Raw genomic sequence first — 72,089 nt, 5'->3', positions numbered from 1 at the left:
CCGAACTTCTCCCCTCTTCAATATCCTACTCGGTACTTTAACGAGAAACAAATGGTTGATTGAAAATGAAGTATTTAAGGTTATTTTCTAATCAATTATGTGTTTGCATCATTTTTATCGTATATTTATTGAATTAATACCCATAGACTGAAAATTCACAAAAACGTGGAAAAACGGCAAAATATTGCCTAATTCGATGATATTTTGTTTAAATCACATAAAGGAAAAGGAGATGATAAACGTTAAAATATTGCTAAATTCGGTGATTTTTCGTACGAAACAAAATGCAAGAAAACTTGCTTAAAATGCAATATTACGCGAAATTCTGAGATTTGAAGGCCAAATCACATATCGTGATACTACATGAAATAGTATCGAAATATTCGTAAAAACGAATATATTTACGTAAAATAACACTACATGAAAAAAGTCACTATTTTACCATATATGAGGATTTTAACTTCAAATCATGGAGCGAGGTTTCATATTATTTAGATCCAAGAAAAGACATATGACAATGTTGTTCATATATACAAATGATAAAAACCAATGTGTTTTCATTAGAATTAACTAAAATGTTCCTGATTTTCCGTTTAAATTACCGATGGAAGATGTATACGAAAACCGCTCTATTCCGGCTGAAACGTCGATATATGCAATAAAAACAGAACTTCTCCCCTTTTCAATATCTTACTCAGTATTTTAACGAGAAACAAATAGTTGATTGAAAATGAAGTATTTAAGGTTATTATCTAATCAATTATTTGTTTGCATCATTTTTATCGTATATATAATGAATTAATACCCATAAACTAAAAATTCAAAAAAACGTGGAAAAACAGCAAAATATTGCCTAATTCGATGATATTTTGTTTAAATCACATAGAGGAAAAAGAGATGATGAACGTCAAAATATTGCTAAATTCGGAGATTTTTCGTACGATACAAAATGCAAGAAAACCTGCTTAAAATGCAATATTATGCGATATTCTGAGATTTGAAGGCCAAATCACATATCGTGATACTACATGAAATAGTATCGAAATATTGGAAAAAATTAATATATTTGCGTAATATCGAACTACATGATTAACGTGAAAAAGTCACTATTTTACCATATTTGAGGATTTTAACTTCAAATCATAGAGCGAGGTTTCGTATTATTTAGATCCAAGAAAAGACATATGACAATGTTGTTTCCAATACAAATGATAAAAAACAATGTGTTTTCATTAGAATTAACTAAAATGTTCCTGATTTTCCGTTTATATTACAGATGGAAGATGTACACGTAAAACCGCTCTAATCCGGCTGAAACGTCGATACAAACCGAACTTCTCCCCTCTTCAATATCCTACTCGGTATTTTAACGAGAAACAAATGGTTGATTGAAAGTGAAGTATTTAAGGTTAATTTCTAATCAATTATGTGTTTGCATCATTTTTATCGTATATTTATTGAATTTATACCCATAGACTGAAAATTCACAAAAACGTGGAAAAACGGCAAAATTTTGCCTAATTCGATGATATTGTGTTTAATTCACATAAAGGAAAAGGAGATGATAAACGTCAAAATATTGCTAAATTCGGTGATTTTTCGTAGGAAACAAAATGCAAGAAAACTTGCTTAAAATGCAATATTATGCGACATTCTGAGATTTGAAGGCCAAGTCACATATCGTGATACTACATGAAATAGTATCGAAATATTGGTAAAAATTAATATATTTGCGTAATATCAAACTACATGATTAACGTGAAAAAGTCACTATTTTACCATATTTGAGGATTTTAACTTCAAATCATAGAGCGAGGTTTCGTATTATTTATATCCAAGAAAAGACATATGACAATGTTGTTTCCAATACAAATGATAAAAACCAATGTGTTTTCATTAGAATTAACTAAAATGTTCCTGATTTTCCGTTTATATTACCGATGGAAGATGTACACGAAAACCGCTCTATTCCGGCTGAAACGTCGATACAAACCGAACTTCTCCCCTCTTCAATATCCTACTCGGTATTTCAACGAGAAACAAATGGTTGATTGAAAATGAAGTATTTAAGGTTAATTTCTAATCAATTATGTGTTTGCATCATTTTTATCGTATATTTATTGAATTAATACCCATAGACTGAAAATTCACAAAAACGTGGAAAAACGGCAAAATATTGCCTAATTCGATGATATTTTGTTTAAATCACATAGAGGAAAAGGAGATGATAAACGTCAAAATATTGCTAAATTCGGTGATTTTTCGTACGAAACAAAATGCAAGAAAACTTGCTTAAAATGCTATATTACGCGAAATTCTGAGATTTGAAGGGCAAATCACATATCGTGATACTACATGAAATAGTATCGAAATATTCGTAAAAACGAATATATTTACGTAAAATAACACTACATGAAAATAGTCACTATTTTACCATATATGAGGATTTTAACTTCAAATCATGGAGCGAGGTTTCGTATTATTTAGATCCAAGAAAAGACATATGACAATGTTGTTCAAATATACAAATGATAAAAACCAATGTGTTTTCATTAGAATTAACTAAAATGTTCCTGATTTTCCGTTTAAATTACCGATGGAAGATGTACACGAAAACCGCTCTATCCCGGCTGAAACGTCGATATATGCAATAAAAACAGAACTTCTCCCCTTTTCAATATCTTACTCAGTATTTTAACGAGAAACAAATAGTTGATTGAAAATGAAGTATTTAAAGTTATTATCTAACCAATTATGTGTTTGCATCATTTTTATCGTATATATAAAGAATTAATACCCATAAACTAGAAATTCAAAAAAACGTGGAAAAACGGCAAAATATTGCCTAATTCGATGATATTTTGTTTAAATCACATAGAGGAAAAAGAGATGATAAACGTCGAAATATTGCTAAATTCGGTGATTTTTCGTACGAAACAAAATGCAAGAAAACTTGCTTAAAATGCAATATTATGCGACATTCTGAGATTTGAAGGCCAAATCACATATCGTGATACTACATGAAATAGTATCGAAATATTGGTAAAAATTAATATATTTGCGTAATATCAAATTGCATGATTAACGTGAAAAAGTCACTATTTTACCATATATGAGGATTTTAACTTCAAATCATAGAGCGAGGTTTCGTATTATTTAGATCTAAGAAAAGACATATGACAATGTTGTTTCCAATACAAATGATAAAAACCAATGTGTTTTCATTAGAATTAACTAAAATTTTCCTGATTTTCCGTTTATATTACCGATGGAAGATGTACACGAAAACCGCTCTATTCCGGCTGAAACGTCGATATATGCAATAAAACAGAACTTCCCCCCTTTTCAATAACTTACTCAGTATTTTATCGAGAAACAAATAGTTGATTGAAAATGAAGTATTTAAGGTTATTATCTAATCAATTTTGTGTTTGCATCATTTGTATCGTATATTTATTGAATTAATACCCATAGACCGAAAATTCACAAAACTTGGAAAAACGGCCGAATATTGCCTAATTCGATGATATTTTGTTTATTCCCATAAAGGAAAAGGAGATAATAAACGTCAAAATATTGCTAAATTCGATGATTTTTCGTACGAAACAAAATGCAAGAAAACTTGCTTAAAATGCAATATTACGCGAAATTCTGAGATTTGAAGGCCAAATCACGTATCGTGATTCTACATGAAATAGTATCGAAATAGTGGTAAAAACGAATATATTTACGTAAAATCACACTACATGGAAAACGTGAAAAAATCACTATTTTACCATATATGAGGATTTTAACTTCAAATCATAGAGCGAGGTTTCGTATTATTTAGATCCATGAAAAGACATATGACAATGTTGTTTCCAATACAAATGATAAAAACCAATGTGCTTTCATTAGAATTAACAAAAATGTTCCTGATTTTCCGTTTATATTACCGATGGAAGATGTACACGAAAACCGCTCTTATCCGGCTGAAACGTCGATATATGCAATAAAAACCGAACTTCTCCCCTCTTCAATATCCTACTCGGTACTTTAACGAGAAACAAATGGTTGATTGAAAATGAAGTATTTAAGGTTATTTTCTAATCAATTATGTGTTTGCATCATTTTTATCGTATATTTATTGAATTAATACCCATAGACTGAAAATTCACAAAAACGTGGAAAAACGGCAAAATATTGCCTAATTCGATGATATTTTGTTTAAATCACATAAAGGAAAAGGAGATGATAAACGTTAAAATATTGCTAAATTCGGTGATTTTTCGTACGAAACAAAATGCAAGAAAACTTGCTTAAAATGCAATATTACGCGAAATTCTGAGATTTGAAGGCCAAATCACATATCGTGATACTACATGAAATAGTATCGAAATATTCGTAAAAACGAATATATTTACGTAAAATAACACTACATGAAAAAAGTCACTATTTTACCATATATGAGGATTTTAACTTCAAATCATGGAGCGAGGTTTCATATTATTTTGATCCAAGAAAAGACATATGACAATGTTGTTCATATATACAAATGATAAAAACCAATGTGTTTTCATTAGAATTAACTAAAATGTTCCTGATTTTCCGTTTAAATTACCGATGGAAGATGTATACGAAAACCGCTCTATTCCGGCTGAAACGTCGATATATGCAATAAAAACAGAACTTCTCCCCTTTTCAATATCTTACTCAGTATTTTAACGAGAAACAAATAGTTGATTGAAAATGAAGTATTTAAGGTTATTATCTAATCAATTATTTGTTTGCATCATTTTTATCGTATATATAATGAATTAATACCCATAAACTAAAAATTCAAAAAAACGTGGAAAAACAGCAAAATATTGCCTAATTCGATGATATTTTGTTTAAATCACATAGAGGAAAAAGAGATGATGAACGTCAAAATATTGCTAAATTCGGAGATTTTTCGTACGATACAAAATGCAAGAAAACCTGCTTAAAATGCAATATTATGCGATATTCTGAGATTTGAAGGCCAAATCACATATCGTGATACTACATGAAATAGTATCGAAATATTGGAAAAAATTAATATATTTGCGTAATATCGAACTACATGATTAACGTGAAAAAGTCACTATTTTACCATATTTGAGGATTTTAACTTCAAATCATAGAGCGAGGTTTCGTATTATTTAGATCCAAGAAAAGACATATGACAATGTTGTTTCCAATACAAATGATAAAAAACAATGTGTTTTCATTAGAATTAACTAAAATGTTCCTGATTTTCCGTTTATATTACAGATGGAAGATGTACACGTAAAACCGCTCTAATCCGGCTGAAACGTCGATACAAACCGAACTTCTCCCCTCTTCAATATCCTACTCGGTATTTTAACGAGAAACAAATGGTTGATTGAAAGTGAAGTATTTAAGGTTAATTTCTAATCAATTATGTGTTTGCATCATTTTTATCGTATATTTATTGAATTTATACCCATAGACTGAAAATTCACAAAAACGTGGAAAAACGGCAAAATTTTGCCTAATTCGATGATATTGTGTTTAATTCACATAAAGGAAAAGGAGATGATAAACGTCAAAATATTGCTAAATTCGGTGATTTTTCGTAGGAAACAAAATGCAAGAAAACTTGCTTAAAATGCAATATTATGCGACATTCTGAGATTTGAAGGCCAAGTCACATATCGTGATACTACATGAAATAGTATCGAAATATTGGTAAAAATTAATATATTTGCGTAATATCAAACTACATGATTAACGTGAAAAAGTCACTATTTTACCATATTTGAGGATTTTAACTTCAAATCATAGAGCGAGGTTTCGTATTATTTATATCCAAGAAAAGACATATGACAATGTTGTTTCCAATACAAATGATAAAAACCAATGTGTTTTCATTAGAATTAACTAAAATGTTCCTGATTTTCCGTTTATATTACCGATGGAAGATGTACACGAAAACCGCTCTATTCCGGCTGAAACGTCGATATATGCAATAAAAACCGAACTTCTCCCCTCTTCAATATCCTACTCGGTATTTCAACGAGAAACAAATGGTTGATTGAAAATGAAGTATTTAAGGTTAATTTCTAATCAATTATGTGTTTGCATCATTTTTATCGTATATTTATTGAATTAATACCCATAGACTGAAAATTCACAAAAACGTGGAAAAACGGCAAAATATTGCCTAATTCGATGATATTTTGTTTAAATCACATAGAGGAAAAGGAGATGATAAACGTCAAAATATTGCTAAATTCGGTGATTTTTCGTACGAAACAAAATGCAAGAAAACTTGCTTAAAATGCTATATTACGCGAAATTCTGAGATTTGAAGGGCAAATCACATATCGTGATACTACATGAAATAGTATCGAAATATTCGTAAAAACGAATATATTTACGTAAAATAACACTACATGAAAATAGTCACTATTTTACCATATATGAGGATTTTAACTTCAAATCATGGAGCGAGGTTTCGTATTATTTAGATCCAAGAAAAGACATATGACAATGTTGTTCAAATATACAAATGATAAAAACCAATGTGTTTTCATTAGAATTAACTAAAATGTTCCTGATTTTCCGTTTAAATTACCGATGGAAGATGTACACGAAAACCGCTCTATCCCGGCTGAAACGTCGATATATGCAATAAAAACAGAACTTCTCCCCTTTTCAATATCTTACTCAGTATTTTAACGAGAAACAAATAGTTGATTGAAAATGAAGTATTTAAAGTTATTATCTAACCAATTATGTGTTTGCATCATTTTTATCGTATATATAAAGAATTAATACCCATAAACTAGAAATTCAAAAAAACGTGGAAAAACGGCAAAATATTGCCTAATTCGATGATATTTTGTTTAAATCACATAGAGGAAAAAGAGATGATAAACGTCGAAATATTGCTAAATTCGGTGATTTTTCGTACGAAACAAAATGCAAGAAAACTTGCTTAAAATGCAATATTATGCGACATTCTGAGATTTGAAGGCCAAATCACATATCGTGATACTACATGAAATAGTATCGAAATATTGGTAAAAATTAATATATTTGCGTAATATCAAATTGCATGATTAACGTGAAAAAGTCACTATTTTACCATATATGAGGATTTTAACTTCAAATCATAGAGCGAGGTTTCGTATTATTTAGATCTAAGAAAAGACATATGACAATGTTGTTTCCAATACAAATGATAAAAACCAATGTGTTTTCATTAGAATTAACTAAAATGTTCCTGATTTTCCGTTTATATTACCGATGGAAGATGTACACGAAAACCGCTCTATTCCGGCTGAAACGTCGATATATGCAATAAAAACCGAACTTCTCCCCTCTTCAATATCCTACTCGGTATTTCAACGAGAAACAAATGGTTGATTGAAAATGAAGTATTTAAGGTTATTTTCTAATCAATTATGTGTTTGCATCTTTTTTATCGTATATTTATTGAATTAATACCCATAGACTGAAAATTCACAAAAACGTGGAAAAACGGCAAAATATTGCCTAATTCGATGATATTTTGTTTAAATCACATAGAGGAAAAGGAGATGATAAACGTCAAAATATTGCTAAATTCGGTGATTTTTCGTACGAAACAAAATGCAAGAAAACTTGCTTAAAATGCTATATTACGCGAAATTCTGAGATTTGAAGGGCAAATCACATATCGTGATACTACATGAAATAGTAACGAAATATTCGTAAAAACGAATATATTTACGTAAAATAACACTACATGAAAATAGTCACTATTTTACCATATATGAGGTTTTTAACTTCAAATCATGGAGCGAGGTTTCGTATTATTTAGATCCAAGAAAAGACATATGACAATGTTGTTCAAATATACAAATGATAAAAACCAATGTGTTTTCATTAGAATTAACTAAAATGTTCCTGATTTTCCGTTAAATTACCGATGGAAGATGTACCCGAAAACCGCTCTATTCCGGCTGAAACGTCGATATATGCAATAAAAACAGAACTTCTCCCCTTTTCAATATCTTACTCAGTATTTTAACGAGAAACAAATAGTTGATTGAAAATGAAGTATTTAAAGTTATTATCTAACCAATTATGTGTTTGCATCATTTGTATCGTATAAATAAAGAATTAATACCCATAAACTAGAAATTCAAAAAAACGTGGAAAAACGGCAAAATATTGCCTAATTCGATGATATTTTGTTTAAATCACATAGAGGAAAAAGAGATGATAAACGTCGAAATATTGCTAAATTCGGTGATTTTTCGTACGAAACAAAATGCAAGAAAACTTGCTTAAAATGCAATATTATGCGACATTCTGAGATTTGAAGGCCAAATCACATATCGTGATACTACATGAAATAGTATCGAAATATTGGTAAAAATTAATATATTTGCATATTATCAAACTGCATGATTAACGTGAAAAAGTCACTATTTTACCATATATGAGGATTTTAACTTCAAATCATAGAGCGAGGTTTCGTATTATTTAGATCCAAGAAAAGACATATGACAATGTTGTTTCCAATACAAATGATAAAAACCAATGTGTTTTCATTAGAATTAACTAAAATGTTCCTGATTTTCCGTTTATATTACCGATGGAAGATGTACACGAAAACCGCTCTATTCCGGCTGAAACGTCGATATATGCAATAAAAACCGAACTTCTCCCCTCTTCAATATCCTACTCGGTATTTCAACGAGAAACAAATGGTTGATTGAAAATGAAGTATTTAAGGTTATTTTCTAATCAATTATGTGTTTGCATCATTTGTATCGTATATTTATTGAATTAATACCCATAGACTGAAAATTCACAAAACTTGGAAAAACGGCAAAATGTTGCCTAATTCGATGATATTTTGTTTATTCCCATAAAGGAAAAGGAGATGATAAACGTCAAAATATTGCTAAATTCGAGGATTTTTCGTACGAAACAAAATGCAAGAAAACTTGCTTAAAATGCAATATTACGCGAAATTCTGAGATTTGAAGGCCAAATCACGTATCGTGATACTACATGAAATAGTATCGAAATATTGGTTAAAACGAAAATATTTACGTAAAATCACACTACATGAAAAACGTGAAAAATCACTATTTTACCATATATGAGGATTTTAACTTCAAATCATAGAGCGAGGTTTCGGATTATTTAGATCCAAGAAAAGACATATGACAATGTTGTTTCCAATACAAATGATAAAAACCAATGTGTTTTCATTAGAATTAACTAAAATGTTCCTGATTTTCCGTTTATATTACCGATGGAAAATGTACACGAAAACCGCTCTATTCCGGCTGAAACGTCGATATATGCAATAAAAACAGAACTTCCCCCCTTTTCAATAACTTACTCAGCATTTTATCGAGAAACAAATAGTTGATTGAAAATGAAGTATTTGAGGTTATTATCTAATCAATTATGTGTTTACATCATTTTTATCGTATATATAATGAATTAATACCCATAAACTGAAAATTAAAAAAAAACGTGGAAAAACAGCAAAATATTGCCTAATTCGATGATATTTTTTTTAAATCACATAGAGGAAAAGGGGATGATAAACGTCAAAATATTGCTAAATTCGATGATTTTTCGTACGAAACAAAATGCAAGAAAACTTGCTTAAAATACAATATTATGCGAGATTCTGAGATTTGAAGGCCAAATCACATATCGTGATACTACATGAAATAGTATCGAAATATTGGTAAAAACGAATATATTTACGTAAAATCACACTACATGAAAAACGTGAAAAAAGTCACTATTTTACCATATATGAGGATTTTAACTTCAAATCATAGAGCGTGGTTTCGTATTATTTAGAGCCAAGAAAAGACATATGACAATGTTGTTTCCAATACAAATGATAAAAAACAATGTGTTTTCATTAGAAATAACAAAAATGTTCCTGATTTTCCGTTTATATTACAGATGGAAGATGTACACGTAAAACCGCTCTAATCCGGCTGAAACGTCGATATATGCAATAAAAACCGAACTTCTCCCCTCTTCAAAATCCTACTCAGTATTTTAACGAGAAACAAATGGTTGATTGAAAATGAAGTATTTAAGGTTATTTTCTAATCAATTATATGTTTGCGTCATTTGTATCGTATATTTATTGAATTAATACCCATAGACCGAAAATTCACAAAACTTGGAAAAACGGCCAAATATTGCCTAATTCGATGATATTTTGTTTATTCCCATAAAGGAAAAATAGATTATAAACGTCAAAATATTGCTAAATTCGATGATTTTTCGTACGAAACAAAATGCAAGAAAACTTGCTTAAAATGCAATATTACGCGAAATTCTGAGATTTGAAGGCCAAATCACGTACCGTGATACTACATGAAATAGTATCAAAATATTGGTAAAAACTAATATATTTACGTAAAATCACACTACATGAAAACGTGAAAAAAATCACTATTTTACCATATATGAGGATTTTAACTTCAAATCATAGAGCGAGGTTTCGTATTATTTTGATCCATGAAAAGACATATGACAATGTTGTTTCCAATACAAATGATAAAAACCAATGTGTTTTCATTAGAATTAACTAAAATGTTCCTGATTTTCCTTTTATATTACCGATGGAAGATGTACACGAAAACCGCTCTATTCCGGCTGATACGTCTATATATGCAATAAAACAGAACTTCCCCCCTTCTCAATAACTTACTCAGTATTTTATCGAGAAACAAATAGTTGATTGAAAATGAAGTATTTAAGGTTATTATCTTATCAATTATATGTTTGCATCATTTTTATCGTATATATAATGAATTAATACCCATAAACTGAAAATTCAAAAAAACGGAAAAACAGCAAAATATTGCCTAATTCGATGATATTTTGTTTAAATCACATAGACGAAAAGGGGATGATAAACGTCAAAATATTGTTAAATTCGATGATTTTTCGTACGAAACAAAATGCAAGAAAACTTGCTTAAAATGCAATATTATGCGACATTCTGAGATTTGAAGGCCAAATCACATATAGTGATACTACATGAAATAGTATGGAAATATTGGTAAAAATGAATATATTTACGTAAAATCACACTACATGAAAAAGGTGAAAAAAGTCACTATTTTACCATATATGAGGATTTTAACTTCAAATCATAGAGCGAGGTTTCGTATTATTTAGATCCAAGAAAAGATATATGACAATGTTGTTTCCAATACAAATGATAAAAACCAATGTGTTTTCATTAGAATTAACTAAAATGTTCCTGATTTTCCGTTTATATTACCGATGGAAGATGTACACGAAAACCGCTCTATTCCGGCTGAAACGTCGATATATGCAATACAAACCGAACTTCTCCCCTCTTCAATATCCTACTCGGTATTTTAACGAGAAACAAATGGTTGATTGAAAGTGAAGTATTTAAGGTTAATTTCTAATCAATTATGTGTTTGCATCATTTTTATCGTATAATTATTGAATTTATACCCATAGACTGAAAATTCACAAAAACGTGGAAAAACGGCAAAATTTTGCCTAATTCGATGATATTGTGTTTAATTCACATAAAGGAAAAGGAGATGATAAACGTCAAAATATTGCTAAATTCGGTGATTTTTCGTACGAAACAAAATGCAAGAAAACTTGCTTAAAATGCAATATTACGCGAAATTCTGAGATTTGAAGGCCAAATCACATATCGTGATACTACATGAAATAGTATCGAAATATTCGTACAACGAATATATTTACGTAAAATAACACTACATGAAAAAAGTCACTATTTTGCCATATATGAGGATTTTAACTTCAAATCATGGAGCGAGGTTTCGTATTATTTAGATCCAAGAAAAGACATATGACAATGTTGTTCATATATACAAATGATAAAAACCAATGTGTTTTCATTAGAATTAACTAAAATGTTCCTGATTTTCCGTTTAAATTACCGATGGAAGATGTATACGAAAACCGCTCTATTCCGGCTGAAACGTCGATATATGCAATAAAAACAGAACTTCTCCCCTTTTCAATATCTTACTCAGTATTTTAACGAGAAACAAATAGTTGATTGAAAATGAAGTATTTAAGGTTATTATCTAATCAATTATGTGTTTGCATCATTTTTATCGTATATATATTGAATTAATACCCATAAACTAAAAATTCAAAAAAACGTGGAAAAACAGCAAAATATTGCCTAATTCGATGATATTTTGTTTAAATCACATAGAGGAAAAAGAGATGATGAACGTCAAAATATTGCTAAATTCGGAGATTTTTCGTACGATACAAAATGCAAGAAAACCTGCTTAAAATGCAATATTATGCGATATTCTGAGATTTGAAGGCCAAATCACATATCGTGATACTACATGAAATAGTATCGAAATATTGGAAAAAATTAATATATTTGCGTAATATCGAACTACATGATTAACGTGAAAAAGTCACTATTTTACTATATTTGAGGATTTTAACTTCAAATCATAGAGCGAGGTTTCGTATTATTTAGATCCAAGAAAAGACATATGACAATGTTGTTTCCAATACAAATGATAAAAAACAATGTGTTTTCATTAGAATTAACTAAAATGTTCCTGATTTTCCGTTTATATTACAGATGGAAGATGTACACGTAAAACCGCTCTAATCCGGCTGAAACGTCGATACAAACCGAACTTCTCCCCTCTTCAATATCCTACTCGGTATTTTAACGAGAAACAAATGGTTGATTGAAAGTGAAGTATTTAAGGTTAATTTCTAATCAATTATGTGTTTGCATCATTTTTATCGTATATTTATTGAATTTATACCCATAGACTGAAAATTCACAAAAACGTGGAAAAACGGCAAAATTTTGCCTAATTCGATGATATTGTGTTTATTTCACATAAAGGAAAAGGAGATGATAAACGTCAAAATATTGCTAAATTCGGTGATTTTTCGTACGAAACAAAATGCAAGAAAACTTGCTTAAAATGCAATATTACGCGAAATTCTGAGATTTGAAGGCCAAATCACATATCGTGATACTACATGAAATAGTATCGAAATATTCGTACAACGAATATATTTACGTAAAATAACACTACATGAAAAAAGTCACTATTTTGCCATATATGAGGATTTTAACTTCAAATCATGGAGCGAGGTTTCGTATTATTTAGATCCAAGAAAAGACATATGACAATGTTGTTCATATATACAAATGATAAAAACCAATGTGTTTTCATTAGAATTAACTAAAATGTTCCTGATTTTCCGTTTAAATTACCGATGGAAGATGTATACGAAAACCGCTCTATTCCGGCTGAAACGTCGATATATGCAATAAAAACAGAACTTCTCCCCTTTTCAATATCTTACTCAGTATTTTAACGAGAAAGAAATAGTTGATTGAAAATGAAGTATTTAAGGTTATTATCTAATCAATTATGTGTTTGCATCATTTTTATCGTATATATAATGAATTAATACCCATAAACTAAAAATTCAAAAAAACGTGGAAAAACGGCAAAATATTGCCTAATTCGATGATATTTTGTTTAAATCACATAGAGGAAAAAGAGATGATGAACGTCAAAATATTGCTAAATTCGGAGATTTTTCGTACGATACAAAATGCAAGAAAACTTGCTTAAAATGCAATATTATGCGACATTCTGAGATTTGAAGGCCAAATCACATATCGTGATACTACATGAAATAGTATCTAAATATTGGTAAAAATTAATATATTTGCGTAATATCGAACTACATGATTAACGTGAAAAAGTCACTATTTTACCATATTTGAGGATTTTAACTTTAAATCATAGAGCGAGGTTTCGTATTATTTAGATCCAAGAAAAGACATATGACAATGTTGTTTCCAATACAAATGATAAAAAACAATGTGTTTTCATTAGAAATAACAAAAATGTTCCTGATTTTCCGTTTATATTACAGATGGAAGATGTACACGTAAAACCGCTCTAATCCGGCTGAAACGTCGATATATGCAATAAAAACCGAACTTCTCCCCTCTTCAAAATCCTACTCAGTATTTTAACGAGAAACAAATGGTTGATTGAAAATGAAGTATTTAAGGTTATTTTCTAATCAATTATGTGTTTGCATCATTTGTATCGTATATTTATTGAATTAATACCCATAGACCGAAAATTCACAAAACTTGAAAAAACGGCCGAATATTGCCTAATTCGATGATATTTTGTTTATTCCCATAAAGGAAAAGGAGATAATAAACGTCAAAATTTTGCTAAATTCGATGATTTTTCGTACGAAACACAATGCAAGAAAACTTGCTTAAAATGCAATATTACGCGAAATTCTGATATATGAAGGCCAAATCACGTATCGTGATACTACATGAAATAGTATCGAAATATTGGTAAAAACGAATATATTTACGTAAAATCACACTACATGAAAAACGTGAAAAAAATCACTATTTTACCATATATGAGGATTTTAACTCCAAATCATAGAGCGAGGTTTCATATTATTTAGATCCATGAAAAGATATATGACAATGTTGTTTCCAATACAAATGATAAAAACCAATGTGTTTTCATTAGAATTAACTAAAATGTTCCTGATTTTCCGTTTATATTACCGATGGAAGATGTACACGAAAACCGCTCTATTCCGGCTGAAACGTCGATATATGCAATAAAACAGAACTTCCCCCCTTTTCAATAACTTACTCAGTATTTTATCGAGAAACAAATAGTTGATTGAAAATGAAGTATTTAAGGTTATTATCTAATCAATTATGTGTTTGCATCATTTGTATCGTATATTTATTGAATTAATACCCATAGACCGAAAATTCACAAAACTTGGAAAAACGGCCGAATATTGCCTAATTCGATGATATTTTGTTTATTCCCATAAAGGAAAAGGAGATAATAAACGTCAAAATATTGCTAAATTCGATGATTTTTCGTACGAAACAAAATGCAAGAAAACTTGCTTAAAATGCAATATTACGCGAAATTCTGAGATTTGAAGGCCAAATCACGTATCGTGATACTACATGAAATAGTATCGAAATAGTGGTAAAAACGAATATATTTACGTAAAATCACACTACATGAAAAACGTGAAAAAATCACTATTTTACCATATATGAGGATTTTAACTTCAAATCATAGAGCGAGGTTTCGTAATATTTAGATCCATGAAAAGACATATGACAATGTTGTTTCCAATACAAATGATAAAAACCAATGTGTTTTCATTAGAATTAACAAAAATGTTCCTGATTTTCCGTTTATATTACCGATGGAAGATGTACACGAAAACCGCTCTTTTCCGGCTGAAACGTCGATATATGCAATAAAAACCGAACTTCTCCCCTCTTCTTTATCCTACTCGGTACTTTAACGAGAAACAAATGGTTGATTGAAAATGAAGTATTTAAGGTTATTTTCTAATCAATTATGTGTTTGCATCATTTTTATCGTATATTTATTGAATTAATACCCATAGACTGAAAATTCACAAAAACGTGGAAAAACGGCAAAATATTGCCTAATTCGATGATATTTTGTTTAAATCACATAAAGGAAAAGGAGATGATAAACGTTAAAATATTGCTAAATTCGGTGATTTTTCGTACGAAACAAAATGCAAGAAAACTTGCTTAAAATGCAATATTACGCGAAATTCTGAGATTTGAAGGCCAAATCACATATCGTGATACTACATGAAATAGTATCGAAATATTCGTAAAAACGAATATATTTACGTAAAATAACACTACATGAAAAAGTCACTATTTTACCATATATGAGGATTTTAACTTCAAATCATGGAGCGAGGTTTCGTATTATTTAGATCTAAGAAAAGACATATGACAATGTTGTTCAAATATACAAATGATAAAAACCAATGTGTTTTCATTAGAATTAACTAAAATGTTCCTGATTTTCCGTTTAAATTACCGATGGAAGATGTACACGAAAACTGCTCTATTCCGGCTGAAACGTCGATATATGCAATAAAAACAGAACTTCTCCCCTTTTCAATATCTTACTCAGTATTTTAACGAGAAACAAATAGTTGATTGAAAATTAAGTATTTAAGGTTATTATCTAATCAATTATGTGTTTGCATCATTTTTATCGTATATATAATGAATTAATACCCATAAACTAAAAATTAAAAAAAAACGTGGAAAAACGGCAAAATATTGCCTAATTCGATGATATTTTGTTTAAATCACATAGAAGAAAAAGAGATGATAAACGTCAAAATATTGCTAAATTCGGTGATTTTTCGTAGGAAACAAAATGCAAGAAAACTTGCTTAAAATGCAATATTATGCGACATTCTGAGATTTGAAGGCCAAGTCACATATCGTGATACTACATGAAATAGTATCGAAATATTGGTAAAAATTAATATATTTGCGTAATATCAAACTACATGATTAACGTGAAAAAGTCACTATTTTACCATATTTGAGGATTTTAACTTCAAATCATAGAGCGAGGTTTCGTATTATTTAGATCCAAGAAAAGACATATGACAATGTTGTTTCCAATACAAATGATAAAAACCAATGTGTTTTCATTAGAATTAACTAAAATGTTCCTGATTTTCCGTTTATATTACCGATGGAAGATGTACACGAAAACCGCTCTATTCCGGCTGAAACGTCGATATATGCAATAAAAACCGAACTTCTCCCCTCTTCAATATCCTACTCGGTATTTCAACGAGAAACAAATGGTTGATTGAAAAAGAAGTATTTAAGGTTAATTTCTAATCAATTATGTGTTTGCATCATTTTTATCGTATATTTATTGAATTAATACCCATAGACTGAAAATTCACAAAAACGTGGAAAAACGGCAAAATATTGCCTAATTCGATGATATTTTGTTTAAATCACATAGAGGAAAAGGAGATGATAAACGTCAAAATATTGCTAAATTCGGTGATTTTTCGTACGAAACAAAATGCAAGAAAACTTGCTTAAAATGCTATATTACGCGAAATTCTGAGATTTGAAGGGCAAATCACATATCGTGATACTACATGAAATAGTATCGAAATATTCGTAAAAACGAATATATTTACGTAAAATAACACTACATGAAAATAGTCACTATTTTACCATATATGAGGATTTTAACTTCAAATCATGGAGCGAGGTTTCGTATTATTTAGATCCAAGAAAAGACATATGACAATGTTGTTCAAATATACAAATGATAAAAACCAATGTGTTTTCATTAGAATTAACTAAAATGTTCCTGATTTTCCGTTTAAATTACCGATGGAAGATGTACACGAAAACCGCTCTATCCCGGCTGAAACGTCGATATATGCAATAAAAACAGAACTTCTCCCCTTTTCAATATCTTACTCAGTATTTTAACGAGAAACAAATAGTTGATTGAAAATGAAGTATTTAAAGTTATTATCTAACCAATTATGTGTTTGCATCATTTTTATCGCATATATAAAGAATTAATACCCATAAACTAGAAATTCAAAAAAACGTGGAAAAACGGCAAAATATTGCCTAATTCGATGATATTTTGTTTAAATCACATAGAGGAAAAAGAGATGATAAACGTCGAAATATTGCTAAATTCGGTGATTTTTCGTACGAAACAAAATGCAAGAAAACTTGCTTAAAATGCAATATTATGCGACATTCTGAGATTTGAAGGCCAAATCACATATCGTGATACTACATGAAATAGTATCGAAATATTGGTAAAAATTAATATATTTGCGTAATATCAAATTGCATGATTAACGTGAAAAAGTCACTATTTTACCATATATGAGGATTTTAACTTCAAATCATAGAGCGAGGTTTCGTATTATTTAGATCTAAGAAAAGACATATGACAATGTTGTTTCCAATACAAATGATAAAAACCAATGTGTTTTCATTAGAATTAACTAAAATGTTCCTGATTTTCCGTTTATATTACCGATGGAAGATGTACACGAAAACCGCTCTATTCCGGCTGAAACGTCGATATATGCAATAAAAACCGAACTTCTCCCCTCTTCAATATCCTACTCGGTATTTCAACGAGAAACAAATGGTTGATTGAAAAAGAAGTATTTAAGGTTAATTTCTAATCAATTATGTGTTTGCATCATTTTTATCGTATATTTATTGAATTAATACCCATAGACTGAAAATTCACAAAAACGTGGAAAAACGGCAAAATATTGCCTAATTCGATGATATTTTGTTTAAATCACATAGAGGAAAAGGAGATGATAAACGTCAAAATATTGCTAAATTCGGTGATTTTTCGTACGAAACAAAATGCAAGAAAACTTGCTTAAAATGCTATATTACGCGAAATTCTGAGATTTGAAGGGCAAATCACATATCGTGATACTACATGAAATAGTATCGAAATATTCGTAAAAACGAATATATTTACGTAAAATAACACTACATGAAAATAGTCACTATTTTACCATATATGAGGATTTTAACTTCAAATCATGGAGCGAGGTTTCGTATTATTTAGATCCAAGAAAAAACATATGACAATGTTGTTCAAATATACAAATGATAAAAACCAATGTGTTTTCATTAGAATTAACTAAAATGTTCCTGATTTTCCGTTTAAATTACCGATGGAAGATGTACACGAAAACCGCTCTATCCCGGCTGAAACGTCGATATATGCAATAAAAACAGAACTTCTCCCCTTTTCAATATCTTACTCAGTATTTTAACGAGAAACAAATAGTTGATTGAAAATGAAGTATTTAAAGTTATTATCTAACCAATTATGTGTTTGCATCATTTTTATCGCATATATAAAGAATTAATACCCATAAACTATAAATTCAAAAAAACGTGGAAAAACGGCAAAATATTGCCTAATTCGATGATATTTTGTTTAAATCACATAGAGGAAAAAGAGATGATAAACGTCGAAATATTGCTAAATTCGGTGATTTTTCGTACGAAACAAAATGCAAGAAAACTTGCTTAAAATGCAATATTATGCGACATTCTGAGATTTGAAGGCCAAATCACATATCGTGATACTACATGAAATAGTATCGAAATATTGGTAAAAATTAATATATTTGCGTAATATCAAATTGCATGATTAACGTGAAAAAGTCACTATTTTACCATATATGAGGATTTTAACTTCAAATCATAGAGCGAGGTTTCGTATTATTTAGATCTAAGAAAAGACATATGACAATGTTGTTTCCAATACAAATGATAAAAACCAATGTGTTTTCATTAGAATTAACTAAAATGTTCCTGATTTTCCGTTTATATTACCGATGGAAGATGTACACGAAAACCGCTCTATTCCGGCTGAAACGTCAATATATGCAATAAAAACCGAACTTCTCCCCTCTTCAATATCCTACTCGGTATTTCAACGAGAAACAAATGGTTGATTGAAAATGAAGTATTTAAGGTTATTTTCTAATCAATTATGTGTTTGCATCATTTTTATCGTATATTTATTGAATTAATACCCATAGACTGAAAATTCACAAAAACGTGGAAAAACGGCAAAATATTGCCTAATTCGATGATATTTAGTTTAAATCACATAAAGGAAAAGGAGATGATAAACGTTAAAATATTGCTAAATTCGGTGATTTTTCGTACGAAACAAAATGCAAGAAAACTTGCTTAAAATGCTATATTACGCGAAATTCTGAGATTTGAAGGGCAAATCACATATCGTGATACTACATGAAATAGTAACGAAATATTCGTAAAAACGAATATATTTACGTAAAATAACACTACATGAAAATAGTCACTATTTTACCATATATGAGGTTTTTAACTTCAAATCATGGAGCGAGGTTTCGTATTATTTAGATCCAAGAAAAGACATATGACAATGATGTTCAAATATACAAATGATAAAAACCAATGTGTTTTCATTAGAATTAACTAAAATGTTCCTGATTTTCCGTTAAATTACCGATGGAAGATGTACACGAAAACCGCTCTATTCCGGCTGAAACGTCGATATATGCAATAAAAACAGAACTTCTCCCCTTTTCAATATCTTACTCAGTATTTTAACGAGAAACAAATAGTTGATTGAAAATGAAGTATTTAAAGTTATTATCTAACCAATTATGTGTTTGCATCATTTTTATCGTATATATAAAGAATTAATACCCATAAACTAGAAATTCAAAAAAACGTGGAAAAACGGCAAAATATTGCCTAATTCGATGATATTTTGTTTAAATCACATAGAGGAAAAAGAGATGATAAACGTCGAAATATTGCTAAATTCGGTGATTTTTCTTACGAAACAAAATGCAAGAAAACTTGCTTAAAATGCAATATTATGCGACATTCTGAGATTTGAAGGCCAAATCACATATCGTGATACTACATGAAATAGTATCGAAATATTGGTAAAAATTAATATATTTGCATAATATCAAACTGCATGATTAACGTGAAAAAGTCACTATTTTACCATATATGAGGATTTTAACTTCAAATCATAGAGCGAGGTTTCGTATTATTTAGATCCAAGAAAAGACATATGACAATGTTGTTTCCAATACAAATGATAAAAACCAATGTGTTTTCATTAGAATTAACTAAAATGTTCCTGATTTTCCGTTTATATTACCGATGGAAGATGTACACGAAAACCGCTCTATTCCGGCTGAAACGTCGATATATGCAATAAAAACCGAACTTCTCCCCTCTTCAATATCCTACTCGGTATTTCAACGAGAAACAAATGGTTGATTGAAAATGAAGTATTTAAGGTTATTTTCTAATCAATTATGTGTTTGCATCATTTGTATCGTATATTTATTGAATTAATACCCATAGACTGAAAATTCACAAAACTTGGAAAAACGGCAAAATGTTGCCTAATTCGATGATATTTTGTTTATTCCCATAAAGGAAAAGGAGATGATAAACGTCAAAATATTGCTAAATTCGAGGATTTTTCGTACGAAACAAAATGCAAGAAAACTTGCTTAAAATGCAATATTACGCGAAATTCTGAGATTTGAAGGCCAAATCACGTATCGTGATACTACATGAAATAGTATCGAAATATTGGTAAAAACGAATATATTTACGTAAAATCACACTACATGAAAAACGTGAAAAATCACTATTTTACCATATATGAGGATTTTAACTTCAAATCATAGAGCGAGGTTTCGGATTATTTAGATCCAAGAAAAGACATATGACAATGTTGTTTCCAATACAAATGATAAAAACCAATGTGTTTTCATTAGAATTAACTAAAATGTTCCTGATTTTCCGTTTATATTACCGATGGAAAATGTACACGAAAACCGCTCTATTCCGGCTGAAACGTCGATATATGCAATAAAAACAGAACTTCCCCCCTTTTCAATAACTTACTCATCATTTTATCGAGAAACAAATAGTTGATTGAAAATGAAGTATTTAAGGTTATTATCTAATCAATTATGTGTTTACATCATTTTTATCGTATATATAATGAATTAATACCCATAAACTGAAAATTAAAAAAAAACGTGGAAAAACAGCAAAATATTGCCTAATTCGATGATATTTTTTTTAAATCACATAGAGGAAAAGGGGATGATAAACGTCAAAATATTGCTAAATTCGATGATTTTTCGTACGAAACAAAATGCAAGAAAACTTGCTTAAAATGCAATATTATGCGACATTCTGAGATTTGAAGGCCAAATCACATATCGTGATACTACATGAAATAGTATCGAAATATTGGTAAAAATGAATATATTTACGTAAAATCACACTACATGAAAAACGTGAAAAAAGTCACTATTTTACCATATATGAGGATTTTAACTTCAAATCATAGAGCGAGGTTTCGTATTATTTAGATCCAAGAAAAGACATATGACAATGTTGTTTCCAATACAAATGATAAAAACCAATGTGTTTTCATTAGAATTAACTAAAATGTTCCTGATTTTCCGTTTATATTACCGATGGAAGATGTACACGAAAACCGCTCTATTCCGGCTGAAACGTCGATATATGCAATAAAAACCGAACTTCTCCCCTCTTCAATATCCTACTCAGTATTTTAACGAGAAACAAATAGTTGATTGAAAATGAAGTATTTAAGGTTATTATCTAATCAATTATGTGCTTGCATCATTTTTATCGTATATATAATGAATTAATACCCATAAACTGAAAATTCAAAAAAACGCGGAAAAACGGCAAAATATTGCCTAATTCGATGATATTTTGTTTAAATCACATAGAGGAAAAGGGGATGATAAACGTCAAAATATTGCTAAATTCGATGATTTTTCGTACGAAACAAAATGCAAGAAAACTTGCTTAAAATACAATATTATGCGAGATTCTGAGATTTGAAGGCCAAATCACATATCGTGATACTACATGAAATAGTATCGAAATATTGGTAAAAACGAATATATTTACGTAAAATCACACTACATGAAAAACGTGAAAAAAGTCACTATTTTACCATATATGAGGATTTTAGCTTCAAATCATAGAGCGAGGTTTCGTATTATTTAGATCCAAGAAAAGACATATGACAATGTTGTTTCCAATACAAATGATAAAAACCAATGTGTTTTCATTAGAATTAACTAAAATGTTCCTGATTTTCCGTTTATATTACCGATGGAAGATGTACACGAAAACCGCTCTATTCCGGCTGAAACGTCGATATATGCAATAAAATATTTTCATGTAGTGTGATTTTACGTAAATATATTAATTTTTCCCAATATTTCGATACTATTTCATGTAGTATCACGATATGTGATTTGGCCTTCAAATCTCAGAATGTCGCATAATATTGCATTTTAAGCAAGTTTTCTTGCATTTTGTTTCGTACGAAAAATCATCGAATTTAGCAATATTTTGACGTTTATCTTCCCCTTTTCCTCTATGTGATTTAAAAAAAATATTATCGAATTAGGCAATATTTTGCTGTTTTTCCACGTTTTTTTTTAATTTTCAGTTTATGGGTATTAATTCATTATATATACGATAAAAATGATGCAAACACATAATTGATTAGATAATAACCTTAAATACTTCATTTTCAATCAACTATTTGTTTCTCGATAAAATACTGAGTAAGTTATTGAAAAGGGGGGAAGTTCTGTTTTTATTGCATATATCGACGTTTCAGCCGGAATAGAGCGGTTTTCGTGTACATCTTCCATCGGTAATATAAACGGAAAATCAGGAACATTTTAGTTAATTCTAATGAAAACACATTGGTTTCTATCATTTGTATTGGAAACAACATTGTCATATGTCTTTTCTTGGATCTAAATAATACGAAACCTCGCTCTATGATTTGAAGTTAAAATCCTCAAATATGGTAAAATAGTGACTTATTCACGTTAATCATGTAGTTTGATATTACGCAAATATATTAATTTTTACCAATATTTCGATACTATTTCATGTAGTATCACGATATGTGATTTGGCCTTCAAATCTCAGAATGTCGCATAATATTGCATTTTAAGCAAGTTTTCTTGCATTTTGTTTCGTACGAAAAATCACCGAATTTAGCAATATTTCGACGTTTATCATCTCTTTTTCCTCTATGTGATTTAAACAAAATATCATCGAATTAGGCAATATTTTGCCGTTTTTCCACGTTTTTTTGAATTTCTAGTTTATGGGTATTAATTCTTTATATATACGATAAAAATGATGCAAACACATAATTGATTAGATAATAACTTTAAATACTTCATTTTCAATCAACAATTTGTTTCTCGTTAAAATACTGAGTAAGATATTGAAAAGGGGAGAAGTTCTGTTTTTATTGCATATATCGACGTTTCAGCCGGAATAGAGCGGTTTTCGTGTACATCTTCCATCGGTAATTTAAACGGAAAATCAGGAACATTTTAGTTAATTCTAATGAAAACACATTGGTTTTTATCATTTGTATATTTGAACAACATTGTCATATGTCTTTTCTTGGATCTAAATAATTCGAAACCTCGCTCCATGATTTGAAGTTAAAATCCTCATATATGGTAAAATAGTGACTTTATTCATGTAGTGTTATTTTACGTAAATATATTCGTTTTTACGAATATTTCGATACTATTTCATGTAGTATCACGATATGTGATTTGCCCTTCAAATCTCAGAATTTCGCGTATTATAGCATTTTAAGCAAGTTTTCTTGCATTTTGTTTCGTACGAAAAATCACCGAATTTAGCAATATTTTGACGTTTATCATCTCCTTTTCCTCTATGTGATTTAAACAAAATATCATCGAATTAGGCAATATTTTGCCGTTTTTCCACGTTTTTGTGAATTTTCAGTCTATGGGTATTAATTCAATAAATATACGATATAAATGATGCAAACACATAATTGATTAGAAATTAACCTTAAATACTTCATTTTCAATCAACCTTTTGTTTCTCGTTGAAATACCGAGTAGGATATTGAAGGGGGGAGAAGTTCGGTTTTTATTGCATATATCGACGTTTCAGCCGGAATAGAGCGGTTTTCGTGTACATCTTCCATCGGTAATATAAACGGAAAATCAGGAACATTTTAGTTAATTCCAATGAAAAAACATTGGTTTTTATCATTTGTATTGGAAACAACATTGTCATATGTCTTTTCTTGGATCTAAATAATACGAAACCTCGCTCTATGATTTGAAGTTAAAATCCTCATATATGGTAAAATAGTGACTTTTTCACGTTAATCATGTAGTTTGATATTACGTAAATATATTAATTTTTACCAATATTTCGATACTATTTCATGTAGTATCACGATATGTGATTTGACCTTAAAACTCAGAATGTCGCATAATATTGCATTTTAAGCAAGTTTTCTTGCATTTTGTTTCGAACGAAAAATCATCGAATTTAGCAATATTTTGACGTTTATTATCTCCTTTTCCTTTATGGGAATAAACAAAATATCATCGAATTAGGCAATATTCGGCCGTTTTTCCATGTTTTGTGAATTTTCGGTCTATGGGTATTAATTCAATAAATATACGATACAAATGATGCAAACACATAATTGATTAGATAATAACCTTAAATACTTCATTTTCAATCAACTATTTGTTTCTCGATAAAATACTGAGTAAGTTATTGAAAAGGGGGGAAGTTCTGCTTTATTGCATATATCGGCGTTTCAGCCGGAATAGAGCGGTTTTCGTGTACATCTTCCATCGGTAATATAAACGGAAAATCAGGAACATTTTAGTTAATTCTAATGAAAACACATTGGTTTTTATCATTTGTATTGGAAACAACATTGTCATATGTCTTTTCATGGATCTAAATAATACGAAACCTCGCTCTATGATTTGGAGTTAAAATCCTCAACTATGGTAAAATAGTGATTTTTTTCACGTTTTTCATGTAGTGTGATTTTACGTAAATATATTCGTTTTTACCAATATTTCGATACTATTCCATGTAGTATCACGATACGTGATTTGGCCTTCAAATATCAGAATTTCGCGTAATATTGCATTTTAAGCAAGTTTTCTTGCATTGTGTTTCGTACGAAAAATCATCGAATTTAGCAAAACTTTGACGTTTATTATCTCCTTTTCCTTTATGGGAATAAACAAAATATCATCGAATTAGGCAATATTCGGCCGTTTTTACAAGTTTGGTGAATTTTCGGTCTATGGGTATTTATTCAATAAATATACGATACAAATGATGCAAACACATAATTGATTAGAAAATAACCTTAAATACTTCATTTTCAATCAACCATTTGTTTCTCGTTAAAATACTGAGGTGGATTTTGAAGAGGGGAGAAGTTCGGTTTTTATTGCATATATCGACGTTTCAGCCGGATTAGAGCGGTTATACGTGTACATCTTCCATCTGTAATATAAACGGAAAATCAGGAACATTTTAGTTAATTCTAATGAAAACACATTGTTTTTTATCATTTGTATTGGAAACAACATTGTCATATGTCTTTTCTTGGATCTAAATAATACGAAACCTCGCTCTATGATTTGAAGTTAAAATCCTCAAATATGGTAAAATAGTGACTTTTTCACGTTAATCATGTAGTTTGATATTACGCAAATATATTAATTTTTACCAATATTTCGATACTATTTCATGTAGTATCACGATATGTGATTTGGCCTTCAAATCTCAGAATGTCGCATAATATTGCATTTTAAGCAAGTTTTCTTGCATTTTGTTTCGTACGAAAAATCACCGAATTTAGCAATATTTCGACGTTTATCATCTCTTTTTCCTCTATGTGATTTAAACAAAATATCATCGAATTAGGCAATATTTTGCCGTTTTTCCACGTTTTTTTTTAATTTCTAGTTTATGGGTATTAATTCTTTATATATACGATAAAAATGATGCAAACACATAATTGGTTAGATAATAACTTTAAATACTTCATTTTCAATCAACTATTTGTTTCTCGTTAAAATACTGAGTAAGATATTGAAAAGGTAGAAGTTCTGTTTTTATTGCATATATCGACGTTTCAGCCGGAATAGAGCGGTTTTCGTGTACATCTTCCATCGGTAATTTAAACGGAAAATCAGGCACATTTTAGTTAATTCTAATGAAAACACATTGGTTTTTATCATTTGTATATTTGAACAACATTGTCATATGTCTTTTCTTGGATCTAAATAATTCGAAACCTCGCTCCATGATTTGAAGTTAAAATCCTCATATATGGTAAAATAGTGACTTTTTTCATGTAGTGTTATTTTACGTAAATATATTCGTTTTTACGAATATTTCGATACTATTTCATGTAGTATCACGATATGTGATTTGCCCTTCAAATCTCAGAATTTCGCGTAATATAGCATTTTAAGCAAGTTTTCTTGCATTTTGTTTCGTACGAAAAATCACCGAATTTAGCAATATTTTGACGTTTATCATCTCCTTTTCCTCTATGTGATTTAAACAAAATATCATCGAATTAGGCAATATTTTGCCGTTTTTCCACGTTTTTGTGAATTTTCAGTCTATGGGTATTAATTACAATAAATATACGATAAAAATGATGCAAACACATAATTGATTAGAAATTAACCTTAAATACTTCATTTTCAATCAACCATTTGTTTCTCGTTGAAATACCGAGTAGGATATTGAAGAGGGGAGAAGTTCGGTTTTTATTGCATATATCGACGTTTCAGCCGGAATAGAGCGGTTTTCGTGTACATCTTCCGTCGGTAATATAAACGGAAAATCAGCAACATTTTAGTTAATTCTAATGAAAAAACATTGGTTTTTATCATTTGTATTGGAAACAACATTGTCATATGTCTTTTCTTGGATCTAAATAATACGAAACCTCGCTCTATGATTTGAAGTTAAAATCCTCATATATGGTAAAATAGTGACTTTTTCACGTTAATCATGTAGTTTGATATTACGTAAATATATTCATTTTTACCAATATCTCGATACTATTTCATGTAGTATCACGATATGTGATTTGACCTTCAAATCTCAGAATGTCGCATAATATTGCATTTTAAGCAAGTTTTCTTGCATTTTGTTTCGTACGAAAAATCATCGAATTTAGCAATATTTTGACGTTTATTATCTCCTTTTCCTTTATGGGAATAAACAAAATATCATCGAATTAGGCAATATTCGGCCGTTTTTCCAAGTTTTGTGAATTTTCGGTCTATGGGTATTAATTCAATAAATATACGATACAAATGATGCAAACACATAATTGATTAGATAATAACCTTAAATACTTCATTTTCAATCAACTATTTGTTTCTCGTTAAAATACTGAGTAAGATATTGAAAAGGGGAGAAGTTCTGTTTTTATTGGATATATCGACGTTTCAGCCGGAATAGAGCGGTTTTCGTATACATCTTCCATCGGTAATTTAAACGGAAAATCAGGAACATTTTAGTTAATTCTAATGAAAACACATTGGTTTTTATCATTTGTATATATGAACAACATTGTCATATGTCTTTTCTTGGATCTAAATAATACGAAACCTCGCTCCATGTTTTGAAGTTAAAATCCTCATATATGGCAAAATAGTGACTTTTTTCATGTAGTGTTATTTTACGTAAATATATTCGTTTTACGAATATTTCGATACTATTTCATGTAGTATCACGATATGTGATTTGGCCTTCATATCTCAGAATTTCGCGTAATATTGCATTTTAAGCAAGTTTTCTTGCATTTTGTTTCGTACGAAAAATCACCGAATTTAGCAATATTTTGACGTTTATCATCTCCTTTTTCTTTATGTGAATTAAACACAATATCATCGAATTTGGCAAAATTTTGCCGTTTTTCCACGTTTTTGTGAATTTTCAGTCTATGGGTATAAATTCAATAAATATACGATAAAAATGATGCAAACACATAATTGATTAGAAATTAACCTTAAATACTTCACTTTCAATCAACCATTTGTTTCTCGTTAAAATACCGAGTAAGATATTGAAAAGGGGAGAAGTTCGGTTTGTATTGCATATATCGACGTTTCAGCCGGAATAGAGCGGTTTTCGTGTACATCTTCCATCGGTAATATAAACGGAAAATCAGGAACATTTTAGTTAATTCTAATGAAAACACATTGGTTTTTATCATTTGTATTGGAAACAACATTGTCATATATCTTTTCTTGGATCTAAATAATACGAAACCTCGCTCTATGATTTGAAGTTAAAATCCTCATATATGGTAAAATAGTGACTTTTTTCACCTTTTTCATGTAGTGTGATTTTACGTAAATATATTCATTTTTATCAATATTTCCATACTATTTCATGTCGTATCACGATATGTGATTTGGCCTTCAAATCTCAGAATGTCGCATAATATTGCATTTTAAGCAAGTTTTCTTGCATTTTGTTTCGTACGAAAAATCATCGAATTTAACAATATTTTGACGTTTATCATCCCTTTTCGTCTATGTGATTTAAACAAAATATCATCGAATTAGGCAATATTTTGCTGTTTTTCCGTTTTTTTGAATTTTCAATTTATGGGTATTAATTCATTATATATACGATAAAAATGATGCAAATACATAATTGATTAGATTATAACCTTAAATACTTCATTTTCAATCAACTATTTGTTTCTCGATAAAATACTGAGTAAGTTATTGAAAAGGGGGGAAGTTCTGTTTTATTGCATATATAGACGTTTCAGCCGGAATAGAGCGGTTTTCGTGTACATCTTCCATCTGTAATATAAACGGAAAATAAGGAACATTTTAGTTAATTCTAATGAAAACACATTGTTTTTTATCATTTGTATTGAAACAACATTGTCATATGTCTTTTCTTGGATCTAAATAATACGAAACCTCGCTCAATGATTTGAAGTTAAAATCCTCAAATATGGTAAAATAGTGACTTTTTCACGTTAATCATGTAGTTCGATATTCCGCAAATATATTAATTTTTACCAATATTTCGATACTATTTCATGTAGTATCACGATATGTGATTTGGCCTTCAAATCTCAGAATTTCGCATAATATTGCATTTTAAGCAAGTTTTCTTGCATTTTGTATCGTACGAAAAATCTCCGAATTTAGCAATATTTTGACGTTCATCATCTCTTTTTCCTCTATGTGATTTAAACAAAATATCATCGAATTAGGCAATATTTTGCCGTTTTTCCACGTTTTTTTTGAATTTTTAGTTTATGGGTATTAATTCATTATATATACGATAAAAATGATGCAAACACATAATTGATTAGATAATAACCTTAAATACTTCATTTTCAATCAGCTATTTGTTTCTCGTTAAAATACTGAGTAAGATATTGAAAAGGGGAGAAGTTCTGTTTTTATTGGATATATCGACGTTTCAGCCGGAATAGAGCGGTTTTCGTATACATCTTCCATCGGTAATTTAAACGGAAAATCAGGAACATTTTAGTTAATTCTAATGAAAACACATTGGTTTTTATCATTTGTATATATGAACAACATTGTCATATGTCTTTTCTTGGATCTAAATAATACGAAACCTCGCTCCATGATTTGAAGTTAAAATCGTCATATATGGCAAAATAGTGACTTTTTTCATGTAGTGTTATTTTACGTAAATATATTCGTTTTACGAATATTTCGATACTATTTCATGTAGTATCACGATATGTGATTTGGCCTTCAAATCTCAGAATTTCGCGTAATATTGCATTTTAAGCAAGTTTTCTTGCATTTTGTTTCGTACGAAAAATCACCGAATTTAGCAATATTTTGACGTTTATCATCTCCTTTTCCTTTATGTGAATTAAACACAATATCATCGAATTAGGCAAAATTTTGCCGTTTTTCCACGTTTTTGTGAATTTTCAGTCTATGGGTATAAATTCAATAAATATACGATAAAAATGATGCAAACACATAAATGATTAGAAATTAACCTTAAATACTTCACTTTCAATCAACCATTTGTTTCTCGTTAAAATACCGGGTAGGATATTGAAGAGGGGAGAAGTTCGGTTTGTATTGCATATATCGACGTTTCAGCCGGAATAGAGCGGTTTTCGTGTACATCTTCCATCGGTAATATAAACGGAAAATCAGGAACATTTTAGTTAATTCTAATGAAAACACATTGGTTTTTATCATTTGTATTGGAAACAACATTGTCATATATCTTTTCTTGGATCTAAATAATACGAAACCTCGCTCTATGATTTCAAGTTAAAATCCTCATATATGGTAAAATAGTGACTTTTTTCACCTTTTTCATGTAGTGTGATTTTACGTAAATATATTCATTTTTACCAATATTTCCATACTATTTCATGTCGTATCACGATATGTGATTTGGCCTTCAAATCTCAGAATGTCGCATAATATTGCATTTTAAGCAAGTTTTCTTGCATTTTGTTTCGTACGAAAAATCATCGAATTTAACAATATTTTGACGTTTATCATCCCTTTTCGTCTATGTGATTTAAACAAAATATCATCGAATTAGGCAATATTTTGCTGTTTTCCCGTTTTTTTTAATTTTCAATTTATGGGTATTAATTCATTATATATACGATAAAAATGATGCAAACACATAATTGATTAGATAATAACCTTAAATACTTCATTTTCAATCAACTATTTGTTTCTCGATAAAATACTGAGTAAGTTATTAAAAAGGGGGGAAGTTCTGTTTTATTGCATATATAGACGTTTCAGCCGGAATAGAGCGGTTTTCGTGTACATCTTCCATCGGTAATATAAACGGAAAATCAGGAACATTTTAGTTAATTCTAATGAAAACACATTGGTTTTTATCATTTGTATTGGAAACAACATTGTCATATGTCTTTTCTTGGATCAAAATAATACGAAACCTCGCTCTATGATTTGAAGTTAAAATCCTCATATATGGTAAAATAGTGATTTTTTTCACGTTTTCATGTAGTGTGATTTTACGTAAATATATTCGTTTTTACCAATATTTCGATACTATTTCATGTAGTATCACGGTACGTGATTTGGGCTTCAAATCTCAGAATTTCGCGTAATATTGCATTTTAAGCAAGTTTTCTTGCATTTTGTTTCGTACGAAAAATCATCGAATTTAGCAATATTTTGACGTTTATCATCTCCTTTTCCTTTATGGGAATAAACAAAATATCATCGAATTAGGCAATATTTGGCCGTTTTTCCAAGTTTTGTGAATTTTCGGTCTATGGGTATTAATTCAATATATATACGATACAAATGATGCAAACACATAATTGATTAGAAAATAACCTTAAAAACTTCATTTTCAATCAACCATTTGTTTCTCGATAAAATACTGAGTAGGATTTTGAAGAGGGGTTGATTTTGAAGAGTTCGGTTTTTATTGCATATATCGACGTTTCAGCCGGATTAGAGCGGTTTTACGTGTACATCTTCCATCTGTAATATAAACGTAAAATAAGGAACATTTTAGTTAATTCTAATGAAAACACATTGTTTTTTATCATTTGTATTGAAACAACATTGTCATATGTCTTTTCTTGGATCTAAATAATACGAAACCTCGCTCTATGATTTGAAGTTAAAATCCTCATATATGGTAAAATAGTGACTTTTTCACGTTAATCATGTAGTTCGATATTCCGCAAATATATTAATTTTTACCAATATTTCGATACTATTTCATGTAGTATCACGATATGTGATTTGGCCTTCAAATTTCAGAATGTCGCATAATATTGCATTTTAAGCAAGTTTTCTTGCATTTTGTATCGTACGAAAAATCTCCGAATTTAGCAATATTTTGACGTTCATCATCTCTTTTTCCTCTATGTGATTTAAACAAAATATCATCGAATTAGGCAATATTTTGCCGTTTTTCCACGTTTTTTTGAATTTTTAGTTTATGGGTATTAATTCATTATATATACGATAAAAATGATGCAAACACATAATTGATTAGATAATAACCTTAAATACTTCATTTTCAATCAACTATTTGTTTCTCGTTAAAATACTGAGTAAGATATTGAAAAGGGGAGAAGTTCTGTTTTTATTGCATATATCGACGTTTCAGCCGGAATAGAGCGGTTTTCGTATACATCTTCCATCGGTAATTTAAACGGAAAATCAGGAACATTTTAGTTAATTCTAATGAAAACACATTGGTTTTTTTCATTTGTATATATGAACAACATTGTCATATGTCTTTTCTTGGATCTAAATAATACGAAACCTCGCTCCATGATTTGAAGTTAAAATCCTCATATATGGCAAAATAGTGACTTTTTTCATGTAGTGTTATTTTACGTAAATATATTCGTTTTACGAATATTTCGATACTATTTCATGTAGTATCACGATATGTGATTTGGCCTTCAAATCTCAGAATTTCGCATAATATTGCATTTTAAGCAAGTTTTCTTGCATTTTGTTTCGTACGAAAAATCACCGAATTTAGCAATATTTTGACGTTTATCATCTCCTTTTCCTTTATGTGAATTAAACACAATATCATCGAATTAGGCAAAATTTTGCCGTTTTTCCACGTTTTTGTGAATTTTCAGTCTATGGGTATAAATTCAATAAATATACGATAAAAATGATGCAAACACATAAATGATTAGAAATTAACCTTAAATACTTCACTTTCAATCAACCATTTGTTTCTCGTTAAAATACCGAGTAGGATATTGAAGAGGGGAGAAGTTCGGTTTGTATTGCATATATCGACGTTTCAGCCGGAATAGAGCGGTTTTCGTGTACATCTTCCATCGGTAATATAAACGGAAAATCAGGAACATTTTAGTTAATTCTAATGAAAACACATTGGTTTTTATCATTTGTATTGGAAACAACATTGTCATATATCTTTTCTTGGATCTAAATAATACGAAACCTCGCTCTATGATTTGAAGTTAAAATCCTCATATATGGTAAAATAGTGACTTTTTTCACCTTTTTCATGTAGTGTGATTTTACGTAAATATATTCATTTTTACCAATATTTCCATACTATTTCATGTCGTATCACGATATGTGATTTGGCCTTCAAATCTCAGAATGTCGCATAATATTGCATTTTAAGCAAGTTTTCTTGCATTTTGTTTCGTACGAAAAATCATCGAATTTAACAATATTTTGACGTTTATCATCCCTTTTCGTCTATGTGATTTAAACAAAATATCATCGAATTAGGCAATATTTTGCTGTTTTTCCGTTTTTTTGAATTTTCAATTTATGGGTATTAATTCATTATATATACGATAAAAATGCTGCAAACACATAATTGATTAGATAATAACCTTAAATACTTCATTTTCAATCAACTATTTGTTTCTCGATAAAATACTGAGTAAGTTATTGAAAAGGAGGGAAGTTCTGTTTTATTGCATATATAGACGTTTCAGCCGGAATAGAGCGGTTTTCGTGTACATCTTCCATCGGTAATATAAACGGAAAATCAGGAACATTTTAGTTAATTCTAATGAAAACACATTGGTTTTTATCATTTGTATTGGAAACAATATTGTCATATGTCTTTTCTTGGATCAAAATAATACGAAACCTCGCTCTATGATTTGAAGTTAAAATCCTCATATATGGTAAAATAGTGATTTTTTTCACGTTTTCATGTAGTGTGATTTTACGTAAATATATTCGTTTTTACCAATATTTCGATACTATTTCATGTAGTATCACGGTACGTGATTTGGGCTTCAAATCTCAGAATTTCGCGTAATATTGCATTTTAAGCAAGTTTTCTTGCATTTTGTTTCGTACGAAAAATCATCGAATTTAGCAATATTTTGACGTTTATCATCTCCTTTTCCTTTATGGGAATAAACAAAATATCATCGAATTAGGCAATATTTGGCCGTTTTTCCAAGTTTTGTGAATTTTCGGTCTATGGGTATTAATTCAATATATATACGATACAAATGATGCAAACACATAATTGATTAGAAAATAACCTTAAATACTTCATTTTCAATCAACCATTTGTTTCTCGATAAAATACTGAGTAGGATTTTGAAGAGGGGTTGATTTTGAAGAGTTCGGTTTTTATTGCATATATCGACGTTTCAGCCGGATTAGAGCGGTTTTACGTGTACATCTTCCATCTGTAATATAAACGTAAAATAAGGAACATTTTAGTTAATTCTAATGAAAGCACATTGTTTTTTATCATTTGTATTGAAACAACATTGTCATATGTCTTTTCTTGGATCTAAATAATACGAAACCTCGCTCAATGATTTGAAGTTAAAATCCTCAAATATGGTAAAATAGTGACTTTTTCACGTTAATCATGTAGTTCGATATTCCGCAAATATATTAATTTTTACGAATATTTCGATACTATTTCATGTAGTATCACGATATGTGATTTGGCCTTCATATCTCAGAATTTCGCGTAATATTGCATTTTAAGCAAGTTTTCTTGCATTTTGTTTCGTACGAAAAATCACCGAATTTAGCAATATTTTGACGTTTATCATCTCCTTTTCCTTTATGTGAATTAAACACAATATCATCGAATTAGGCAAAATTTTGCCGTTTTTCCACGTTTTTGTGAATTTTCAGTCTATGGGTATAAATTCAATAAATATACGATAAAAATGATGCAAACACATAAATGATTAGAAATTAACCTTAAATACTTCACTTTCAATCAACCATTTGTTTCTCGTTAAAATACCGGGTAGGATATTGAAGAGGGGAGAAGTTCGGTTTGTATTGCATATATCGACGTTTCAGCCGGAATAGAGCGGTTTTCGTGTACATCTTCCATCGGTAATATAAACGGAAAATCAGGAACATTTTAGTTAATTCTAATGAAAACACATTGGTTTTTATCATTTGTATTGGAAACAACATTGTCATATATCTTTTCTTGGATCTAAATAATACGAAACCTCGCTCTATGATTTCAAGTTAAAATCCTCATATATGGTAAAATAGTGACTTTTTTCACCTTTTTCATGTAGTGTGATTTTACGTAAATATATTCATTTTTACCAATATTTCCATACTATTTCATGTCGTATCACGATATGTGATTTGGCCTTCAAATCTCAGAATGTCGCATAATATTGCATTTTAAGCAAGTTTTCTTGCATTTTGTTTCGTACGAAAAATCATCGAATTTAACAATATTTTGACGTTTATCATCCCTTTTCGTCTATGTGATTTAAACAAAATATCATCGAATTAGGCAATATTTTGCTGTTTTCCCGTTTTTTTTAATTTTCAATTTATGGGTATTAATTCATTATATATACGATAAAAATGATGCAAACACATAATTGATTAGATAATAACCTTAAATACTTCATTTTCAATCAACTATTTGTTTCTCGATAAAATACTGAGTAAGTTATTAAAAAGGGGGGAAGTTCTGTTTTATTGCATATATAGACGTTTCAGCCGGAATAGAGCGGTTTTCGTGTACATCTTCCATCGGTAATATAAACGGAAAATCAGGAACATTTTAGTTAATTCTAATGAAAACACATTGGTTTTTATCATTTGTATTGGAAACAACATTGTCATATGTCTTTTCTTGGATCAAAATAATACGAAACCTCGCTCTATGATTTGAAGTTAAAATCCTCATATATGGTAAAATAGTGATTTTTTTCACGTTTTCATGTAGTGTGATTTTACGTAAATATATTCGTTTTTACCAATATTTCGATACTATTTCATGTAGTATCACGGTACGTGATTTGGGCTTCAAATCTCAGAATTTCGCGTAATATTGCATTTTAAGCAAGTTTTCTTGCATTTTGTTTCGTACGAAAAATCATCGAATTTAGCAATATTTTGACGTTTATCATCTCCTTTTCCTTTATGGGAATAAACAAAATATCATCGAATTAGGCAATATTTGGCCGTTTTTCCAAGTTTTGTGAATTTTCGGTCTATGGGTATTAATTCAATATATATACGATACAAATGATGCAAACACATAATTGATTAGAAAATAACCTTAAAAACTTCATTTTCAATCAACCATTTGTTTCTCGATAAAATACTGAGTAGGATTTTGAAGAGGGGTTGATTTTGAAGAGTTCGGTTTTTATTGCATATATCGACGTTTCAGCCGGATTAGAGCGGTTTTACGTGTACATCTTCCATCTGTAATATAAACGTAAAATAAGGAACATTTTAGTTAATTCTAATGAAAACACATTGTTTTTTATCATTTGTATTGAAACAACATTGTCATATGTCTTTTCTTGGATCTAAATAATACGAAACCTCGCTCTATGATTTGAAGTTAAAATCCTCATATATGGTAAAATAGTGACTTTTTCACGTTAATCATGTAGTTCGATATTCCGCAAATATATTAATTTTTACCAATATTTCGATACTATTTCATGTAGTATCACGATATGTGATTTGGCCTTCAAATTTCAGAATGTCGCATAATATTGCATTTTAAGCAAGTTTTCTTGCATTTTGTATCGTACGAAAAATCTCCGAATTTAGCAATATTTTGACGTTCATCATCTCTTTTTCCTCTATGTGATTTAAACAAAATATCATCGAATTAGGCAATATTTTGCCGTTTTTCCACGTTTTTTTGAATTTTTAGTTTATGGGTATTAATTCATTATATATACGATAAAAATGATGCAAACACATAATTGATTAGATAATAACCTTAAATACTTCATTTTCAATCAACTATTTGTTTCTCGTTAAAATACTGAGTAAGATATTGAAAAGGGGAGAAGTTCTGTTTTTATTGCATATATCGACGTTTCAGCCGGAATAGAGCGGTTTTCGTATACATCTTCCATCGGTAATTTAAACGGAAAATCAGGAACATTTTAGTTAATTCTAATGAAAACACATTGGTTTTTTTCATTTGTATATATGAACAACATTGTCATATGTCTTTTCTTGGATCTAAATAATACGAAACCTCGCTCCATGATTTGAAGTTAAAATCCTCATATATGGCAAAATAGTGACTTTTTTCATGTAGTGTTATTTTACGTAAATATATTCGTTTTACGAATATTTCGATACTATTTCATGTAGTATCACGATATGTGATTTGGCCTTCAAATCTCAGAATTTCGCATAATATTGCATTTTAAGCAAGTTTTCTTGCATTTTGTTTCGTACGAAAAATCACCGAATTTAGCAATATTTTGACGTTTATCATCTCCTTTTCCTTTATGTGAATTAAACACAATATCATCGAATTAGGCAAAATTTTGCCGTTTTTCCACGTTTTTGTGAATTTTCAGTCTATGGGTATAAATTCAATAAATATACGATAAAAATGATGCAAACACATAAATGATTAGAAATTAACCTTAAATACTTCACTTTCAATCAACCATTTGTTTCTCGTTAAAATACCGAGTAGGATATTGAAGAGGGGAGAAGTTCGGTTTGTATTGCATATATCGACGTTTCAGCCGGAATAGAGCGGTTTTCGTGTACATCTTCCATCGGTAATATAAACGGAAAATCAGGAACATTTTAGTTAATTCTAATGAAAACACATTGGTTTTTATCATTTGTATTGGAAACAACATTGTCATATATCTTTTCTTGGATCTAAATAATACGAAACCTCGCTCTATGATTTGAAGTTAAAATCCTCATATATGGTAAAATAGTGACTTTTTTCACCTTTTTCATGTAGTGTGATTTTACGTAAATATATTCATTTTTACCAATATTTCCATACTATTTCATGTCGTATCACGATATGTGATTTGGCCTTCAAATCTCAGAATGTCGCATAATATTGCATTTTAAGCAAGTTTTCTTGCATTTTGTTTCGTACGAAAAATCATCGAATTTAACAATATTTTGACGTTTATCATCCCTTTTCGTCTATGTGATTTAAACAAAATATCATCGAATTAGGCAATATTTTGCTGTTTTTCCGTTTTTTTGAATTTTCAATTTATGGGTATTAATTCATTATATATACGATAAAAATGCTGCAAACACATAATTGATTAGATAATAACCTTAAATACTTCATTTTCAATCAACTATTTGTTTCTCGATAAAATACTGAGTAAGTTATTGAAAAGGAGGGAAGTTCTGTTTTATTGCATATATAGACGTTTCAGCCGGAATAGAGCGGTTTTCGTGTACATCTTCCATCGGTAATATAAACGGAAAATCAGGAACATTTTAGTTAATTCTAATGAAAACACATTGGTTTTTATCATTTGTATTGGAAACAATATTGTCATATGTCTTTTCTTGGATCAAAATAATACGAAACCTCGCTCTATGATTTGAAGTTAAAATCCTCATATATGGTAAAATAGTGATTTTTTTCACGTTTTCATGTAGTGTGATTTTACGTAAATATATTCGTTTTTACCAATATTTCGATACTATTTCATGTAGTATCACGGTACGTGATTTGGGCTTCAAATCTCAGAATTTCGCGTAATATTGCATTTTAAGCAAGTTTTCTTGCATTTTGTTTCGTACGAAAAATCATCGAATTTAGCAATATTTTGACGTTTATCATCTCCTTTTCCTTTATGGGAATAAACAAAATATCATCGAATTAGGCAATATTTGGCCGTTTTTCCAAGTTTTGTGAATTTTCGGTCTATGGGTATTAATTCAATATATATACGATACAAATGATGCAAACACATAATTGATTAGAAAATAACCTTAAATACTTCATTTTCAATCAACCATTTGTTTCTCGATAAAATACTGAGTAGGATTTTGAAGAGGGGTTGATTTTGAAGAGTTCGGTTTTTATTGCATATATCGACGTTTCAGCCGGATTAGAGCGGTTTTACGTGTACATCTTCCATCTGTAATATAAACGTAAAATAAGGAACATTTTAGTTAATTCTAATGAAAGCACATTGTTTTTTATCATTTGTATTGAAACAACATTGTCATATGTCTTTTCTTGGATCTAAATAATACGAAACCTCGCTCAATGATTTGAAGTTAAAATCCTCAAATATGGTAAAATAGTGACTTTTTCACGTTAATCATGTAGTTCGATATTCCGCAAATATATTAATTTTTACCAATATTTCGATACTATTTCATTTAGTATCACGATATGTGATTTGGCCTTCAAATCTCAGATTTTCGCATAATATTGCATTTTAAGCAAGTTTTCTTGCATTTTGTATCGTACGAAAAATCTCCGAATTTAGCAATATTTTGACGTTCATCATCTCTTTTTCCTCTATGTGATTTAAACAAAATATCATCGAATTAGGCAATATTTTGCCGTTTTTCCACGTTTTTTTTGAATTTTTAGTTTATGGGTATTAATTCATTATATATACGATAAAAATGATGCAAACACATAATTGATCAGATAATAACCTTAAATACTTCATTTTCAATCAACTATTTGTTTCTCGTTAAAATACTGAGTAAGATATTGAAAAGGGGAGAAGTTCTGTTTTTATTGCATATATCGACGTTTCAGCCGGAATAGAGCGGTTTTCGTATACATCTTCCATCGGTAATTTAAACGGAAAATCAGGAACATTTTAGTTAATTCTAATGAAAACACATTGGTTTTTATTATTTGTATATATGAACAACATTGTCATATGTCTTTTCTTGGATCTAAATAATACGAAACCTCGCTCCATGATTTGAAGTTAAAATCGTCATATATGGCAAAATAGTGACTTTTTTCATGTAGTGTTATTTTACGTAAATATATTCGTTTTACGAATATTTCGATACTATTTCATGTAGTATCACGATATGTGATTTGGCCTTCAAATCTCAGAATTTCGCATAATATTGCATTTTAAGCAAGTTTTCTTGCATTTTGTTTCGTACGAAAAATCACCGAATTTAGCAATATTTTGACGTTTATCATCTCCTTTTCCTTTATGTGAATTAAACACAATATCATCGAATTAGGCAAAATTTTGCCGTTTTTCCACGTTTTTGTGAATTTTCAGTCTATGGGTATAAATTCAATAAATATACGATAAAAATGATGCAAACACATAAATGATTAGAAATTAACCTTAAATACTTCACTTTCAATCAACCATTTGTTTCTTGTTAAAATACCGAGTAGGATATTGAAGAGGGGAGAAGTTCGGTTTGTATTGCATATATCGACGTTTCAGCCGGAATAAAGCGGTTTTCGTGTACATCTTCCATCGGTAATATAAACGGAAAATCAGGAACATTTTAGTTAATTCTAATGAAAACACATTGGTTTTTATCATTTGTATTGGAAACAACATTGTCATATGTCTTTTCTTGGATCAAAATAATACGAAACCTCGCTCTATGATTTGAAGTTAAAATCCTCATATATGGTAAAATAGTGATTTTTTTCACGTTTTCATGTAGTGTGATTTTACGTAAATATATTCGTTTTTACCAATATTTCGATACTATTTCATGTAGTATCACGGTACGTGATTTGGGCTTCAAATCTCAGAATTTCGCGTAATATTGCATTTTAAGCAAGTTTTCTTGCATTTTGTTTCGTACGAAAAATCATCGAATTTAGCAATATTTTGACGTTTATCATCTCCTTTTCCTTTATGGGAATAAACAAAATATCATCGAATTAGGCAATATTTGGCCGTTTTTCAAAGTTTTGTGAATTTTCGGTCTATGGGTATTAATTCAATAAATATACGATGCAAATGATGCAAACACATAATTGATTAGAAAATAACCTTAAATACTTCATTTTCAATCAACCATTTGTTTCTCGATAAAATACTGAGTAGGATTTTGAAGAGGGGTTGATTTTGAAGAGTTCGGTTTTTATTGCATATATCGACGTTTCAGCCGGATTAGAGCGGTTTTACGTGTACATCTTCCATCTGTAATATAAACGTAAAATAAGGAACATTTTAGTTAATTCTAATGAAAGCACATTGTTTTTTATCATTTGTATTGAAACAACATTGTCATATGTCTTTTCTTGGATCTAAATAATACGAAACCTCGCTCAATGATTTGAAGTTAAAATCCTCAAATATGGTAAAATAGTGACTTTTTCACGTTAATCATGTAGTTCGATATTCCGCAAATATATTAATTTTTACCAATATTTCGATACTATTTCATGTAGTATCACGATATGTGATTTGGCCTTCAAATCTCAGATTTTCGCATAATATTGCATTTTAAGCAAGTTTTCTTGCATTTTGTATCGTACGAAAAATCTCCGAATTTAGCAATATTTTGACGTTCATCATCTCTTTTTCCTCTATGTGATTTAAACAAAATATCATCGAATTAGGCAATATTTTGCCGTTTTTCCACGTTTTTTTTGAATTTTTAGTTTATGGGTATTAATTCATTATATATACGATAAAAATGATGCAAACACATAATTGATCAGATAATAACCTTAAATACTTCATTTTCAATCAACTATTTGTTTCTCGTTAAAATACTGAGTAAGATATTGAAAAGGGGAGAAGTTCTGTTTTTATTGCATATATCGACGTTTCAGCCGGAATAGAGCGGTTTTCGTATACATCTTCCATCGGTAATTTAAACGGAAAATCAGGAACATTTTAGTTAATTCTAATGAAAACACATTGGTTTTTATTATTTGTATATATGAACAACATTGTCATATGTCTTTTCTTGGATCTAAATAATACGAAACCTCGCTCCATGATTTGAAGTTAAAATCGTCATATATGGCAAAATAGTGACTTTTTTCATGTAGTGTTATTTTACGTAAATATATTAGTTTTACGAATATTTCGATACTATTTCATGTAGTATCACGATATGTGATTTGGCCTTCAAATCTCAGAATTTCGCATAATATTGCATTTTAAGCAAGTTTTCTTGCATTTTGTTTCGTACGAAAAATCACCGAATTTAGCAATATTTTGACGTTTATCATCTCCTTTTCCTTTATGTGAATTAAACACAATATCATCGAATTAGGCAAAATTTTGCCGTTTTTCCACGTTTTTGTGAATTTTCAGTCTATGGGTATAAATTCAATAAATATACGATAAAAATGATGCAAACACATAAATGATTAGAAATTATCCTTAAATACTTCACTTTCAATCAACCATTTGTTTCTTGTTAAAATACCGAGTAGGATATTGAAGAGGGGAGAAGTTCGGTTTGTATTGCATATATCGACGTTTCAGCCGGAATAGAGCGGTTTTCGTGTACATCTTCCATCGGTAATATAAACGGAAAATCAGGAACATTTTAGTTAATTCTAATGAAAACACATTGGTTTTTATCATTTGTATTGGAAACAACATTGTCATATATCTTTTCTTGGATCTAAATAATACGAAACCTCGCTCTATGATTTGAAGTTAAAATCCTCATATATGGTAAAATAGTGACTTTTTTCACCTTTTTCATGTAGTGTGATTTTAGGTAAATATATTCATTTTTACCAATATTTCCATACTATTTCATGTCGTATCACGATATGTGATTTGGCCTTCAAATCTCGGAATGTCGCATAATATTGCATTTTAAGCAAGTTTTCTTGCATTTTGTTTCGTACGAAAAATCATCGAATTTAACAATATTTTGACGTTTATCATCCCTTTTCGTCTATGTGATTTAAACAAAATATCATCGAATTAGGCAATATTTTGCTGTTTTTCCGTTTTTTTGAATTTTCAATTTATGGGTATTAATTCATTATATATACGATAAAAATGATGCAAACACATAATTGATTAGATAATAACCTTAAATACTTCATTTTCAATCAACTATTTGTTTCTCGTTAAAATACCGAGTAGGATATTGAAGAGGGGAGAAGTTCTGTTTTATTGCATATATAGACGTTTCAGCCGGAATAGAGCGGTTTTCGTGTACATCTTCCATCGGTAATATAAACGGAAAATCAGGAACATTTTAGTTAATTCTAATGAAAACACATTGGTTTTTATCATTTGTATTGGAAACAACATTGTCATATGTCTTTTCTTGGATCAAAATAATACGAAACCTCGCTCTATGATTTGAAGTTAAAATCCTCATATATGGTAAAATAGTGATTTTTTTCACGTTTTCATGTAGTGTGATTTTACGTAAATATATTCGTTTTTACCAATATTTCGATACTATTTCATGTAGTATCACGGTACGTGATTTGGGCTTCAAATCTCAGAATTTCGCGTAATATTGCATTTTAAGCAAGTTTTCTTGCATTTTGTTTCGTACGAAAAATCATCGAATTTAGCAATATTTTGACGTTTATCATCTCCTTTTCCTTTATGGGAATAAACAAAATATCATCGAATTAGGCAATATTTGGCCGTTTTTCAAAGTTTTGTGAATTTTCGGTCTATGGGTATTAATTCAATAAATATACGATACAAATGATGCAAACACATAATTGATTAGAAAATAACCTTAAATACTTCATTTTCAATCAACCATTTGTTTCTCGATAAAATACTGAGTAGGATTTTGAAGAGGGGTTGATTTTGAAGAGTTCGGTTTTTATTGCATATATCGACGTTTCAGCCGGATTAGAGCGGTTTTACGTGTACATCTTCCATCTGTAATATAAACGGAAAATAAGGAACATTTTAGTTAATTCTAATGAAAACACATTGTTTTTTATCATTTGTATTGAAACAACATTGTCATATGTCTTTTCTTGGATCTAAATAATACGAAACCTCGCTCTATGATTTGAAGTTAAAATCCTCATATATGGTAAAATAGTGACTTTTTCACGTTAATCATGTAGTTCGATATTCCGCAAATATATTAATTTTTACCAATATTTCGATACTATTTCATGTAGTATCACGATATGTGATTTGGCCTTCAAATTTCAGAATGTCGCATAATATTGCATTTTAAGCAAGTTTTCTTGCATTTTGTATCGTACGAAAAATCTCCGAATTTAGCAATATTTTGACGTTCATCATCTCTTTTTCCTCTATGTGATTTATACAAAATATCATCGAATTAGGCAATATTTTGCCGTTTTTCCACGTTTTTTTGAATTTTTAGTTTATGGGTATTAATTCATTATATATACGATAAAAATGATGCAAACACATAATTGATTAGATAATAACCTTAAATACTTCATTTTCAATCAACTATTTGTTTCTCGTTAAAATACTGAGTAAGATATTGAAAAGGGGAGAAGTTCTGTTTTTATTGCATATATCGACGTTTCAGCCGGAATAGAGCGGTTTTCGTATACATCTTCCATCGGTAATTTAAACGGAAAATCAGGAACATTTTAGTTAATTCTAATGAAAACACATTGGTTTTTATCATTTGTATATATGAACAACATTGTCATATGTCTTTTCTTGGATCTAAATAATACGAAACCTCGCTCCATGATTTGAAGTTAAAATCCTCATATATGGCAAAATAGTGACTTTTTCATGTAGTGTTATTTTACGTAAATATATTCGTTTTACGAATATTTCGATACTATTTCATGTAGTATCCCGATATGTGATTTGGCCTTCAAATCTCAGAATTTCGCGTAATATTGCATTTTAAGCAAGTTTTCTTGCATTTTGTTTCGTACGAAAAATCACCGAATTTAGCAATATTTTGACGTTTATCATCTCCTTTTCCTTTATGTGAATTAAACACAATATCATCGAATTAGGCAAAATTTTGCCGTTTTTCCACGTTTTTGTGAATTTTCAGTCTATGGGTATAAATTCAATAAATATACGATAAAAATGATGCAAACACATAATTGATTAGAAATTAACCTTAAATGCTTCACTTTCAATCAACCATTTGTTTCTCGTTAAAATACCGAGTAGGATATTGAAGAGGGGAGAAGTTCGGTTTGTATTGCATATATCGACGTTTCAGCCGGAATAGAGCGGTTTTCGTGTACATCTTCCATCAGTAATATAAACGGAAAATCAGGAACATTTTAGTTAATTCTAATGAAAACACATTGGTTTTTATCATTTGTATTGGAAACAACATTGTCATATATCTTTTCTTGGATCTAAATAATACGAAACCTCGCTCTATGATTTGAAGTTAAAATCCTCATATATGGTAAAATAGTGACTTTTTTCACCTTTTTCATGTAGTGTGATTTTACGTAAATATATTCATTTTTACCAATATTTCCATACTATTTCATGTCGTATCACGATATGTGATTTGGCCTTCAAATCTCAGAATGTCGCATAATATTGCATTTTAAGCAAGTTTTCTTGCATTTTGTTTCGTACGAAAAATCATCGAATTTAACAATATTTTGACGTTTATCATCCCTTTTCGTCTATGTGATTTAAACAAAATATCATCGAATTAGGCAATATTTTGCTGTTTTTCCGTTTTTTTGAATTTTCAATTTATGGGTATTAATTCATTATATATACGATAAAAATGATGCAAACACATAATTGATTAGATAATAACCTTAAATACTTCATTTTCAATCAACTATTTGTTTCTCGATAAAATACTGAGTAAGTTATTAAAAAGGGGGGAAGTTCTGTTTTATTGCATATATAGACGTTTCAGCCGGAATAGAGCGGTTTTCGTGTACATCTTCCATCGGTAATATAAACGGAAAATCAGGAACATTTTAGTTAATTCTAATGAAAACACATTGGTTTTTATCATTTGTATTGGAAACAACATTGTCATATGTCTTTTCTTGGATCAAAATAATACGAAACCTCGCTCTATGATTTGAAGTTAAAATCCTCATATATGGTAAAATAGTGATTTTTTTCACGTTTTCATGTAGTGTGATTTTACGTAAATATATTCGTTTTTACCAATATTTCGATACTATTTCATGTAGTATCACGGTACGTGATTTGGGCTTCAAATCTCAGAATTTCGCGTAATATTGCATTTTAAGCAAGTTTTCTTGCATTTTGTTTCGTACGAAAAATCATCGAATTTAGCAATATTTTGACGTTCATCATCTCCTTTTCCTTTATGGGAATAAACAAAATATCATCGAATTAGGCAATATTTGGCCGTTTTTCAAAGTTTTGTGAATTTTCGGTCTATGGGTATTAATTCAATAAATATACGATACAAATGATGCAAACACATAATTGATTAGAAAATAACCTTAAATACTTCATTTTCAATCAACCATTTGTTTCTCGATAAAATACTGAGTAGGATTTTGAAGAGGGGTTGATTTTGAAGAGTTCGGTTTTTATTGCATATATCGACGTTTCAGCCGGATTAGAGCGGTTTTACGTGTACATCTTCCATCTGTAATATAAACGGAAAATAAGGAACATTTTAGTTAATTCTAATGAAAACACATTGTTTTTTATCATTTGTATTGAAACAACATTGTCATATGTCTTTTCTTGGATCTAAATAATACGAAACATCGCTCTATGATTTGAAGTTAAAATCCTCAAATATGGTAAAATAGTGACTTTTTCACGTTAATCATGTAGTTCGATATTCCGCAAATATATTAATTTTTACCAATATTTCGATACTATTTCATGTAGTATCACGATATGTGATTTGGCCTTCAAATTTCAGAATGTCGCATAATATTGCATTTTAAGCAAGTTTTCTTGCATTTTGTATCGTACGAAAAATCTCCGAATTTAGCAATATTTTGACGTTCATCATCTCTTTTTCCTCTATGTGATTTAAACAAAATATCATCGAATTAGGCAATATTTTGCCGTTTTTCCACGTTTTTTTTGAATTTTTAGTTTATGGGTATTAATTCATTATATATACGATAAAAATGATGCAAACACATAATTGATTAGATAATAACCTTAAATACTTCATTTTCAATCAACTATTTGTTTCTCGTTAAAATACTGAGTAAGATATTGAAAAGGGGAGAAGTTCTGTTTTTATTGCATATATCGACGTTTCAGCCGGAATAGAGCGGTTTTCGTATACATCTTCCATCGGTAATTTAAACGGAAAATCAGGAACATTTTAGTTAATTCTAATGAAAACACATTGGTTTTTTTCATTTGTATATATGAACAACATTGTCATATGTCTTTTCTTGGATCAAAATAATACGAAACCTCGCTCCATGATTTGAAGTTAAAATCCTCATATATGGCAAAATAGTGACTTTTTTCATGTAGTGTTATTTTACGTAAATATATTCGTTTTACGAATATTTCGATACTATTTCATGTAGTATCACGATATGTGATTTGGCTTTCAAATCTCAGAATTTCGCGTAATATTGCATTTTAAGCAAGTTTTCTTGCATTTTGTTTCGTACGAAAAATCACCGAATTTAGCAATATTTTGACGTTTATCATCTCCTTTTCCTTTATGTGAATTAAACACAATATCATCGAATTAGGCAAAATTTTGCCGTTTTTCCACGTTTTTGTGAATTTTCAGTCTATGGGTATAAATTCAATAAATATACGATAAAAATGATGCAAACACATAATTGATTAGAAATTAACCTTAAATACTTCACTTTCAATCAACCATTTGTTTCTCGTTAAAATACCGAGTAGGATATTGAAGAGGGGAGAAGTTCGGTTTGTATTGCATATATCGACGTTTCAGCCGGAATAGAGCGGTTTTCGTGTACATCTTCCATCGGTAATATAAACGGAAAATCAGGAACATTTTAGTTAATTCTAATAAAAACACATTGGTTTTTATCATTTGTATTGGAAACAACATTGTCATATATCTTTTCTTGGATCTAAATAATACGAAACCTCGCTCTATGATTTGAAGTTAAAATCCTCATATATGGTAAAATAGTGACTTTTTTCACCTTTTTCATGTAGTGTGATTTTACGTAAATATATTCATTTTTACCAATATTTCCATACTATTTCATGTCGTATCACGATATGTGATTTGGCCTTCAAATCTCAGAATGTCGCATAATACTGCATTTTAAGCAAGTTTTCTTGCATTTTGTTTCGTACGAAAAATCATCGAATTTAACAATATTTTGACGTTTATCATCCCTTTTCGTCTATGTGATTTAAACAAAATATCATCGAATTAGGCAATATTTTGCTGTTTTTCCGTTTTTTTGAATTTTCAATTTATGGGTATTAATTCATTATATATACGATAAAAATGATGCAAACACATAATTGATTAGATAATAACCTTAAATACTTCATTTTCAATCAACTATTTGTTTCTCGATAAAATACTGAGTAAGTTATTGAAAAGGAGGGAAGTTCTGTTTTATTGCATATATAGACGTTTCAGCCGGAATAGAGCGGTTTTCGTGTACATCTTCCATCGGTAATATAAACGGAAAATCAGGAACATTTTAGTTAATTCTAATGAAAACACATTGGTTTTTATCATTTGTATTGGAAACAACATTGTCATATGTCTTTTCTTGGATCAAAATAATACGAAACCTCGCTCTATGATTTGAAGTTAAAATCCTCATATATGGTAAAATAGTGATTTTTTTCACGTTTTCATGTAGTGTGATTTTACGTAAATATATTCGTTTTTACCAATATTTCGATACTATTTCATGTAGTATCACGGTACGTGATTTGGGCTTCAAATCTCAGAATTTCGCGTAATATTGCATTTTAAGCAAGTTTTCTTGCATTTTGTTTCGTACGAAAAATCATCGAATTTAGCAATATTTTGACGTTTATCATCTCCTTTTCCTTTATGGGAATAAACAAAATATCATCGAATTAGGCAATATTTGGAAGTTTTTCCAAGTTTTGTGAATTTTCGGTCTATGGGTATTAATTCAATAAATATACGATACAAATGATGCAAACACATAATTGATTAGAAAATAACCTTAAATACTTCATTTTCAATCAACCATTTGTTTCTCGATAAAATACTGAGTAGGATTTTGAAGAGTTCGGTTTTTATTGCATATATCGACGTTTCAGCCGGATTAGAGCGGTTTTACGTGTACATCTTCCATCTGTAATATAAACGTAAAATAAGGAACATTTTAGTTAATTCTAATGAAAACACATTGTTTTTTATCATTTGTATTGAAACAACATTGTCATATGTCTTTTCTTGGATCTAAATAATACGAAACCTCGCTCTATGATTTGAAGTTAAAATCCTCATATATGGTAAAATAGTGACTTTTTCACGTTAATCATGTAGTTCGATATTCCGCAAATATATTAATTTTTACCAATATTTCGATACTATTTCATGTAGTATCACGATATGTGATTTGGCCTTCAAATTTCAGAATGTCGCATAATATTGCATTTTAAGCAAGTTTTCTTGCATTTTGTATCGTACGAAAAATCTCCGAATTTAGCAATATTTTGACGTTCATCATCTCTTTTTCCTCTATGTGATTTAAACAAAATATCATCGAATTAGGCAATATTTTGCCGTTTTTCCACGTTTTTTTGAATTTTTAGTTTATGGGTATTAATTCATTATATATACGATAAAAATGATGCAAACACATAATTGATTAGATAATAACCTTAAATACTTCATTTTCAATCAACTATTTGTTTCTCGTTAAAATACTGAGTAAGATATTGAAAAGGGGAGAAGTTCTGTTTTTATTGCATAAATCGACGTTTCACCCGGAATAGAGTGGTTTTCGTATACATCTTCCATCGGTAATTTAAACGGAAAATCAGGAACATTTTAGGTAATTCTAATGAAAACACATTGGTTTTTATCATTTGTATATATGAACAACATTGTCATATGTCTTTTCTTGGATCTAAATAATACGAAACCTCGCTCCATGATTTGAAGTTAAAATCCTCATATATGGCAAAATAGTGACTTTTTCATGTAGTGTTATTTTACGTAAATATATTCGTTTTACGAATATTTCGATACTATTTCATGTAGTATCACGATATGTGATTTGGCCTTCAAATCTCAGAATTTCGGGTAATATTGTATTTTAAGCAAGTTTTCTTGCATTTTGTTTCGTACGAAAAATCACCGAATTTAGCAATATTTTGACGTTTATCATCTCCTTTTCCTTTATGTGAATTAAACACAATATCATCGAATTAGGCAAAATTTTGCCGTTTTTCCACGTTTTTGTGAATTTTCAGTCTATGGGTATAAATTCAATAAATATACGATAAAAATGATGCAAACACATAATTGATTAGAAATTAACCTTAAATACTTCACTTTCAATCAACCATTTGTTTCTCGTTAAAATACCGAGTAGGATATTGAAGAGGGGAGAAGTTCGGTTTGTATTGCATATATCGACGTTTCAGCCGGAATAGAGCGGTTTTCGTGTACATCTTCCATCGGTAATATAAACGGAAAATCAGGAACATTTTAGTTAATTCTAATGAAAACACATTGGTTTTTATCATTTGTATTGGAAACAACATTGTCATATGTCTTTTCTTGGATCTAAATAATACGAAACCTCGCTCTATGATTTGAAGTTAAAATCCTCATATATGGTAAAATAGTGACTTTTTTCACGTTTTCATGTAGTGTGATTTTACGTAAATATATTCGTTTTTACCAATATTTCGATACTATTTCATGTAGTATCACGGTACGTGATTTGGGCTTCAAATCTCAGAATTTCGCGTAATATTGCATTTTAAGCAAGTTTTCTTGCATTTTGTTTCGTACGAAAAATCATCGAATTTAGCAATATTTTGACGTTTATCATCTCCTTTTCCTTTATGGGAATAAACAAAATATCATCGAATTAGGCAATATTTGGCCGTTTTTCCAAGTTTTGTGAATTTTCGGTCTATGGGTATTAATTCAATAAATATACGATACAAATGATGCAAACACATAATTGATTAGAAAATAACCTTAAATACTTCATTTTCAATCAACCATTTGTTTCTCGATAAAATACTGAGTAGGATTTTGAAGAGGGGTTGATTTTGAAGAGTTCGGTTTTTATTGCATATATCGACGTTTCAGCCGGATTAGAGCGGTTTTACGTGTACATCTTCCATCTGTAATATAAACGGAAAATAAGGAACATTTTAGTTAATTCTAATGAAAACACATTGTTTTTTATCATTTGTATTGAAACAACATTGTCATATGTCTTTTCTTGGATCTAAATAATACGAAACCTCGCTCTATGATTTGAAGTTAAAATCCTCATATATGGTAAAATAGTGACTTTTTCACGTTAATCATGTAGTTCGATATTCCGCAAATATATTAATTTTTACCAATATTTCGATACTATTTCATGTAGTATCACGATATGTGATTTGGCCTTCAAATTTCAGAATGTCGCATAATATTGCATTTTAAGCAAGTTTTCTTGCATTTTGTATCGTACGAAAAATCTCCGAATTTAGCAATATTTTGACGTTCATCATCTCTTTTTCCTCTATGTGATTTATACAAAATATCATCGAATTAGGCAATATTTTGCCGTTTTTCCACGTTTTTTTGAATTTTTAGTTTATGGGTATTAATTCATTATATATACGATAAAAATGATGCAAACACATAATTGATTAGATAATAACCTTAAATACTTCATTTTCAATCAACTATTTGTTTCTCGTTAAAATACTGAGTAAGATATTGAAAAGGGGAGAAGTTCTGTTTTTATTGCATATATCGACGTTTCAGCCGGAATAGAGCGGTTTTCGTATACATCTTCCATCGGTAATTTAAACGGAAAATCAGGAACATTTTAGTTAATTCTAATGAAAACACATTGGTTTTTATCATTTGTATATATGAACAACATTGTCATATGTCTTTTCTTGGATCTAAATAATACGAAACCTCGCTCCATGATTTGAAGTTAAAATCCTCATATATGGCAAAATAGTGACTTTTTCATGTAGTGTTATTTTACGTAAATATATTCGTTTTACGAATATTTCGATACTATTTCATGTAGTATCCCGATATGTGATTTGGCCTTCAAATCTCAGAATTTCGCGTAATATTGCATTTTAAGCAAGTTTTCTTGCATTTTGTTTCGTACGAAAAATCACCGAATTTAGCAATATTTTGACGTTTATCATCTCCTTTTCCTTTATGTGAATTAAACACAATATCATCGAATTAGGCAAAATTTTGCCGTTTTTCCACGTTTTTGTGAATTTTCAGTCTATGGGTATAAATTCAATAAATATACGATAAAAATGATGCAAACACATAATTGATTAGAAATTAACCTTAAATGCTTCACTTTCAATCAACCATTTGTTTCTCGTTAAAATACCGAGTAGGATATTGAAGAGGGGAGAAGTTCGGTTTGTATTGCATATATCGACGTTTCAGCCGGAATAGAGCGGTTTTCGTGTACATCTTCCATCAGTAATATAAACGGAAAATCAGGAACATTTTAGTTAATTCTAATGAAAACACATTGGTTTTTATCATTTGTATTGGAAACAACATTGTCATATATCTTTTCTTGGATCTAAATAATACGAAACCTCGCTCTATGATTTGAAGTTAAAATCCTCATATATGGTAAAATAGTGACTTTTTTCACCTTTTTCATGTAGTGTGATTTTACGTAAATATATTCATTTTAACCAATATTTCCATACTATTTCATGTCGTATCACGATATGTGATTTGGCCTTCAAATCTCAGAATGTCGCATAATATTGCATTTTAAGCAAGTTTTCTTGCATTTTGTTTCGTACGAAAAATCATCGAATTTAACAATATTTTGACGTTTATCATCCCTTTTCGTCTATGTGATTTAAACAAAATATCATCGAATTAGGCAATATTTTGCTGTTTTTCCGTTTTTTTGAATTTTCAATTTATGGGTATTAATTCATTATATATACGATAAAAATGATGCAAACACATAATTGATTAGATAATAACCTTAAATACTTCATTTTCAATCAACTATTTGTTTCTCGATAAAATACTGAGTAAGTTATTAAAAAGGGGGGAAGTTCTGTTTTATTGCATATATAGACGTTTCAGCCGGAATAGAGCGGTTTTCGTGTACATCTTCCATCGGTAATATAAACGGAAAATCAGGAACATTTTAGTTAATTCTAATGAAAACACATTGGTTTTTATCATTTGTATTGGAAACAACATTGTCATATGTCTTTTCTTGGATCAAAATAATACGAAACCTCGCTCTATGATTTGAAGTTAAAATCCTCATATATGGTAAAATAGTGATTTTTTTCACGTTTTCATGTAGTGTGATTTTACGTAAATATATTCGTTTTTACCAATATTTCGATACTATTTCATGTAGTATCACGGTACGTGATTTGGGCTTCAAATCTCAGAATTTCGCGTAATATTGCATTTTAAGCAAGTTTTCTTGCATTTTGTTTCGTACGAAAAATCATCGAATTTAGCAATATTTTGACGTTCATCATCTCCTTTTCCTTTATGGGAATAAACAAAATATCATCGAATTAGGCAATATTTGGCCGTTTTTCAAAGTTTTGTGAATTTTCGGTCTATGGGTATTAATTCAATAAATATACGATACAAATGATGCAAACACATAATTGATTAGAAAATAACCTTAAATACTTCATTTTCAATCAACCATTTGTTTCTCGATAAAATACTGAGTAGGATTTTGAAGAGGGGTTGATTTTGAAGAGTTCGGTTTTTATTGCATATATCGACGTTTCAGCCGGATTAGAGCGGTTTTACGTGTACATCTTCCATCTGTAATATAAACGGAAAATAAGGAACATTTTAGTTAATTCTAATGAAAACACATTGTTTTTTATCATTTGTATTGAAACAACATTGTCATATGTCTTTTCTTGGATCTAAATAATACGAAACATCGCTCTATGATTTGAAGTTAAAATCCTCAAATATGGTAAAATAGTGACTTTTTCACGTTAATCATGTAGTTCGATATTCCGCAAATATATTAATTTTTACCAATATTTCGATACTATTTCATGTAGTATCACGATATGTGATTTGGCCTTCAAATTTCAGAATGTCGCATAATATTGCATTTTAAGCAAGTTTTCTTGCATTTTGTATCGTACGAAAAATCTCCGAATTTAGCAATATTTTGACGTTCATCATCTCTTTTTCCTCTATGTGATTTAAACAAAATATCATCGAATTAGGCAATATTTTGCCGTTTTTCCACGTTTTTTTTGAATTTTTAGTTTATGGGTATTAATTCATTATATATACGATAAAAATGATGCAAACACATAATTGATTAGATAATAACCTTAAATACTTCATTTTCAATCAACTATTTGTTTCTCGTTAAAATACTGAGTAAGATATTGAAAAGGGGAGAAGTTCTGTTTTTATTGCATATATCGACGTTTCAGCCGGAATAGAGCGGTTTTCGTATACATCTTCCATCGGTAATTTAAACGGAAAATCAGGAACATTTTAGTTAATTCTAATGAAAACACATTGGTTTTTTTCATTTGTATATATGAACAACATTGTCATATGTCTTTTCTTGGATCAAAATAATACGAAACCTCGCTCCATGATTTGAAGTTAAAATCCTCATATATGGCAAAATAGTGACTTTTTTCATGTAGTGTTATTTTACGTAAATATATTCGTTTTACGAATATTTCGATACTATTTCATGTAGTATCACGATATGTGATTTGGCTTTCAAATCTCAGAATTTCGCGTAATATTGCATTTTAAGCAAGTTTTCTTGCATTTTGTTTCGTACGAAAAATCACCGAATTTAGCAATATTTTGACGTTTATCATCTCCTTTTCCTTTATGTGAATTAAACACAATATCATCGAATTAGGCAAAATTTTGCCGTTTTTCCACGTTTTTGTGAATTTTCAGTCTATGGGTATAAATTCAATAAATATACGATAAAAATGATGCAAACACATAATTGATTAGAAATTAACCTTAAATACTTCACTTTCAATCAACCATTTGTTTCTCGTTAAAATACCGAGTAGGATATTGAAGAGGGGAGAAGTTCGGTTTGTATTGCATATATCGACGTTTCAGCCGGAATAGAGCGGTTTTCGTGTACATCTTCCATCGGTAATATAAACGGAAAATCAGGAACATTTTAGTTAATTCTAATAAAAACACATTGGTTTTTATCATTTGTATTGGAAACAACATTGTCATATATCTTTTCTTGGATCTAAATAATACGAAACCTCGCTCTATGATTTGAAGTTAAAATCCTCATATATGGTAAAATAGTGACTTTTTTCACCTTTTTCATGTAGTGTGATTTTACGTAAATATATTCATTTTTACCAATATTTCCATACTATTTCATGTCGTATCACGATATGTGATTTGGCCTTCAAATCTCAGAATGTCGCATAATACTGCATTTTAAGCAAGTTTTCTTGCATTTTGTTTCGTACGAAAAATCATCGAATTTAACAATATTTTGACGTTTATCATCCCTTTTCGTCTATGTGATTTAAACAAAATATCATCGAATTAGGCAATATTTTGCTGTTTTTCCGTTTTTTTGAATTTTCAATTTATGGGTATTAATTCATTATATATACGATAAAAATGATGCAAACACATAATTGATTAGATAATAACCTTAAATACTTCATTTTCAATCAACTATTTGTTTCTCGATAAAATACTGAGTAAGTTATTGAAAAGGAGGGAAGTTCTGTTTTATTGCATATATAGACGTTTCAGCCGGAATAGAGCGGTTTTCGTGTACATCTTCCATCGGTAATATAAACGGAAAATCAGGAACATTTTAGTTAATTCTAATGAAAACACATTGGTTTTTATCATTTGTATTGGAAACAACATTGTCATATGTCTTTTCTTGGATCAAAATAATACGAAACCTCGCTCTATGATTTGAAGTTAAAATCCTCATATATGGTAAAATAGTGATTTTTTTCACGTTTTCATGTAGTGTGATTTTACGTAAATATATTCGTTTTTACCAATATTTCGATACTATTTCATGTAGTATCACGGTACGTGATTTGGGCTTCAAATCTCAGAATTTCGCGTAATATTGCATTTTAAGCAAGTTTTCTTGCATTTTGTTTCGTACGAAAAATCATCGAATTTAGCAATATTTTGACGTTTATCATCTCCTTTTCCTTTATGGGAATAAACAAAATATCATCGAATTAGGCAATATTTGGAAGTTTTTCCAAGTTTTGTGAATTTTCGGTCTATGGGTATTAATTCAATAAATATACGATACAAATGATGCAAACACATAATTGATTAGAAAATAACCTTAAATACTTCATTTTCAATCAACCATTTGTTTCTCGATAAAATACTGAGTAGGATTTTGAAGAGGGGTTGATTTTGAAGAGTTCGGTTTTTATTGCATATATCGACGTTTCAGCCGGATTAGAGCGGTTTTACGTGTACATCTTCCATCTGTAATATAAACGTAAAATAAGGAACATTTTAGTTAATTCTAATGAAAACACATTGTTTTTTATCATTTGTATTGAAACAACATTGTCATATGTCTTTTCTTGGATCTAAATAATACGAAACCTCGCTCTATGATTTGAAGTTAAAATCCTCATATATGGTAAAATAGTGACTTTTTCACGTTAATCATGTAGTTCGATATTCCGCAAATATATTAATTTTTACCAATATTTCGATACTATTTCATGTAGTATCACGATATGTGATTTGGCCTTCAAATTTCAGAATGTCGCATAATATTGCATTTTAAGCAAGTTTTCTTGCATTTTGTATCGTACGAAAAATCTCCGAATTTAGCAATATTTTGACGTTCATCATCTCTTTTTCCTCTATGTGATTTAAACAAAATATCATCGAATTAGGCAATATTTTGCCGTTTTTCCACGTTTTTTTGAATTTTTAGTTTATGGGTATTAATTCATTATATATACGATAAAAATGATGCAAACACATAATTGATTAGATAATAACCTTAAATACTTCATTTTCAATCAACTATTTGTTTCTCGTTAAAATACTGAGTAAGATATTGAAAAGGGGAGAAGTTCTGTTTTTATTGCATAAATCGACGTTTCACCCGGAATAGAGTGGTTTTCGTATACATCTTCCATCGGTAATTTAAACGGAAAATCAGGAACATTTTAGGTAATTCTAATGAAAACACATTGGTTTTTATCATTTGTATATATGAACAACATTGTCATATGTCTTTTCTTGGATCTAAATAATACGAAACCTCGCTCCATGATTTGAAGTTAAAATCCTCATATATGGCAAAATAGTGACTTTTTCATGTAGTGTTATTTTACGTAAATATATTCGTTTTACGAATATTTCGATACTATTTCATGTAGTATCACGATATGTGATTTGGCCTTCAAATCTCAGAATTTCGGGTAATATTGTATTTTAAGCAAGTTTTCTTGCATTTTGTTTCGTACGAAAAATCACCGAATTTAGCAATATTTTGACGTTTATCATCTCCTTTTCCTTTATGTGAATTAAACACAATATCATCGAATTAGGCAAAATTTTGCCGTTTTTCCACGTTTTTGTGAATTTTCAGTCTATGGGTATAAATTCAATAAATATACGATAAAAATGATGCAAACACATAATTGATTAGAAATTAACCTTAAATACTTCACTTTCAATCAACCATTTGTTTCTCGTTAAAATACCGAGTAGGATATTGAAGAGGGGAGAAGTTCGGTTTGTATTGCATATATCGACGTTTCAGCCGGAATAGAGCGGTTTTCGTGTACATCTTCCATCGGTAATATAAACGGAAAATCAGGAACATTTTAGTTAATTCTAATGAAAACACATTGGTTTTTATCATTTGTATTGGAAACAACATTGTCATATGTCTTTTCTTGGATCTAAATAATACGAAACCTCGCTCTATGATTTGAAGTTAAAATCCTCATATATGGTAAAATAGTGACTTTTTTCACGTTTTCATGTAGTGTGATTTTACGTAAATATATTCGTTTTTACCAATATTTCGATACTATTTCATGTAGTATCACGGTACGTGATTTGGGCTTCAAATCTCAGAATTTCGCGTAATATTGCATTTTAAGCAAGTTTTCTTGCATTTTGTTTCGTACGAAAAATCATCGAATTTAGCAATATTTTGACGTTTATCATCTCCTTTTCCTTTATGGGAATAAACAAAATATCATCGAATTAGGCAATATTTGGCCGTTTTTCCAAGTTTTGTGAATTTTCGGTCTATGGGTATTAATTCAATAAATATACGATACAAATGATGCAAACACATAATTGATTAGAAAATAACCTTAAATACTTCATTTTCAATCAACCATTTGTTTCTCGATAAAATACTGAGTAGGATTTTGAAGAGGGGTTTATTTTGAAGAGTTCGGTTTTTATTGCATATATCGACGTTTCAGCCGGATTAGAGCGGTTTTACGTGTACATCTTCCATCTGTAATATAAACGTAAAATAAGGAACATTTTAGTTAATTCTAATGAAAACACATTGTTTTTTATCATTTGTATTGAAACAACATTGTCATATGTCTTTTCTTGGATCTAAATAATACGAAACCTCGCTCTATGATTTGAAGTTAAAATCCTCATATATGGTAAAATAGTGACTTTTTCACGTTAATCATGTAGTTCGATATTCCGCAAATATATTAATTTTTACCAATATTTCGATACTATTTCATGTAGTATCACGATATGTGATTTGGCCTTCAAATTTCAGAATGTCGCATAATATTGCATTTTAAGCAAGTTTTCTTGCATTTTGTATCGTACGAAAAATCTCCGAATTTAGCAATATTTTGACGTTCATCATCTCTTTTTCCTCTATGTGATTTAAACAAAATATCATCGAATTAGGCAATATTTTGCCGTTTTTCCACGTTTTTTTGAATTTTTAGTTTATGGGTATTAATTCATTATATATACGATAAAAATGATGCAAACACATAATTGATTAGATAATAACCTTAAATACTTCATTTTCAATCAACTATTTGTTTCTCGTTAAAATACTGAGTAAGATATTGAAAAGGGGAGAAGTTCTGTTTTTATTGCATATATCGACGTTTCAGCCGGAATAGAGCGGTTTTCGTATACATCTTCCATCGGTAATTTAAACGGAAAATCAGGAACATTTTAGTTAATTCTAATGAAAACACATTAGTTTTTATCATTTGTATATATGAACAACATTGTCATATGTCTTTTCTTGGATCTAAATAATACGAAACCTCGCTCCATGATTTGAAGTTAAAATCCTCATATATGGCAAAATAGTGACTTTTTCATGTAGTGTTATTTTACGTAAATATATTCGTTTTACGAATATTTCGATACTATTTCATGTAGTATCACGATATGTGATTTGGCCTTCAAATCTCAGAATTTCGCGTAATATTGCATTTTAAGCAAGTTTTCTTGCATTTTGTATCGTACGAAAAATCTCCGAATTTAGCAATATTTTGACGTTTATCATCCCCTTTTCCTCTAATGTGATTTAAACAAAATATCATCGAATTAGGCAATATTTTGCCGTTTTTCCACGTTTTTTTGAATTTTCAGTTTATGGGTATTAATTCATTATATATACGATAAAAATGATGCAAACACATAATTGATTAGATAATAACTTTAAATACTTCATTTTCAATCAACTATTTGTTTCTCGATAAAATACTGAGTAAGTTATTGAAAAGGGGGGAAGTTCTGTTTTTATTGCATATATCGACGTTTCAGCCGTAATAGAGCGGTTTTCGTGTACATCTTCCATCGGTAATATAAACGAAAAATCAGGAACATTTTAGTTAATTCTAATGAAAACACATTGGTTTTTATCATTTGTATTGGAAACAACATTGTCATATGTCTTTTCTTAGATCTAAATAATACGAAACCTCGATCTATGATTTGAAGTTAAAATCCTCATATATGGTAAAATAGTGACTTTTTTCACGTTTTTCATGTAGTGTGATTTTACGTAAATATATGCGTTTTACCAATATTTCGATACTATTTCATGTAATATCACGATACGTGATTTGGCCTTCAAATCTCAGAATTTTGCGTAATATTGCATTTTAAGCAAGTTTTCTTGCTTTATGTTTCATACGAAAAATCATCGAATTTAGCAATATTTTGACGTTTATCATCTCCTTTTCCTTTATGTGAATTAAACAAAATATCATCGAATTAGGCAATATTTTGCTGTTTTTCCAAGTTTTGTGAATTTTCAGTCTATGTGTATTAATTCAATAAATATACGATACAAATGATTCAAACACATAATTGATTAGAAATTAACCTTAAATACTTCGTTTTCAATCAACCATTTGTTTCTCGTTAAAATACTGAGTAGAATATTGAAGAGGGGAGAAGTTCGGTTTGTATTGCATATATCGACTTTCAGCCGGATTAGAGCGATTTTACGTGTACATCTTCCATCGGTAATTTAAACGGAAAATCAGGAACATTTTAGTTAATTCTAATGAAGACACATTGGTTTTTATCATTTGTATATTTGAACAACATTGTCATATGTCTTTTCTTGGATCTAAATAATACGAAACTTCGCTCCATGATTTGAAGTTAAAATCCTCATATATGGTAAAATAGTGACTTTTTTCATGTAGTGTTATTTTACGTAAATATATTCGTTTTTACGAATATTTCGATACTATTTCATGTAGTATCACGATATGTGATTTGGCCTTCAAATCTCAGAATTTCGCGTAATATTGCATTTTAAGCAAGTGTTCTTGCATTTTGTTTCGTACGAAAAATCACCGAATTTAGCAATATTTTAACGTTTATCATCTCCTTTTCCTTTATGTGATTTAAACAAAATATCATCGAATTAGGCAATATTTTGCCGTTTTTCCACGTTTTTGTGAATTTTTGTGAGCCTCATATGACAATGTTGTTCAAATATACAAATGATAAAAACCAATGTGTTTTCATTAGAATTAACTAAAATGTTCCTGATTTTACGTTTTACATCCCTCTCTGGAGCATCTGCATCATTCTCTTGATCCTCTGATATCACTGTCTTGAGCCTCAGCATCCCTCTCTTGTGCCTCTGCATCCCTCACTTGAGCCTCTGCATCCCTCTCTTGAGCCTCTGCATCCCCCTCTTGAGCCTCTGCATCCCTCTCTTGAGCCTCTGCCTCCCTCTCTTAAGCCTCTGCATCCCTCTCTTGAGCCTCTGCATCATTCTCTTGAGCCTCTGCATCCCTCTCGTAAGCCTCTGCATCACTCTCTTGAACATCTGCATCTCTCTATTAAGCGTCTGCATCACTCTTTTGAGCCTCTGCATCCCTCTCTTGAGCCTCTGCATCACTTTCTTAAGCCTCTGCAACACTCTCTTCAGCCTCTGCATCACTCTCTTAATTTAAGCCTCTGCTTCCCTCTCTTGATCCTCTGCATCACTCACTTTAGCCTCTGCCTTTCTCTCTTGATCCTCTGCATCCCTCTCTGGAGCCTCAGCAACCCTCTCTTAATCCTCTGCATCACTCTCTTGAGCTTCTGCATCACTCTCTTGAGCGTCTACATCCCTCTCTTGAGCCTCTGTATCCTTCTCTTAAGCCTCTGCATCACTCTCTAGAGCCTCTGCATCACTCTCTTGATCCTCTGCATCACTCTCTTGAGCATCTGCATCATTCTCTTGATCCTCTGATATCACTGTCTTGAGCCTCTGCATCACTCTCTTAAGCCTCTGCCTTTCTCTCTTGAACCTCTGCATCACACTCTTAAGCCTCTGCCTTTCTCTCATGATCCTCTGCATTACTCTCTTGAGCCTCTGCATCACTCTCTTAAGCCCCTGCATCCCTTTCTTAATCCACTGCATCACTCTCTTAACCTTCTGCGTGTCTCTCTTGAGCCTCTGCATCACTCTCTTGAGCCTCTGCATCCCTCTCTGGAGCCTCAGCATCCCTCTTTTGACCCTCTGCAGCACTCCTCTGCATCCCTCTCGCAAGCCTCTGCATCATTCTCTTCAGCCTCTTCATTCCTCTCTTAAACCTCTGCATCACTCTCCTGATCCTCTGCATCCCTCTCTTAAGCCTCTACATCATTCACTTGTGCATCTACATCACTCTCTTGAACCTCTGCATCACTCTCTTAAGCCTCTGCATTTCTCTCTTCAGCCTCTGCATCACTCTGTTTAGCCTCTACATCCCTCTCTTGAGCCTCTGCATCCCTCTCTTGAGCCTCTGCATCACTCTCTTGAGCCTCTGCAACACTCTTTTCAGCCTCTGCATCACTCTCTTGTGGCCTCTGCATCACTCTCCTTAGCCTCTGAATAACTCTTTTGAGCCTCTGCATCACTCTCTTCAGCCTCTTCATCACTCTCTTAAGCCTCTGCATCACTCTATTCGGCCTCTGCATCACTCTCTTAAACCTCTGCTTCCCTCTCCTGATCCTCTGCATCACTCTCTTGAGCCTCTGCATCACTCTCATGATCCTCTGCATCACTCTCTTGAGCCTCTACATCACTCTCTTGAGCCTCTGTATCCCTCTCTTAAGCCTCTGCATCACTCACGTAAGCCTCTGCATCACTCTCTTCAGCCTCTGCATCCCTCTCTTGAGCCTCTGCATCATTCTCCTAAGCATCTGCATCACTCGCTTGAGCCTCTGCATCACTCTCTTGAGCCTCTGCATCCCTCTCCTAAGCCTCTGCATCCCTCTCTGGAACCTCAGCATCCCTCTTTTGAGCCTCTGCAGCACTCTACTGAGCCTCTTCATCATTCTCTTGAGCCTATGCATCCCTCACTTAAGCCTCTGCATCACTCTCTTTAGACTCTGAAACCCTCTCTTAAGCCTCTGCATCACTCTCTTAAGCCTCTGCATCATTCTCTTCAGCCACTGCGTCACTCTCTTGAGCCTCTGCATTACTCTCCTGAGCCTCTGCATCACTCATTTAAGCCTCTGCATCATTCTCTTTAGCCTCTGCATCCCTCTCTTAAGCCTCTGCATCACTCTCTTGAGCCTCTGCATCACTCTCTTCAGCCTCTACATCCCTCTCTTAAGCCTCTGCATCATTCTCGTCAGCCTCTGCATCCCTCTCGTAAGCCTCTGCATCATTCTCTTCAGCCTCTTCATTCCTCTCTTAAAGCTCTGCATCACTCTCCTGATCCTCTGCATCCCTCTCTTAAGCCTCTACATCATTCACTTGTGCATCTGCATCACTCTCTTGAACCTCTGCATCACTCTCTTAAGCCTCTGCATTTCTCTCTTCAGCCTCTGCATCACTCTGTTTAGCCTCTACATCCCTCTCTTGAGCCTCTGCATCCCTCTCTTGAGCCTCTGCTTCACTCTCTTGAGCCTCTGCAACACTCTTTTCAGCCTCTGCATCACTCTCTTGTGGCCTCTGCATCACTCTCCTTAGCCTCTGAATAACTGTTTTGAGCCTCTGCATCACTCTCTTCAGCCTCTTCATCACTCTCTTAAGCCTCTGCATCACTCTATTCGGCCTCTGCATCACTCTCTTAAACCTCTGCTTCCCTCTCCTGATCCTCTGCATCACTCTCTTGAGCCTCTGCATCACTCTCATGATCCTCTGCATCACTCTCTTGAGCCTCTACATCACTCTCTTGAGCCTCTGCATCCCTCTCTTAAGCCTCTACATCACTCACGTAAGCCTCTGCATCACTCTCTTCAGCCTCTGCATCCCTCTCTTGAGCCTCTGCATCATTCTCCTAAGCATCTGCATCACTCGCTTGAGCCTCTGCATCACTCTCTTGAACCTCTCCATCCCTCTCCTAAGCCTCTGCATCCCTCTCTTAAGCCTCTGCATCATTCTCTTATGCCTCTGCATCCGTCTCTTGAGCCTCTGTATCACTCTCTTGAGCCTCTAAATCCCTCTCTTGAGCCTCTGCATCATTCTTCAAAGCCTCTCCATCCCTCACTTGAGCCTCAGCATCCCTCTCTTGATCCTCTGCATCTCTCTCTTGAGCCTCTGCATCATTCTCATGATCCTCTGCATTACTCTCTTGAGCCTCTGCGTCACTCTCTTTAGCCCCTGCATCCCTTTCTTAATCCACTGCATCACTCTCTTAACCTTCTGCATCTATCTCTTGAGCCTCTGCATCACTCTCTTGAGCCTCTGCATCCCTCTCTGGAGCCTCAGCATCCCTCTTTTGATCCTCTGCATCACTTTCTTGAGCCTCTTCATCACTCTCTTGAGCCTCTGCATCACTCTCTTCAGCCTCTGCGTCACTCTCTTAAGCCTCTGCATCACTCTCTTGAACCTCTGCATCCCTCTATTAAGCGTCTGCATCACTCTCTTGAGCCTCTGCATCCCTCTCTTGTGCCTCTGCATCCCTCACTTGAGCCTCTGCATCCCTAACTTGAGCCTCTGCATCCCCCTCTTGAGCCTCTGCATCCCTCTCTTGAGCCTCTGCCTCCCTCTCTTAAGCCTCTGCATCACTCTCTTAAGCCTCTGCATCACGCACTTAAGCCTCTGAATCACTCTCTTGAGCCTCTGCATCACTATCTTGAGCCTCTGCATCCCTCTCTTTAGCCTCTGCATCACTCTCTTGAGCCTCTGCATCACCCTCTTAAGCCTCTGCATCCCTCTCCTAAGCCTCAACCTCACTCTCTTAAGCCTTGGCATCACTCTCGTAAGCCTCTGAATCACTCTCTTGAGCCTCTGCATCACTCTTTTCAGCTTCGTCATCCCTCTCTTGATCCTCTGCATCACTCTCATAAGCCTCTGAATCACTCTCTTGAACCTTTGCATCCCTCTCTTGAGCCTCTGCATCATTCTCTTGAGCCTCTGCATCCCTCTCGTAAGCCTCTGCATCACTCTCTTGAACATCTGCATCTCTCTATTAAGCGTCTGCATCACTCTCTTGAGCCTCTGCATCCCTCTCTTGAGCCTCTGCATCACTTTCTTAAGCCTCTGCAACACTCTCTTCAGCCTCTGCATCACTCTCTTCGGCCTCTGCATCACTCTCTTAATTTAAGCCTCTGCTTCCCTCTCTTGATCCTCTGCATCACTCACTTAAGCCTCTGCCTTTCTCTCTTGAATCTCTGCATCCCTCTCTGGAGCCTCAGCAACCCTCTCTTAATCCTCTGCATCACTCTCTTGAGCTTCTGCATTACTCTCTTGAGCGTCTACATCCCTCTCTTGAGCCTCTGTATCCTTCTCTTAAGCCTCTGCATCACTCTCTAGAGCCTCTGCATCACTCTCTTGATCCTCTGCATCACTCTCTTGAGCATCTGCATCATTCACTTGATCCTCTGCATCACTGTCTTGAGCCTCTGCATCACTCTCTTAAGCCTCTGCCTTTCTCTCTTGAACCTCTGCATCACTCTCTTAAGCCTCTGCCTTTCTCTCTTGAGCCTCTGCATCACTCTCTTGTGCCTCTGCATCCCTCTCTGGAGCATCAGCATTCCTCTCTTGAGCCTTTTGCAGCACTCTCTTGAGCCTCTGCATCATTCTCTTGAGCCACTGCATCCCTCTCTTAAGCCTCTGCATCACTCTCTTGAGCCTCTGCATCCGTCTATTAAGCGTCATCATCACTCTCTTGAGCCTCTGCATCCCTCTCTTGAGCCTCTGCATCACTCTCATAAGCCTCTGCATCATTCTCTACAGCCTCTTCATCACTCTCTTAAGCCTCTGCATCACTCTCCTCGGCCTCTGCATCACTCTCTTAAGCCTCTGCTTCCCTCTCTTGATCCTCTGCATCACTCTCTTGAGCCTCTGCATCACTCGCATGATCCTCTGCATCACTCTCTTGAGCCTCTGCATCACTCTCTTGAGCCTCTACATCACTCTCTTGAGCCTCTGCATCCCTCTCTTAAGCCTCTGCATCACTCACTTAAGCCTCTGCATCACTCTCTTCAGCCTCTGCATCCCTCTCATGAGTCTCTGCATCATTCTCCTAAGCATCTGCATCACTCACTTGAGCCTCTGCATCACTCTCTTGAGCCTCTGCATCCCTCTCTTAAGCCACTTCATCCCTCATTTAAGCCTCTGCATCACTCTCTTAAGCCTCTGCATCACTCTCTTTACTCTCTGCATCACTCTTTTGAGCCTCTGCATCACTCTCTTCAGCCTCTGCATCCCTCTCTTGAGCCTCTGCATCACTCTCATGATCCTCTGCATCACTCTCTTGAGCCTCTACATCACTCTCTTGAGCCTCTGTATCCCCCTCTTGAGCCTCTGCATCCCTCTCTTGAGCCTCTGCCTCCCTCTCTTAAGCCTCTGCATCACTCTCTTAAGCCTCTGCATCACGCACTTAAGCCTCTGAATCACTCTCTTGAGCCTCTGCATCACTATCTTGAGCCTCTGCATCCCTCTCTTTAGCCTCTGCATCACTCTCTTGAGCCTCTGCATCACCCTCTTAAGCCTCTGCATCCCTCTCCTAAGCCTCAACCTCACTCTCTTAAGCCTTGGCATCACTCTCGTAAGCCTCTGAATCACTCTCTTGAGCCTCTGCATCACTCTTTTCAGCTTCGTCATCCCTCTCTTGATCCTCTGCATCACTCTCATAAGCCTCTGAATCACTCTCTTGAACCTTTGCATCCCTCTCTTGAGCCTCTGCATCATTCTCTTGAGCCTCTGCATCCCTCTCGTAAGCCTCTGCATCACTCTCTTGAACATCTGCATCTCTCTATTAAGCGTCTGCATCACTCTCTTGAGCCTCTGCATCCCTCTCTTGAGCCTCTGCATCACTTTCTTAAGCCTCTGCAACACTCTCTTCAGCCTCTGCATCACTCTCTTCGGCCTCTGCATCACTCTCTTAATTTAATCCTCTGCTTCCCTCTCTTGATCCTCTGCATCACTCACTTAAGCCTCTGCCTTTCTCTCTTGAATCTCTGCATCCCTCTCTGGAGCCTCAGCAACCCTCTCTTAATCCTCTGCATCACTCTCTTGAGCTTCTGCATTGCTCTCTTGAGCGTCTACATCCCTCTCTTGAGCCTCTGTATCCTTCTCTTAAGCCTCTGCATCACTCTCTTGAGCTTCTGCATCACTCTCTTGAGCGTCTACATCACTCTCTTGAGCATCTGCATCATTCTCTTGATCCTCTGCATCACTGTCTTGAGCCTCTGCATCACTCTCTTAAGCCTCTGCCTTTCTCTCTTGAACCTCTGCATCACTCTCTTAAGCCTCTGCCTTTCTCTCTTGAGCCTCTGCATCACTCTCTTGTGCCTCTGCATCCCTCTCTGGAGCATCAGCATCCCTCTCTTGAGCCTTTTGCAGCACTCTCTTGAGCCTCTGAATCATCCTCTTGAGCCACTGCATCCCTCTCTTAAGCCTCTGCATCACTCTCTTGAGCCTCTGCATCCGTCTATTAAGCGTCAGCATCACTCTCTTGAGCCTCTGCATCCCTCTCTTGAGCCTCTGCATCACTCTCATAAGCCTCTGCATCATTCTCTTCAGCCTCTTCATCACTCTCTTAAGCCTCTGCATCACTCTCTTCGGCCTCTGCATCACTCTCTTAAGCCTCTGCTTCCCTCTCTTGATCCTCTGCATCACTCTCTTGAGCCTCTGCATCTCTCGCATGATCCTCTGCATCACTCTCTTGAGCCTCTGCATCACTCTCTTGAGCCTCTACATCACTCTCTTGAGCCTCTGCATCCCTCTCTTAAGCCTCTGCATCACTCACTTTAGCCTCTGCATCACTCTCTTCAGCCTCTGCATCCCTCTCTTGAGCCTCTGCATTATTCTCCTAAGCATCTGCATCACTCACTTGAGCCTCTGCATCACTCTCTTGAGCCTCTGCATCCCTCTCTTAAGCCTCTGCATCCCTCTCTTAAGCCTCTGCATCACTCTCTTAAGCCTCTGCATCACTCTCTTTACCCTCTGCATCACTCCTTTGAGCCTCTGCATCACTCTCTTCAGCCTCTGCATCCCTCTCTTGAGCCTCTGCATCACTCTCTTGAGCCTATGCATCACTCTTTTGAGCCTCTGTATCACTCTCTTGAGCCCCTGAATCCCTCTCTTGAGCCTCTGCATCATTCTTCTAAGCCTCTCCATCCCTCACTTGAGCCTCAGCATCCTCCTCATAATCCTCTGCATCCCTCTCTTGAGCCTCTGCATCACTCTCAAGAGAGACTGCCTCCCTCTCTTGAGCCTCTGCATCCCTCTACTGAGCCCCTGCATCCCACTCTTAAGCCTCTGCATCCCTCTCTTGAGCCTTTGATTCACTCTCTTAATCCTCTGCATCACTCTCTGGAGCCTCTGCATCACTCTCTTAAGCCTCTGCATCACTCTCTTGAGCCTCTGCATCACTCTCTTGAGCCTCTGCATCCCTCTCTTAAGCCCTCTGCATCCCTATTTTGATCCTCTGCATCACTCTCATAAGCCTCTGCATCACTCTCTTGAGCCTCTGCATAACTCTTTTTAGCCTCTTCATCACTCTCTTGAGCCTCTGCATCTCTCTCTTGATCCTCTGCATCACTCTCTTGAGCCTCTGCATCATTCTCTTGAGCCTCTGCAGCCCTCTCTTAAGCCTCTACATCATTCTCTTGAGCCTCTGCATTACTCTCTTGAGCCTCTGCATCACTCTCTTCATCCTCTGCATCCCTCTCTTGAGCCACTGCATCATTCTCCTTGGCCTCTGCATCACTCTTTTGAGCCTTTGATTCACTCTCTTAATCCTCTGCATTCCTCTCTTGAGCTTCTGCATCACTCTCTTGAGCCTATGCATCACTCTTTTGAGACTCTGTATCACTCTCTTGAGCCCCTGAATCCCTCTCTTGATCCTCTGCATCACTCTCTTGAGCCTCTGCATCATTCTCATGATCCTCTGCATTACTCTCTAGAGCCTCTGCATCACTCTCTTAAGCCCCTGCATCCCTCTCTTAATCCACTGCATCACTCTCTTGAGCCTCTGCATCACTCTCTTGAGCCTCTGCATCCCTCTTGTACACCTCTGCAACACTCTCTTCAGCCTCTGCATCACTCTCTTAAGCCTCTGCATCCCTATCTTGATCCTCTGCATCACTCTCATAAGGCTCTGCATCACTCTCTTGAGCCTCTGCATAACTCTTTTTAGCCTCTTCATCACTCTCTTGAGCCTCTGCATCTCTCTCTTGAGCCTCTGCAACACTCTCTTCAGCCTCTGCATCACTCTCATAAGCCTCTGCATCACTCTCTTCGGCCTCTGCATCACTCTCTTGAGCCTCTGCATCATTCTCTTCAGCCTCTGCATCCCTCTCTTAAGCCTCTACATCATTCTCTTGAGCCTCTGCATTACTCTCTTGAGCCTCTGCATCACTCTCTTAAGCTTCTGGATCTCTCTCTTCAGCCTGTGCATCACTCTCTTTAGCCTCTGCACCCCTCTCTGGAGCCTCAGCATCCCTCTACTGAGCCTCTGCATCCCACTCTTAAGCCTCTGCATCCCTCTCTTGAACCTCTGCGTCCCTCTCTTAAGCCTCTGCATCACTCTCGTCAGCCTCTGCATAACTCTCTTGATTCTCTGCATCACTCTCTTCAGCCGCTACATCACTCTCTCCAGCCTCTGCATCCCTCTCTTGAGCCTCTGCATCATTCTCCTTGGCTTTTCATCACTTTCTTGAGCCTCTGCATCACTCTCCTGAGCCTGTACACCCCTCTCCTAAGCCTCTGCATCACTGTCTTAAGCCTCTGCATCACTCTCGTAAGCCTCTGAATCACTCTCTTCAGCGTCTGCATCCCTCTCGTGAGCCTCTGCATCACTCTCTTAAGCCTCTGCATTCCTCTCTTGAGCCTCTGCATCATTATCTTGAGCCTCTGCATCACTCTTTTGAGCCTCTGCATCACTCTCTGGAGCCTCTGCATCACTCTCTTAAGCCTCTGCATCACTCTCTTGAGCCTCTGCATCACTCTCTTGAGCCTCTGCATCACTCTCTGGAGCCTCTGCATCACTCTCTTAAGCCTCTGCATCACTCTCTTGAGCCTCTGCATCACTCTCTTGAGCCTCTGCATCATTCTCTTGAGCCTCTGCATCACTCTGTTGAGCCTCTGCATCACTCTCTTCAGCCTCTGCATCACTCTCTTGAGCCCCTGCATCACTCTCTGGAGCCTCTGCATCACTCTCTTAAGCCTCTGCATCACTCTCTTGAGCCTCTGCATCACTCTCTTGAGCCTCTGCATCCCTCTTTTAAGCCTCTGCAACACTTTCTTCAGCCTCTGCATCACTCTCTTAAGCCTCTGCATCCCTATCTTGATCCTCTGCATCACTCTCATAAGCCTCTGGAATACTCTCTTGAGCCTCTGCATAACTCTTTTTAGCCTCTTCATCACTCTCTTGAGCCTCTGCATCTCTCTCTTGAGCCTCTGCAACACTCTCTTCAGCCTCTGCACCACTCTCCTAAGTCTCTGCATCACTCTCCTAGGCCTCTGCATCACTCTCTTAAGCCTCTGCATCACTCTCTTAAGGCCTCTGCATCCCTTTCTTGAGCCTCTGCATCACTCTCTTGAGCCTCTGCATCCCTCTCTTAAGCCTCTGCATCACTCTCTTGTGCCTCTGCATCACTCTGTTGAGCCACTGCATCACTCTCTTCTGCCTCTGCATTACCCTCTTGAGCCTCTGCATCACTCTCTTGAGCCTTTCTATCCCTCTCATAAGCATCTGCAACACTCTTTCAGCCTCTGCATCACACTCTTAAGCCTCTGCATCCCTCTCTTGATCCTCTGCATCACTCTCGTAAGCCTCTGCATCACTCTTTTGAACCTTTGATGATTTTTATTACAATGCAAAATGCAAGAAAACTTGCTTATAAATGCAATATTATGCGTAATTCTGAGATTTGAAGGCCAAATCACATATCGTGAGAAAACATGAAGTAGTATCGAAATATTTTTAAAAACGAATATATTTACGTAAAATCATTCTACATGAAAAACGTGAAAAAAGTCACTATATTACCAAATATGAGGATTTTAACTTCAAATCATAAAGAGAGATTTCGTATTATTACATCCTATAAAAGACATATTAAAATGTTGCCAATACAATTGATAAAAATCAATGTGTTTTCATTAGAATCAACTAAAATGTTACTGATTTTCCTTTTATATTACCAATGGAAGACGTACACGTAAAACCGCTCTAATCCGGCTGAAACTTCAATATATGCAATAAAACAGAGCTTCTCCCCTTTTTAATATCTTATACAGTATCTTAACGAAAAACAAATAGTTGATTGAAAATGAAGTATTTAAGGTTAATTTCTAACCAATTAAGTGTTTGCATCATTTTATCGTATATATAATGAATTAATAACAATAAACTGAAAATTCACAATAGAGTGGAAAAACGGCAAAATATTGCCTAATTCGAAAATATTTTGTCTAAATAACATAAAGGAAAAGGGGATGATAAACGTCAAAATATTGCTAAATTCGATGATTTTTAGTACAAAGCAAAATGCAAAAAAACTTGCTTAAAAGGAAATATTATGCGAAATTCTGAGATTTGAAGGCCAAATCACATATCGTGAGAAAACATGAAGTAGTATCGAAATATTGGTAATAACGAATATATTTACGTAAAATCACACTACATGAACAACGTGAAAAAATATCACTATGTCACCAAATTTGAGAATTTTAACTTCAAATCACAGAGCGAGGTTTCATATTTTAAGATCCTAGAAAAGACATTTGAAAATGTTGTTTCCAATACAGAGAATCAGTGTAGAGAGCCAGAATTTGGCTCAAAAATATGGTTCAAGCGTCGAATTTCGGATGTTTAGGATATTTTGAAAACTGCAGTGGGGTTTGGGCAAAATGTAACCCATCGCAGCTCTTAGTAATTGAGATATTTTAGGTATAAAAACAT

This window comes from Procambarus clarkii, chromosome 28 (assembly GCF_040958095.1).
Source record: "Procambarus clarkii isolate CNS0578487 chromosome 28, FALCON_Pclarkii_2.0, whole genome shotgun sequence".
Classification (NCBI taxonomy): Eukaryota; Metazoa; Arthropoda; class Malacostraca; order Decapoda; family Cambaridae; genus Procambarus; species Procambarus clarkii.
The sequence above is the reverse complement of the archived record's forward strand: the minus strand, read 5'-3'. Positions refer to the sequence as shown.